Below are 71,607 nucleotides of genomic sequence, written 5' to 3' on the forward strand. Positions count from 1 at the left end.
AGCCATAGCCACGCTAGTTTAAACATATATTATTTACAATATAATAAAGAATATTCTAATTATATTTTATTAAAGCTCATTACTTAGAAGATTTGACCTTACACTTTTTAGGTTTATCATTGTTTGATCATTGTTGACATCCAGTGTGACACAATGGGACCCCAGACATGAACAAACCCTCTCAGATATGCAAATTAAATACAGAATATTGACAGTGTAAAATAAAATAGATTGCCTGAAACCAGTATAGGAGCTCTGAAATCAGAGCAATACAGCCTAAATGTTAATAGAAAAAAAATCTATTTAGCCTTGAATAACTTCAAGGCTTTTTACGAACACCCCATGGATCATCAGGGGGTCCCAGGTGGGACTGTTGCCTTAGGAAACTCTCACTTCCTCCACTGTGGAGAGAATCCCCAGTTGGTTTAAGTCATATACTGTTAGACGCCAAAAGAATCCAATTTACCCCATTCCCATACTTCTTTGATTTCCTTTGCTTTGTAAGGTCATTTATCTGCAATCTTAATTTGGAAACTATGATTTCTTCCCTTTGTGACAAGCAGTGGGTGTTTCATCCCCCCCCCCCCCCTTGCTCAGCTGTCATAAAGCTAGGCAGGTGTCCTTAAAGATGTTGAAAAAATTGAATATAACATGGCATGTTCAATTAGAGCAAAATTATGTTGAAAATGAATTATTGTGTTCTTAATGGGTTGAGCAGAAACACTCCCCAGAGCACACAAGGTGAGCTCGGCTCCAGCACTTTAAGATGATCAGAACAAGCTGCTGCGCGGCAAAGTCTGTGGTTGTTAATGAAGACCACGAAGAACTGCTGAACCGTAAACTCTCGGAGATCTCGCCAAACGTGTTTCAGCGAAGTAGAGCAGTCGGTCCATCAGGAAGGGATTCTTTGATTTCATATTTCATCCCCTCTCATGGACCAGCTCAGAGGTGATTTTTCAGGATTATCCCCTAATCCTGTAAGGAAATAGCTATTGGAGGCAAGTCTCGTCTCCTTTGCCTTAAAGTTGACCACAAGCTCGATGTGAAAACAGATGGTTTTAGTCAGTGGACGCAAAGAATCCCTGGAAATGTTATTTTTTATAGCAACTTAAGACCATTGATGATCTAAACCGAGTCATTGGACAATAAACACTCTATCAAAATATATTTGATGACCGACTTTCTGATGACCTGTCATTAATTAGTTTTTATTGAAAATAAAGCAACATTGGTATTTCTTTAGGTAATGTTGTCAAAACAGATGTCCAGGGTTTTATAATAAAAATCAATGTACTCATTAAGTGATTATTATTATTATTATTAAGTAATCATTATTCAAGCATGTGCATGAAACTGTAGTTTCATTATTTAACAAAATACTCCAAATGTTTTTGTTTCCCCATCCCTCAAAAGGTTAGATTTGCCTTTGTGTCTGTCTGAGAACAATGACATGTGAAGTCGGTCCACCAGGGTTAACCGTTTGTAAAAGGAGAGAGTGAATATGACATCAAGAGTCGTCTTCTCTTTGTCTCAGCCAGCCTCAAGGTGACATGGGAGTCTGCTCTCATCACCACAGCCAACCATGACACTTATTCTCTGTGGAACTCATTAAGGGGCAAAGGGGACCTCTGCACCGGCAGCATGTTCAACAAACGAAGACATTTTACTAAAATCGGAAGAAAAAAAAGAAGATAAAAAAAAGAGTCACAATTTCCATTTAGTTCCACGAAACACCTGCCACGACCACACAAATGTTAAGCTGTCCTTCCAAGGTTATCCGGACAAGGCAGCCTTAGAGAAACAATACTTCCTTTTTGTGGAAGTTTCAGGAGGAAGACATACTGGATGTTTTTTGAGGCATCACAAATTGTGACGGTGTTTCAATACAAGTTGAACAAAATACTATTAACACAGTATTAAAAAGGAAGCTGTGAAATTAACAAAAAACATGTTATATGTGGCTGTTTAACATGTCCTTCAACCTTTGAGAATGCAACCCAAAGATTCCTTTTTATGTTCCCACTCGATTCTTTGCTTCAGCGTGACCCCACGAGCTAACATTCAGCATAATGTTAATCAGGCAGCTAGCGCAAGTAATCTTTATCATTAAAGTTGCTCATAATTGCAAAACATGAAATCTTTTATTCAATATAGCTGATGTTTAAGTGTTAGATGTATTAACAGAACAAGTACTTGAAGGAAGTTCAAAACATATACGTTATACTGTATTGAAGAAAAAAGAGGAACAGTTCTACCTATAATTGCCACAATTAGCATTTTTAAACATAGGGGATACTAACATGTTAGTTTTGAGCAGTATTTAGTGAGGAAACATGCAAGATGCATACAAATGTTGACTTGATTTATGTGCATTACCAAGATTAGAGTATTGCTTTACTGTAATTAGGGCATTTTGGTGCGTTCACAATGACCCAACTACTTTAACCTGAACCAGAGAGTTTTATGATCAAAGTCCCGTTGTCCCAAAGGAGTTGGTTTAGCCTTGAGGCTAACGGGAAATGTTGTTGGTATTGTTGGCATTCTCATGTGACAGAATGTATAAGTCCTGGCAATGCAAGCTATATTTCTTACTATATATATATATATATATATATATATAGACTTTGTATAGCCCTCTCACATTTTGTGGCCACGCTGCTCTTCATTTTCAAACGCAACACTCTTGTTTCTTGTAGCACATAAGGGATGCATATGCAAAGAGTAATTCAAAATGTGATGACCCAGCACCGCTAATGCAGTACTCTGCCACAGTGCGGTTCTAACCCGATTAGCATCGATTAATATTTGTGGTCGCTTCACTCGAAAACAACAAGAAGCAAGAACCCAAAGAATTGGTAAATTCCTCGGTTAGGGAAATGTTTACGGAGAAGCAGAGAGCACACACACACGCGCACACACACAGCAGGACCGGAGCTGTTTACAACAGTAAATAATGGAGTGGACTGTAAGTGCAGCGAAGGGGGTCAGAAAGCTGTCACTTAGACGTAGTGTAATGTGCACCTGAACTTGATCTCAGGCTGTCACTCTACATTATGGAAAGCTGTAATGGGGCGGCGTGTCAGCCGCTGTGACTTTTTTTCTGCAGACGCGGGGCCGCACGGCTCGTTCCACAGAGAGCACATTTCCACGGGCGCCAAATTAACCGGGCAACCCGCTCAACCCTCCCCCGACGGCGTGATTGACGTTGACCAATGACGGATTAAAACTGCCGCGTCAGCGAGAGACAACAAGGCCCGCAGAGCGAGCGGGGAACGCCGCGTTGTCATCGTCGGCACTTTGAAGAGCACAGTGGCACAACCCCGGTGGGCCTTTTTTTCTCTTCTCCATCGCAACCGTATCAACCGTCGTGCCACGAAGAAAAGGGAAAGGTGGAGGAGGAGAGGAAGAAAAGCGCTAGAAACTCTCGTCTCTTCAGGAGTGTTGTTTGCACTGAGTGCAGCATAGTGGGAGCTCGGTAGACAAATACTCTCACATCTTAATTTTTCAATTAGCATGGCTCTTGTTCTCTAAACATATGCAAACACAGCGGGGCGTCTATTAAAATGCAACTCTAGCGTTGAGCCTAATTAGAGTAAATTGGTTGGCTTGTATTCTGAGAAATTTGAATGCAGCTCGCTACCCATGTTTCACCGCGTGTTTTGCCCCAACAAATAAACTGGCACTGGCTGCCTCATGCATATGTTCAGCACAATCACAGCCTTGAGGGAGTGAAACCACGTGTGTGTGTGTGTGTGTGTGCACCAGTGAGTGTGCACTATGTTGTCTTTTCTTTACAATAGTCGGCATCTGACAAATATTTTCCAATATGCTCTGGAAAACAGTGGCTTTTCCATCTGTCAAACATATTATCCCGTATTATCGCAATACTATAACATCACAAAATCTCTTTATGGTGTGTCCTGATTGCTTAATAATACATTTGTGTAGGGAATTGAAGTTTTAATGTGAAATTTCCTTTTATTATGTGATGCTCTGCACTTGCCCTTGGCTCAGACTAATATAATGTTGCTGACTTTGTCCGGGCGATGTTTTGATAGGAGCGGATCTACAGTGTTTTTGCCAACGTCATTGGAACATTGGAGAGGCTTACAGTACAGCAGGCAGCGGGCCAAATGGACCCTGTGCAATGTAAAGGATCATTTGTCCTGGATGCTCTCCGCTTAGACGGGGTAAACAGCTGCCTCCACAGCCAGCCCGGACGAGAGGACTACGCCGTAGCCCGCTGCGTGAGAACCCAATCCCGAGAGCAGACGGGTGCACGAAGACAGGGAGCCGTGGCAACGCCGGGTTTAACAGTAACTCACGTTGGCCTCGGCTGTGTGCAGACACATATTTTTGGCTTGAGGTAATCGGGTTTGTCATAAGAGGTGCATTTCTTGTTTGTGATGCAATGGACCAGATGGCAGATGAAATGACTCTGAGAGCCGATGTGAAAGACAAAGGGAGAGTAAACACTGCCGAGGAGAGCTCCGCGTGGGTGAGAGGAGGTAAGTTAATGGGACTCAAAAGCTGAGCACCGGTATTGAGTCATCGTGCTTCTTGTAAATCTCTGTTGTGATAACGCGCTGGTAACGTTGGTGTCATCCCTTCTGTTCCTGGTGCTGAAGCAATGTCACAAGTCTACTTATTGCTGTGTTGTGCAGGAGACTTGAGAAGAAAAAAAAATCTTTTTTGCAAAAGTTGCACCGTTTCAGAACAATTTCCCCAGCAAATCCCATTTTTTGCAGCAATGAAACAAATGGATCTTGCCAGACGCTTGCTTCCGTATACGCTCGTCAGATTGCGTGGACGTTTTACTGTTCCGCGGTTCGGATGTGACGCAAATCCAAGTGTTCATTTTGATTGAAAACATGAGGAGAAATCTGATCCGGGAGCCGTGGTGTCTAATGAGTGACCGTGGCTCGGGGAAACACCGGAACAAGACCTGAAAAATGCATAGTATGCCTGCAGGCCTTATTTCTCTATCAGCTAATGGTCATGGGCACGGAGCAGCTGCACTTCTTACATAATTACTTTGATAACCCGGGAGGGTCACATGGCCCCTCGGCTCACGGCACTGAATTGAAGTCCGTTTTCACTTGCTGTGCATCAAATACCGAACCCTGCCGTCTGTACTTCTCATCCGATCACTGAGAAATGACACTATTCCAATGAGAGATAAAAGGGAAAACCTTAAGCTGACGAGAAAAAAAAGGTGATAACACAGGGGACTATGTTGAACTTTGTTATCTCGTATACGCGTTAGAAAACAGCTTATAAAATCTTTTAAAAAACGGCCGATACAGCCGTGAGCCACGTCCACTTGTATCTCTCTTTCAACAATTTAGGCAAGACAAATAGAGTTTATTCAACTTTCAAAAATGTGTCCAGAGTGTTAATAAATCATCGGGCATTAAATGTTAAATAAAATAGAGAAAGGAACGGTGAATAATTCATTTTGAATAGGTGGTGGAAAAGCACATTAATTCATTGATATCTACTTTAATCAGATGTGAACAAACAGATCTACTCCCGCACACTAAATTTCACTGCCTAACTTCGGCTTATTTGGCTCTTCAGGAACAGACCGTAGATTGTGTGGCGTGAACAGTGAAGGTTTTTATATATTTCCTACGTGTGCGTACCCAACAGATGTACTTCTCATCAGCTGTCTCAGAAGCTGGGAGTACCACGATAATGAGGTGCTGGACCTCACGTGTTGACACATCATGACGCTTCACAAGCTGATCTACCTCGACGGTGTGTGGTGTCTATTAGACAGCCTCCACACGAACCGAAGCGGTTCTCAAAAGATCAGGAGATAATGGACAGTTGTCAATCAATAATTTCCAAGCAATGAATTTGACTTACTGATTCTGAAACTTTAAAGAGTATCCTTTCCTAATAGGCCTTTATTTCAAGTTTACAGTTTGCAGGGTAAACAAATTAGGCCTGACCTTGACCAAAGAAATTCTTAGTCAACTAACACTCAACCCGATTTTGTTGATAATCTATTATTTAACTTATTCTAAAAAACGGAGTTTCTCCACACACCGAAAAATACGCAAGTGAACAATTTTAAATCTTGTGCTCCCCATAATTGTGTTCACAAGTTTCTTTGAATTAAAACCTTCCAGCATGAAAACGTTACGTAAGGAGGAGGGTTCGACTACGTTGCTCAGAATATCGCTGCGAAACTGAAATCTGATGGGGGTCTTGACACAAGAGAGATTATGGCCGTAAGTGTGAGACCTCCAGAAAGTGGAGCATGCTATCCTCGCCATGCCGAGCAACACATCACATACCTTTAAATGATAAAGGGGAGCCTAGAAGCCGTGCAAGAAGTTATCAAAGTCATCCTACTGATGATGCTGGACAGTTTTACAGTAGTTGCACAATAAATGCTATCATACAAATAATGTAAATAAACAGCCGTAAAGAAATATGCTAGCTGCTAGTGTCCATTCAAATAACAACCGCCGCTTCGTAGCAACCGCCTCGGTGTGTGCAGGCTGCCAGTCGAGGAGGGCCTACTTTATTGGGGACTTTATCCTCTAATAAAAAACGATTTAGCTGGAATGTGTCTATAACTTTGATATTGCTATGCGTGACCGTTTTTTAAATGCTTCGCGTCTGGCCGGACATTGACCCCTCAGCTCTGATATAATCACAGCGTACCACGGCTACTACTTAAGTATTGTTTCGTATTGTATCAAATTGTAAATGATCTTGTTTTGTATCATTTTGCTTTTGAGTTCTGTATCGTATCTTACGTCGTACGAACTTGTCATTTGCGAGTGCCTTCATCATTTCAATGGTTGATTGGAAAAAGAAAGGTGTCGTATCATTTATTATATTCTGTCCTGTCACATCGTATGGTGTTCCGTATGGTGTTTTATGATGGTCCTGTGGTTTCATATTCTATTGCTTTCTATCTACTCGTGTCGTATTTTGACGTGTCGTTCAGTTCCAAAATGATCCAAATTTGACCAGATAAACCAGTGCATTGCGTCAATCCCTGAGCTCTTTCTAGGCAGTGTGGTGTTTACGTTCTCAATCCGATTGTACCTGATGTGTCTTTGTTTCCTGAATCTCTTCCGCCTCTTGGACAGAGAGGATACCAAGCGAGGCTCCAGTCAGCGACTGGAGGCTCGGTGCCTCTGCAGATGCTGAGCCTGGGGAGACTGGGCGAGACACTCAGCGGCCGAGAGTGTGTGACAGCTCTTCCTCCCCTCTGTTGTCTTTGAAAAAGCACCTGAGGAGGTCTTCCTCCGCCGCCTCCTCCACCACAGACTCTCTGTCTTCTCAGCAGAGTAACATGGGAGGTCAGTGACACCAGCACTTCATCACACACATCTGACGCCCTCGCACACTTCATCACACCCATCTGACGCCCTCACACACAGCCGTTGAAATGATCAACGGAAAACAAATCTCGCATCGAGTCCTCAGTAAAACTGTGATTAAATGGACTTTTTCATCCAAACATAGCTTTGATGAAATTAAACGATGACTAATATGCAGATTAATAATGCCACAGACAGAATAGAAAATCTGACAAAATGCAAGCTGTATGCCTCCCCATGCTTTGAGAATGCTTAAATACTGTCCATATAATCAATTATGAAAATGTGTGAATAATTTAGAAACTGAAACGACAGCAAAAAAGAGAAAGACTAATGCAAAAAAAAAAAAGGCAGACAAAGTAGACTTGCTACTATAGATGCTGCAGTATAAGTGATGACACCAGACTGTTGATGTTCTCATGCATTTTTATTGCAATTACATATTAAATTAAGGTAAGTTTGATATATCTAAGAAATAGTTCAATATTTTAGGCTTTCTATGCAAGAGATGAGTAAATGTTTGTCAATTTCATATCCGTGCAGTAAATGTGGAGTTGGAGTCACGATGTGGTTAGCCTAGCTTAGCATAAAGGGTGGACACTGGCTACGTTCAAACTTCAGTATTATATCGAGCTGTCACTCTGAAGTTCATTGATTAACACTCTTTAAGTTTATTGATAAACAGACTGAAATCAATAATTCCTCAACGTTAAGTATCAAACGCCACTTCAAGACCTCAATAGCATAAATGTAGCCGGTAGTAAGTTAGTCTCACTGGATCGTTACCTTCATCAGATTATGTGTGTGGTCTTGTATGATCGTTTGTTATTAGTAGAAGTACGCAGATCTCAATAACAAATGTAGCATATTCCCATTTTTGAGTTGAAGCTAATCATTCTAATAATTCTTCTTGCAGATAATTCAGCCATCCTTAATTTCATTAGTTACTATTGTGCTTTAACTTAAAATGCCTTCAGTGAAAAAGGCATACACTGATATCACTTTTGGATGCATTGAGAAATTACAACCACATGTATACAATTTATATATTTTTTTATAATTTATACTATAACTGCAAAATGCAACAGCCTTTTGACAATAGGTGGGTGGTGCTACAGTCGCATTGTTCATTTAAATGGCATACGTTTGAATAATATACTTAAAATCACTTGAAATTTAGCATAATTCAGTCTCATACAAATCCCTCATAATCGCACAAACGATATTCTCCACAAATCAACACGACTTTCTATTGCCAGCTGGAGTTTGATCATGCAGATAAAAAATTTAAAAAAGAACGTAGAGGAGTCCCTTTACTAAAGTCTTTGCAGCACAAGCCATAAGGACCTCCCCCCCAACATCCCGTTGGTGAGTAACTGTTCATGGTCAGTGTCATTTGATGAGCTCATGCTTCATAGCACCCATGGGGGCACCATTTGGCAAAGGCTGCTGGGAAGACACATAGCACATTGTTTCACTGCAACCACAGGGCAGCTTAGAAATGCTCCTGGCAACGTATTCAGGAGAGACTTCTGGTAATTGATTATGTCTCCAAACAGCTTTCTTGCTCGTCTCGCTCTGTGAGGGATCAAGGCATGATTTTCTAAATTATGCATGTGTAAAGGAAGCAAAGGCTTTTAAAATGTTCGAGGAACAAGTGAAGAGCACCTCAGATGATTTACGTCCCAAGATATGGTTTAAACACAATTCATCACACATCATCTCAAATAGGTCACATTGCAAACGTGTGAAGAGGAGATGTGCTTTTTTTGAAGACAAACAAAAAAAAACAACTACAAAATGTATTAAAAACATGTTTTCTATGTCCCATGCCTGTCTGTATGTGTCTCCCCCAGTTGACTGTGCAGGATTTGTCCTGAACTGTCTCTTCTGCCGGTTCTACGACATGATCCTCATGCTCCGCGGCTCCTGCGATCGAGTCGCCAACCACTGCTGCCCCAACTACAAACAAGTCGTCGCCGCAATGGAGGCCACGCCCAGCAGTAACGACGACTGGGACTGTGGTCTGTTCGGTTCCTGTCAAGACGCGGGCGACTGCCTGGAGTTGGCTATGGAGTTGTCTGAATTATGCTATCACTAGTGCGAAAAGCCCAACAAATCCACGACCATGATGAGAAACTGGTTGGATAATCAAAGATCAGACTGTTCCCGTGTGAAGTGAAGGATTTCTAAGACAATCAAATCGAAGCTGTAACATGCACCATTTGTGATATTAAAAGACCAATAAATGTATACATTAGCCATCTGTTATGCACGTGACTGTGTGTTTATATGTCCCCTGAATGAAATAGACCCCACGTCAGTATTCTTTAAGAGTGGGTCGTTGTTAACTAATCCGCATCCCAAACCTTGCAAATAAACATTTCTTCATCTCTGACCTCGTTCTTGGTTGTGACATATCGTGGTTGTGACATATCGTGGCTGCAACGATCACCGTCCACTGTAGATGCTGAATGAATGAATGCCTTAACTGCGGGACTGATGGAGTGTCTTGAATTTCAGTCATACGGTACTAAATCGCCACGCAGCAAGGGAGCGTCGACCTCGCAAACAATGCACCGGCCTAGAGGCCCGCGCTGCTCTGTTGATACACTGACACACCAACAAGCACTCCAGCTTCAACATGATAGTCTTTCTGAAGTATGGAGGAGGGGGGGGGGGGGAAGAAAAAAAAAATCTTGAAGCCTTGTCCCCTGTTGAGCGTGCCTATTTCAGATCAAGTGCCACTGGAAACACAGGAGCTGTTGGATATGGCATTTGTAGGACACTCGTCCTTGCCGCTCCCCTCGACCTCTGTTCTCAAAGACAGTTCTCTCAAGTGGGAGATCACTGTTTGGATCACTTCAGTCTGAAATATGTCCTTGTCACATAATGGGAAATAGACACAGGAGCACGGCTGCTATGTCAGTGGCAGAACAGCACACGGGACAACATTGTACTTAAGCGCCGTTTGTTTCCCAGAGAGGTCAGCGTGAGAGCACAACACAGAGTTACTGGATCATCTTCCATTACCAAACATTTGTTTTCTGCCATTACATGTAAAGGCCGAGAGAGTAACCTCACTCTACAAACAAGGAGGCTATTATTGTGCGGTTGTCAGAAGCACCGCCGTCTCCTACTGCCGCGGTTATACGCGGAGGTAACGGCGTGAGCAGGAGGTTTGGATCTGAACTGCATGGAGAATTAGATAATTCACCATTACGTGTAAAGCAGATATACCCTGGTCTATCATTTCACTTCACGTCTTTCATCTCTGCAGCTCAGAAATAGTTTATTCTTGAGTTGCCCTCTGAACTAATACTGTACACTGATACTCTCTATAGAGAGCTAATGGAAGATGTCACGTTTATCACTGAAAAAGAAAGGGTTGTGTTATCGGTATCGGCGCTGCTTCATTTCAATGTCACTGTAATTCGGAGGTCTTAAATTATCCATTTTACCCGCTAGTGTGTAGCATGTCAGATCTTTTAACAATTGGTGCATTTTTCGTGAAGACATTTCAGGCCAGTGTCTTATCGCACAGGATCAATTTGCGGAAACTAGAAAGTTGCTTGAGATATTGAAGGAAAGATGTGTATTCTTGTGCAACTATACAATTATGTGTTGTATAATGTTTCAAATGGAGCAAAAGGTAGCTACCAAATGATTTGCTGATAGCTTGTTTTCACTTATTAGGCTAGCATACTAATTATGTCAACTTTTTCAGGGCGTTAAGCCCAAGTAGAACCCCATATTAGTTGCACAACAAATAAATATATATAGGCAACACTTACTGAAGCTAACCAGTTAACATCATGTGTTCACGGCGAACTAACAGTCGCCGCGGCGATCACCACTTGTTTGCATTGTCGGGCTTCAAAAGAAGCGAAATACTCCATTGCATCAACCTCTGTAATTGCATCAAAACATTGCAAAACTCCGGCCGGTGAAACATAACCGATACAGTCTACATAAAAACAACATATTGTGAGCTTCAAATTTGTTATGTTATTTGGAGCAGGGCTGACATTCACTGTCAATAACACGTAGCCCGTTATGGCTATGAAAACACAAAACCCAGAATCTTCTGGTACTTTGACGGTACTGTGTTCCTCCCAATATTATAACATTTAAGAAAGTCTCCAATCCATGATGTCTGTAACTAACTGTTGACCATGTTGGTATAGTGATAGCATGTAAAGGAAGGAAATTGATTCCCTTTTTTTTTTAAACACATGTTCAGTTTCCACTACTGACAGCAGCACATGGAGGATTAAAGGTAAATAAAGTGGTAACGATGAATATGTGTTTATATTTTGTTCAAATTCTATTCGAATATGCTCTTAAAAAGGGAAATCAAAGGGTTTAGATACAAACAATACATTGTTTATATTTCCCTATACTGAATATATGAAGAAGCTAACTTATGTGTCCTTAACGCACTATTTCCCGCGGGAAGCTGAATTAAGACTGTTGTGTGTGTGTGCGTGTGTTATTAGATGGAATCAGTCCTCTTGGAGTATTAGGCTATAAACTGTGACCACGCTAGACCTCCTGAAAGCCGCACAGAAGCTCAGACACCACTGACAGACCACCAAAAAAAAAAAACGAAGTAGATACTGCACATGCTGTGCAAAATTATACGTTGCGGGTTACATCTACAGGGAACAACGTTTGCGACCAATTTTCTCATTACCTGCTGCAGCACAATTACAAAGCTGAGTGCTCGAGCAGATACTGCTCCATAAAACCTATCGGGGGTCCTTTGTGGTTTTTGGAACATAAAGTGCGCCTGCATAAACAGATGCCAGTTTTAAAGCGAAAACATCTGCACGTCTTAAACTCGCTGGATCTCTTTCAAATGACCTGATGGCGTTGGGAGTAGCTTTGTTTTATTTTCTTTTTCTTTTTAATAACATCCAAATGGCCTTCCCTTTACTGGCCCGGGCTCAGATGCCGGGCCGGGGCGGTGCGGATGTGGACAAGGTCAGGTGGTTTTCACTGCCGCACAACACACGCATGCACCTTAACAGCTGCTCGGAGGATAAAGTTAACCCATTAGCTTGCGTGCTAGTTTTCGCGGCTTAATTCGAAACACTTGTGCAGAGAGGGTAAAAAAAAGGGAACCGTAATACTGAAGTGATTAGCAGTGTTGTTGCTAGCGAGCACACTTCAAAAACGCTGCTCCTCCGCTGTTGTGTTTTGTGACACAAGACTCGCATTAACAAAGTGATCTAATCGCGTGCTGCGTCGCCGTGTTTACATGCATCTCTGCTCGCTAATCGGATATGAGGTTTCTTCAGAGTTCAGGCCCTGATCGCTTCATTAGTGTGAGGCTGCTCTTCCTTCAGAGCACACAGCACTAATTCCGTCTCCCTTTAGACACAGCGCTGCAGCCCAGAGTGGCCTCCCGAGGAAGCAGCCCCATTAAATATTAATGCCATGTGTTTAGAGAATTTTTATTTCAAACAGCGGGTTTGTCAGCATCTTATGCAGCGTGCCTCAAGATTGGGTCCATGTGGAAAATGGGGTCCCGAAGCTTTGCGTAGCATTGTGCCTTTGGAATAATTTAAGCCTGTTTTCTTTTCTTTTTTTTTTCTTTTTCTAATGGTCTTTCTGTGTTAATATTGCCAACATTTTCACCTTGATTTTTCTTAAGCAAATGGAGCATTTCTAAGTGGCTGAGAGTAGCGCTCTTTGTACCTTCGCAGCACGCAATGTAGCTGTCACAAGGTGAAGACTGTTTGGGAGCATTCAGCTTGACGTCACTTTAAATATGGCATGCGTGTGCTTCTCATAAGAACTGCACAACACGGTCAGAGCCAAAATAACATTTAGCGTCACCAAATTATGACATTGGAAGACTGTAAACATTACAAAACACATAGTCAAGTCCAGGCCATTTACGTGTATTTTCTGGACCTGCCGCGCTACATCAGCGGGATATGTCTAGATTTATTAAAAATCTATCAAGACATTTGTCATTTGTCCTCGTTTTTCTTTGTCATTTGTTCTATTGTCCTAGTTTACATGGCAATGTCACAATTACCCCCTCAAATGAACCTGACCTCACTCTCATAGAGGGAAGTGGTGTGTGCGAGCATCATCCTCAATTAGGTCAGGGGCGTTATAATAGTACAGTGGAAAACGAACACTCCCCACAACATCCTCCAGGAATTGCGCCTGACACCACTGACTCTCTTGATTCTATATTTGGGCCACGCGCGTGGATGTGTGTCACCCAAGACTACTCGCCTAATCTCCGCTAGAAAAAAAGTAAAGTGAGTTGTGTGCCCATGGGCGGAGACTGTCAATGCACAAAGGGAGCTCCCAGCAGGCACCGCAAAAAAATAAAAAACAGGCCCTGGGCGGGTTTTTATGATACCTTTCAATCAGCGGATGATTCCCAGCTGAAATGACAGGTGATTTGACTCAGCCTCCAATTAATGACCTCATTTTAACAATTAAGAGCAGAGGAGGAAGGGGAAAGCCCCGTAAAAAAAAGACGGCGAAGCAGCGCCGCGGGGGGCCTTGATAGGAAATGGCGATCACGCTGGGTCGAACGTGACCGGAGCGGCTCAGGTATTATTTCTCCCTCCTTTAACCAGGTGCAGCCTGCAGAGAGAGAGCACATGTTGGTGGATGAGCTGGCATGGGGATGGGAGGGTGGAAGATGGAGGTGGGTGCGGCTTGTAGGGTGGAAGGGGTGACAATAGGGTGGCAAGTGGAATGATGGAGTGCATCAAGCTGTGTGTGCCCCCACACCCCACACCCCTATTACACCCTCTTTTGCCTGCACCCCCCACAGCATAGAGGAAATTAAAGAGCTGTGTAGCAGGAGGAAAGGAGGGGAGGAGGGTGGTGATTTAGAGCGTGGCGCAGGGGGATGGGGACCCGGCGCATTGGAGTTAATTACTGAATAATGAGGAACAATTTATTGTGTTCTTGTTAGAGACATCAAATTGAATGCTGAATGCTGCCTATAGAGAAGAGTGTGCCTCCCTCCCTCTTTGTGCATCGGTTAGGAGTTTAACTCAGAGCCGTTAAAGGCTCCCCGCCTTGCTTATTCCTCACCTTATAAAGCGGGGGTGTTGCAGCTCTTCTGGGCTGATGATGAGGGTACTTATCACATCACCCTCAAGTCCACTCTCCCTCAGGCCCTGTGGGTTCAAACCTAATGAGAGCTACACTGACTCGGGATCAGTCCGTTTTCGAGGCTTGTGCTGACGATGCGTACGCTACATTTGACCGTTGACTACACGCCTAGGAAGCTTCCCATTCACTCCGTTTATTAACGGGGGAAGATGGAACGCTTCAGAATTTGTACAAATGTATGAAACAATGAGTTCTTGATTTCAAACAGAGGAAGAGAAAAGAGGGTTTAATATTCTTTTGCCAGAAACAGTCGATTTCGCTGACGATGACAACTGTCGCTGGTAGATTTGATCAATAAGGATAAACTTGTGAGTTGGTTGGAAAAGCAGTATCCAGCTGACCTTTTAATGTTTCCGGTTTACTCTTGTGGGAATGATATAGCTCGAATATAGACCCCCGAATGAAGGGGTCTCGAATACGCAATGACGCTAAAGGTTTGAAGCTAAAGCTACACATGTCCTAGAGGCAGGAAATCAACCCTGCGACCATGCAGACGATGATCCATGTCCTCTACATGGACATTTTATTCCGTTTGAACATGAATCTGTTTGGCTGCTTAATATAAAACTGCTACATACTTTCACACAGTTAACAATACAAATGGAAGAAGAGGATTAACCAATGTGTGTAGCCAACGTAACTCTATCTTGGGTAACGTTGGCTGCGGTTGTTGGAGGGGTAACGCCCCCAAATTATATACAGAGCATGCAGGACGGAGCTGCTAATGTTGAACCCATGCTAAATGCTAAACTGATCGAGTAGCTTCCCCCGGTGTGAACTCAGTGAGCAAAATACTACAGAGTGGATGTGCTGGTTGTAAACTGGGCTTTTTTCTGTTTGCGTTACCCGTGGCACCGCAAAATGACGTAGTCCATTAACAACGTGACAATTCTTGGCCTTGGGAGTGATCCTGGGTTCTACTTACAGCCACAGCGAGCTAGTTAGCAGGTCATGCTAACGACAGATAAACCCATTCCTTACACGTTAGCGTCTGTGTTTTTGGTTTTTCTGCTCTTGCCACAGCCCCATTCTGCATGGCTGGCTCAGCGTGTGGAGGGATCCAGACTTGACAGGCTTGCTGTGATCTATTTTGGAAGAAAAAAAGGTGATTAGATCAGGGTTAAGCCCAAACTATTTGTTTAATAAAAGAAAAGTTCACCACTGGTATAAATCATAATTTACTCCAAAGACACTTCCAGTGTCGACCTCAGAGCATGCTCACTATGAGATCCACATGCCTCCAGAACAGATTACTCATATAAGGGGACAGTTTTTTTTAAGAATGCTTTCATGCTGCAGGAATTTCCTGCCAATAATTCTTTCATCATCACTGTAAACATGGCACTTCCGCTTAGGGTGTTTACTGCGCTCCTTGTGAAAGAGTGCCCCGAGTATAACTTATATTATCTGGCAGGAAAGCACCAAAAAAAAGGACGCATCTCCGCCAGAGAAAGACCATCTCTCTCCTCTCCAAACAGCAAAGTGTCAGACTAGTTATCAGTCCTTAGCCCAGAGTGTGAAGTATCCCAACTCTTTGATGTGTTAAATATGAAATCTGACCATAGAACAAAGCAGCTGTCAGCAACCAGCACGTGTCAAAAGCAATCCACGGCAATTATTATTGAGTTTCTGTCGTGCATGCATCTGCTGTGCAGACGCGGAGGTGTGTTACAGTATCACAGCGTTAACAAAGACTTCAGACAGTCTTAAAAAAATAAAAAAAACACACAAAAAAAACATCACAAGCTTCATACAGTCCCACATGCACCTTTTGTCCGGATGGCAAAACACGCTTGGACACACACACACACGCGCACACACACACACACACACACACACACACGCACACGTACACACACACGCACACACACACACACACACACACACACACACACACACACACACAGTCGGAAGTGTTAGTCCCGACACGGCACTGTGACCTACAGAATACGACTTTAACTTTGTCAAAGCCCCCCCCCCACCCCCCTGCATTAACAGCAACACAATAGCTGGATCACAAATCACACACTGTAAGTTACGAGAGTTGCATGCTGTGTCTCTCGTGACATTGAAGGGGGGGGGGGGGGGGGGAGAGAAGGTGCTCGCTGAGTGCGTATAGCCATGCTGTGTTGCCCAAATAGATAGGTTCCATCTGAGAGCGACGCAGCCTTCGGAGTGATCCCGCTAGACAGATGAGTGCTACTCGAATGTTAATGAGGGCTCCTTTAGACGCGCATAAATTAAATGATTAGATGTCTGCAATCATGCGAGGTCCTTAGGTGTCCCCTATTTATGGCATTTGAAACGCAGCGGCTCTTTATTTACGACGTGCCCCCCCCCCCCCCCCCCCCCCCCCCCCCCGCGCGCACAGGCTTCGCCACCTGAGCAGCTCAACGCTTTCAAAAGACGAGTTTTTTTTATTTTATTTAATGACCCGCAAATGAATCATCTCTGGCAGTATCATAGGAGAACAGGGCCATCCCCCTTTTTTTTCTCCTTCTTTATTTTTTTGTTGAAAACACACGCACAAAAAGGCGAAGGGGGGGGGGGGGGGGGGGGGGGATTGTGCCATCCACTGAGAAAAAAAGTGCATGTTGTCCTGCGTCTGGGATGGAAGCCGGGGACGCAGCGAGAGGTGCGCTGCTCACCGTGGAGCCTCGGGAGAGCTCGGGCCTCGGAGGACGCGGCGCGGTCTCCGGTGGCCGCCGCCGCCGCCGCCCAACAACTCGTCTTCCTCCTCCACCGTATTCACACACACATTCTCTTTTTTTCTTTTCTTTTTTTTCTTTCTAGTTGCAACAACAGCTATTTTCATCCTCATGATTGCATTAATTACAGCACACGTCTCTCGGCTCCGGTGGTGTTTTTCCCCGCAGAGAGCATCGCGTCGGGGCGTTCAACAAAGGAAGGCAACGGCACACATACTCAGTTTGGCACTTCATTAATCAACATACGGAATCAGAGCGTCGCGATGATTCCACCACTGTATTGTGGTTTCTCTAAATGGTGTTCATGCCGTTTCTATTCTGAAGGCTTTTAATGGGATTTGGGTCGCAAGTCTCATTGTCGTAAACGATCAGAGGGTCTCGCGCAGCCACGCGGTGTCCAAATGGCTCAGTATGGAGACAGAAAGTGACTGCCTTTCTATTGAATCGTCATCAGGCACGTTTTAAAGACTTCTCATGGTCCCAACAGAAGACCCTTATAGGTGCACTGGCATCAACAATGAGAAGCACAGTCATCCACACTGGGGCCAAAGTGAGGGCTTTTTTTGTGTGGAGAGGAAGAGAGAAATTTCTCTTAAGATTCTCGCTTTCTATCCCTCCTCTCTATTTATTAGGGTAATGAATTTCTGACTGCAGTGCCAGTTCCACTGAGCCTGCTTCTCGGCCTAATTCTCTGTAACATTTCCTCATTGCCGCTGGGGAACATTATATGAAGGCAGGGCTTACAATACCATCAATATGCCCAAGACGACAATCGGACGTCTCATAGATATTAATGGAAGTGCAAATTAAATCAAAGTTGGAGTGCAGCTATCGGGGCCTATGATCAATGCCTTTTGCACAGTCAGATTTAATATGGGGTTTGTAATTTGAGTATCCAAACAAAATGTGCATCTTAATGGGAAAGATGAAAGTAATCCCACATGGGGAGGAAATAACACATTAGCTGCATTGTAATTAGAGAACTCGGAGTGCAATGTTTCCCCGGCTCAGTATTAACAGTGAATAAAAGCCTGAGACATTGTGGACACAGGATGTGGACATTTGGATTGTTTTTTGGACACCTCTTGAGATGTCATAGGAGGCATCTTTGAAAATAAAACCAATCATAATCATGTTTGGTAAAAGCATGGCTATCATATCTCATACAAACAGTGAACTAAAAGGGGGGGGGGGGGGGAAGACAATGCAGCAGGAACACATCTGTGTTATTGCAGTCACGGCAAATGATGAAAGAAAAACACATCAGGTATGTTTTTATTTAATTATGACAAATCCTGCATTTTAAAGCCAAGAAACTAAGAAGGGAACACAACTAAAGTATTTGAAACATGGTTTTGGTAACAATTAAAAAAAATAAAAGTTCTAAAGAAAACCTTATTGTGCTAGTCACCTCACATGCATCCAAAGGGAATACAATATGGCCTAATAATGCAGCTTGACATAGTCCTCACACTTGTATTTATTGGCAATCCATCCGAGTACACACAGCAGCCAGTTAAAGTGACCCCATGTGAAGGCAGCACGTAGCATGAGGAGAGCAAACAGCAAAACAGCTTTTCAATGAATAACACATGAGATAACAAACATCGGAAGACAATGATCCAGTGCCTTCAGCGAGTCAAGTGCAACACACACACACACGTACACACAGAATCACATGAGAACACAAAAGGCTTATCTAACTTGATGCAACCTCTCATGATCACAATGAAACTGCAGTCAACAGTCGGTGCTTTTGGAAGGAGAATTAACTTAAATAAATAGACGTGAACTTCGACATATCGTCCAGTTTGTGAGGTCGGAAGAACAATTAGAGTAAATATTTTGTGGGGGAGGGACGCTAGTTTGCTTTCTTGCCGGCAAAACATGAAGCTGGTTCGAGCAGCAGATTAGCTTAGCTTAGCATTAAGACTGGAAGCAGGAGAAGCTCTGTCCGGAGGCAACAAAACGCCTAGCCACGCCCCTAAGCGCTGATATATCAACTTGTGCAGATATAAACTTTGTAAATATACAAACAGGTTTTCATGAAAAGATACAGGATAATATTATGCTTTGCATCGTCACACGGTTACACTGAAATAAATCTATGTTCTTATCAATATATTTCTCCAATGAGTATGCCATTTTCACCCAAAACGGCAAATTATAGTTCCTTATATGTCGGCAGCGATGATATCCACCAGAAAACCACACAGATATGAGCAGGCGGAAAGTAAAATCAATGCAGAAGTGGCTTTAACTTGCATTCTCTCTTCTGGCCATCAGGGGGCGACTCCTCTGTTTGCAAAATGAAGACCGATTGTATGTAAGTCTAATGAGAAATTGAAATGAAAACGAGAGCTTGTGGTCTCAGTCTATAGTTTCAAGTCTCGCATGAAGATAATGTAGTAAATTATGGTCCAATTTATAGTGAAATAAATTCCTGAGTATGGCGTCGCCATGTTGCTCCTCCGCAGTCCATATACGACCACTTCCTGGTTGCAAAAAAACAAGCTGGCGAAGGTCAAAGGTCAGATGGCGAGGGCCGAAAATTGCGAACTTGAGGCTACAAAATGGCAATCCACATACCAATGGGTGACATCTTACATACAGTCAATGGATAGCGCTCGAAGCAGCCACCAGATGGCGACAGACACAGACAAACTAGCTCGACGTCTTCGTCTTATCTACGGATTTATGGATACATAGCACACTGTGGGTCATTTGCATTCTCAATTTATCTGTCTGTATAGCACAGAGCTCTTGAGTCATAGTATTGATCAATATGTATAGTGTGTTTATTACTATCTCAATGTTTTGGGTTCATGTTATTTGTAACATGGCTATATGTGTTTTGAAGTAAACCTCCACCAAACAGCAGACATGGGCAAAACAGACAGATTATATCTTTATAAATGTTATCATAAATGTTGTATTTTAGTGTTTTTCAAGCAAACATATAGTTACAGTTGAAATCAAAGCATAGTAGGAGATATTGCAACATGATCTTTATGGTGATATTGCCTCTGAAATTGAGATTTTTATACTAGTTGAGAATAATAATAATAATCTTATTGTTTCCTTCATTGCTTCTCTATTTCCTCTGGAATGCTAATATAGTTTAGTTTACTTACAACTGATTCAGCTTCATACCTATCAAAGGAGACCGGATATAAAGGAGCTATTCCTGATTCATCCTGGGTGAGTTATTTTAGCCGCTTTTTATTCCAAAGGGACAAGGCGAGGGGTTTAGGAGGTGAACGCTTTAGTTTTGTTTTGAAGCAAAACGACGATCAGATTTTCCATGAGGTAATTAGTCAAATTGAATCATTTTGGGTCATTGAGTTAAATGTTCACACAGTTTATTGCAAGATAAATGTTGACATTTTCCCTTCGCTGTTGCACAGTCCCACCTCAAGATGATAGCATCAGGGGGCTCAACTCAATTTATAAGGGGTACCACATTTCATCCTCAAACGCCTCACTGAGTGGGTATGTAACAGGATGCCATAATCCATCAATAAAAGTGTATTGATACTGTCAAATGTTAATATGTCATCCATAAACCCTTGGGTCCTCTGAGCAGACTGTGTCACCGGGACACAGCCTGCTCAGCAACACACATTGCCTCATCGTGTTGTTCCCCATCGACCCGGGTCTCCCTCCAAGCGCTTGCTGCTGTAAAATGTTGCATGCCGTGACAGAGTCGAGCATTAATCAAAGTTGATTTCAAGTGTGAGGGCGCAAGTGCCCTTTTTTTTCTTCTTTCTTCTTTCTTCTTCTGCCGGAGAACTGTTTAGCACAACAGCGCTTTGTACACCAGGGTCCCGCTCGGCAGTGTAATGGTAGCAAAAGGAGGTCATAAATAATGGATTCAAGATCACTTACACTTCATGAAGCAGGCCACTGTATGGCATTCGAGGGGATATCACATTCTGCTGCTGAAATGATAGATATGGTCTTTTTGAGCTGCAATTGTAAAGGAAAACAAGGCCTCCAAGTGGGCTGTGAAAGAGTCTCATATGGTGCAAAACATGCTGGCGAAAAACAACAGTTTAGCTGCTGAACGATGACACTGAAAAGCTGGTAAGAGCAGCTTTTGGTCTCAACTGTGTGTTTTTGCATCCCTTCTGTTAGGCTGGGATGCAACAATCCCCTTTATCTGCCACAACTGTCAAAACGAATAAAAAACTAGCTGGGATCCTATTTGTATTTGGTAAATTCGGTCCGCAGATGCAAATAGATTTAGTAATTTATCATTTATAGTGTCAGGGATTCATATTTGCACTCGTCTCTGGACTCTAAAGGCTGCTCCAATCTCTTCTTGAAAAATTATGAGAATTACATTTTTTTTTAATGCATTTGAAATGCAACTGTCCACTATCAAACCACTTTTAATTGAAAATATGAGTATTTGTTCAGCCGTTCTTTGATTGTCGCACACTTTGAGCTGTTTGCACACTAGAATTGGAGAGGTGTACTTATTGCATGTCATGCACGTAAGACAGAGTTCACTGTTATTACCTTTAGATGATAGCAAATAATGTGATAACCTCCTGTTGTAACGTTGTGTCCTCATGCTGTGGCTGCCTGTCTTTATACTGCCCCTCAGTGGCAAAAGAGGCAAATGGCCTAAAAAGAAAGGAGAAAAAAAAGACAATTTGCCTTTGTGTGAACACATTCAGCGAGACCTTGCATGCACACACTGCGGCAAACTTTGATATTTCGCCATTAAGTACGAGGATAAGAATCCCAATAATTTCTAACGTGCCAATGCAGCTGGAGATAAATAGCACGGAGCAGAGGAGATGATCAGATCTCACTCCATATCTTAATGGGATCCTCTCACACGCCATTCCCATTAATGACCAATCCCTCAATTATGTAAATCAGCAAACGGTCACTAACAGTGAGAAGTTGAAGTTGCCCACATAAACAGCAACAGTGTCACATTGCAGAGGGCGCTAATTGGCCACTACTTTTCCTATAATTGCAGCGTCTGGGGTCACGTCCTCGGCTGACCTCTCCTTTAAGTATTGTTTTTCAGCGCACAAACAGTTAATGGAGCAATTAAGATGGCGCTCACAAGCACCACTTGTGGTTCATTTGACCAGGAAGTGCTGGAGAGAGGCGCACCGGGATGCTGGAAATCCTGCATATGGTACACAAGACTTGGACCAGAGGGAGCGGGGGAGTCAAGGTGCACGACACAACTCACCGGCATCCGGCGCCGATGGCGGCCATCACTGAACCAATCATTCTGGTGCTTTCGGTGTATTTTACGAGAACATTTAAACATATATACACTGTAATAACGGGACGCAGACACTGCAGCTCATCTCTTCCAATTTATTTGGTCATTCAGAAATTCCACTGGCGCATGTACGCATGCAAAGAAGCTGCGTTTTTGGTCGTCGGAATACAAAACCGCCATATCCTACAAAGCAATGTTGAACGGCATTTGTATGAAACAGTGCTATAAACACAAACTCAATAGACTTTCTTTTGTGCGCATCAAAGTTTCTTCCAGTGGTGTTCGAGACAACATTAACAGTCACATTTATCAAAATTGTTGTGTGTTTCAGCAGCATTTGAACGTTTTTAAATAATGGCAATGTAACATACAACAAAGATTGCGAAACGTTTCAAGGCACAGTAACAGATTTTCTTTTTTTTTTCACAGATATTTCTTTAGACATTTTTATACTTTTAAATGTAACGAGGACCACTTACTTTGGAAAAGGAATATTTCTGGTACTCAACGGCGAGAGACAAATAATTATTTGAGCTCTTTTGTAAATTGTGCCATGAGTTACACATATGTTTGCCAATTTCAAAGAGTTTTACACATCCAGAAAAGTTGCATTTTGTTGTTTCAGACCGTAAAAATACGTAATTGGATAGACTACACAACTAAAAGTCAACGGGTCTTGCACGTTCTTTTGCTTCCCAGCTGCTAAAATGAGTCGTTCGATAAAACACGTTAAGTTAACGATACATTTTAGCATGAGCATAGCTACGTTATCGAGCTTGCTAGCTAGCTAGAGTCTGAGCTAGCAAGCTAGCTAGCAAGCGGCCATGTCGATGCTGTTGACGTGCATTGGGTGAGGCCAGATGTGTAGTTTACTGATCGGCTTGATCCGATAATACGACCAATCTATGACGCTCTTGACTTGCAAAAATTTGCTTTTCAACTGACAAACATCATTATGTGTAATTCATGGCACACTTCATGGATCAAAAAAGTACTTGTCTTTCACCACTCTGAAATAAGGTCCAATGGGGGACAGCGGAAGGGGGCGGGACATTGCCTCTCCATACAGGAGGACAGAATTTTTTTTTTTTTTACCAGTTATCTCATCACACTATAAAACAGATTTTAACTGTGGAAAAGGTTGAACAGATTTAAGCGCGGACTGATGTGAATGTATCTAAAAAGGAGATAATGTGAATGCCACCTGTTTGGGAGACTAATCCCAGTAGAGCGAAGAGGAAAAATAAAAAAATATATAAAAAAGTTTTCATCTCTTCATCTACCACAGACTTTGCCCACCCTCTATGACTAAGTTATGCCCTGTCATGTAGTCGGAGGCGTCAGATGCCAAGTAGACCACTGCAGCTTGCAGGTCTGTCACTTGAGCCAGTCTACCAGCAGGGATATCTGACAGCCAGCGCTGCACCAGAGGCCTCAGACTCTCCGAGTGGATGAGAGGGGTGTCAACAATCCCCCTGAAAAGAGAGACGGAGAAAGAGGATGGGGGAGTAGGGGGAGAAAAAAACACACAATGAAATCAGAAGGCATCACAACTCAGAGCCAGGAGTGACAGCGTTGTTTCAGAGCCACCACTTTGGTGACAAAAATAAACCCAATTATCCTTTGAAGAAAGGGCATGGCATGGCATCTCTGATGGTGTTTACTGCTGGCACATCTCAGGAAGAGCCCACGGGTGAGGGGGGGGGGGGGGGGGGGACTTCTGGCGTGATGTGCTCAAGGCCTTCGGTTAAGCACTCTACATTACATGCGACTCGCGATTGACATGTGCTTCAGCCGCTTTTGATGTCGAGACAGTATTTGGGTGGGACTTACGAGGAAAACAGGTGTTTTGTTTGAGCGACACCAATATTATACAATTGCAGTTCCCTCCACAAAAAAAAAAAAAAGGGTATCACAGAGCTTACATGTGAATAAATATGTCAACGCGCCCGCCTGCGCCGAATACGAGGACGACTTCTGACTCCCTACACCACTGACGTGACAGTGACTAAAAGCCGCGAGGCCCGAATCATTGTTCGTCGCATCCTGGCGCCTTGATATGGAATTCCAGCATTTGGCTAAATTAGCACTTCCAAGGAGCGTGTGACACCTTGGTTAACATATTCCACCTCAATTATATTTCTCTTCAGCTGCCCTGTTATCTGGAACCTTTGCTGGCAATCAGAGGTACTGTTTTCCCTCAGCCAATTTTCGAGATAATGCAGCTTATCACCGCTGCGGCGAAAGTTGCCAATGGAATCGGGCTCCAGTCAACCTCGTGAGCGCTAATTGTGTCCCTCTTTCTTTTCTTTTTTTTTATGCATATTTACCGACTGTCACTTCAAAGAAATCAGCATGCCCATTGAGACGACCGGTTAGCGGGTGTGGGGGGGTGGGGGTGGGGGGGGGGGAGAGAGAATTGCTTCTGTGCAAATTAAAATTAGCAAACAAGCTGCCGATAAATAAAGCGGAGCGGGGTGTGAAAGGGCTTTGTTATGGGGCTGTGACTGGGCCTGGCTCGCCACCGGACGGATTTTGTTCAAGGATGGCTGAGGCTAAGGGATGCTCCACCACACACACACACACACACACACACACACACACACACACACACACACCTTCCTGTGTTCTCCTCCTTCCCCCCCCCCTGCTCAGCTTCACAGACAAATGGATACAAACAAGGCGCCATTGTTGCGCCGAACACTCAGAGTGAGGTTGCAAATGTGATTCCCTAATTGAATAGAACAATTAGTGCAAGTGTTTGGTTGATTCATCCCTCAAGACGTCATCTAATTAAGCGCGGATGTTTTGTTTGAGGACCTAAATTAGTGCGTCGTTCTCAAACGGGGCTCTTCATATGAAAGCAAAGAAACGCACTAATCACCACTTTGCGGCTCAATCCCTCGCAACACTCTAAAAAAGGTGTCTTTGGCACAAGAGAAGAAGGCGGCCAAGAGTAGACGGCACTTACGGGGAGATGCAGTTGACACTCACTCCTCTGTCAATCCATTCGGTGCCCAGAGTCTGAGTCAGTTTGACCACTCCAGCCTTGGACGTGTTGTAGGACAGCTGCGTCTGTGGATGGGGGACTGCAAAAAGAAAATCGGTTACCCTAAACGGACAGTGGGGGTTTCTTTCTTCATAAAAGATGACGTTCATTAACAATGGATGCACTTTCACAATTCTAAGGTGGTCATTTCAAAAATACCTTATTTTAAAAAAGGAGGTGTCATTTAGGAGTTATTTATTTGTAGTAGAGAGGAGAAAAGAAAAGAAAAAAGCTTTCTCGCCAAAGCTGACAACATATACATTTTATATTGCAGCTCCTGTGGTTTCTCATGGTTACTCCATAAAACCCTCTTCCATTAGCGGCCGGGGACTCCGAGGACGAAAGCCATGTCAAATTAATTGCTTGTAATGTCCAGTTATGCTCTGTCCTCAGCAACAAAAGGCAGGGAGCCATTTGTTTGCCTTGACCATCACAGATGCTGCACACTGCATGGGATAACGGGACAGGGGCTCATTTTCTGCCGGTTGATTAATCATCACAAGGAGGGCTCCAAGTTACATACAACTTTAGTAGTTAACCTCGTCACCCGCCGATCTGACTGCCAAATGGCTTCAGTGTGAGGCCGGGATGATAAATACCGGCCAGCTGCGGAGAGGCAGGGACTGGTCCTGGGGAGAAGAAGGAAGAAGGAAAAAAAGGCTGCAGCATCCCCCGTACATTGCTCGGGATGAAGACGTGGAGAAGAATGTGCGAGGTGGATGTAAAAAGTTTGGGGAGAAATAAGATGTTAAAAAAAAAAAAAGAAGAAGGGTGGGGCAACGGAACCTTAGCTGAAAGCGCGCTTTTAGAGTAGGATTGTGTGCAGAGTGTGGGCGAGATAGCAGAGGATGGGAAGGTTGGGCCGGGCTGGATAAGGGGAGGCTAGGACCTCAGAGGAGCAGGCGAGGAGGAGCGGAGCCCAGGGCTTACACGCAGATTGAAGGTGAAATCCGACTTATCAGGACAGGAAACACAGCTCAAAAATGCCTAACAGCACTAATCCTCGCTCAAGACCTGATGATACGGCCCCAAAATACCATTCAGAAAATGCCTTCATCCTTTAAATAAACCTGCATTGATGTTTTTCGCACGTCTTAAAGAGCAGTAATCCCCGGAGAAGGGAAAAGGGAGGTAGAAGGAGAGCATTCTCCAAAGCCCTCTTTAACATTCACCCTGCTGCTTATTGCCCATTTCAAGTGGGAGAGAAAACATGGCCCTCCATCAGGCACGCCTTTGCGTTTGAAATTCCTCTGGAGTTCAAATGATGCACTCTTTTCCCAGAATTGGCGTGGCTGTTGTAACGTACGTTGCTTTGCGGCCGAGATCTGCAGGTACGAGTGCGAGAGTCACACAATCCCCCTGTAAGGTCATCACGCAGCCGAGTGTGATCGTATCGACTTGGATATTTCCTATCTGGGTGTCTTTGAGCTGCTGGCCGTTAGAAGAAAATAAAATGGTGGTTGATGCTCGGGATTGTGTGTGTGTGTGTGTGTGTGTGGGGGGTTAGTGGGCGCACACGTTCTATTCAGCAGATGGACAAAAAGCTGTCACTGTGCATGTTAATTGGCCGTTTACGGCTGTTTTTTTTTGGGCTTCCACTTGGCTAGAACAGGTCCCATCTGATTACACATTATGACAATATTATAACAGATGTCCAGACCAATAAAGTAAATTCCTGAAGGACTGTACGTAATGTGAGTAATTGATCATTTTTTCTAAAACGCCGGCCCTCTATTTACCAGCATGCCCCTGCGGTCGGGACCGGCGGCCCATATGGCGCGGTGGTTTACCGGCGATTTGACTCTACTGCTGATGAAGTGTTGCTGTTCCTCTGGAGGAACCTGTTGGATAAGGGTGGGGGGGAGGTGGGAGGGCGGGACATTATACAAGGCTTTTACTAGGGCTCTCACTAAACTCTGAAAGTGTCTTCCGCTGTTCAAACAAGGCTGCAGGCACAGGAACCCGCCCCTCCCAAGTTGGACCTCAGGTTGCCTTCCACATCCTCCAGACAGCTCCGCAGAGAGGGGATGTTTATTATGATGCAAAAGCGCCTCGGCGAGACGCAATCCCCGACACTTTCCTGCTCTGCTTAACGCACGCAGGGCCAAATGCGTCACCACACAACAGTTTAACTGGGGTAAAAGTTGCAAAGGAGAAGAGCTGGCTTGTCCTGTTTGAAAAGTATGAATACATATATATATATATATATATATATATATATATATATATATATATATATATTTCTTTCCTTATTCCAAGCACTGTGATGGTCCAGAAGGCCGTTCTGACGACTTTCAGTCTGAGGATTTCATGTGATGTGCACTCCCGCACATTGCTGCACAGCACAAATGTATTTAACTCTCCCTGCCTCCCCCCTCCCCAACCCACCCCTCCTCCTCCTCCTCCTCCTCCTCCTCCTCCTCCTCTCGACCCAACTCTCCACGCCAAATGGAGAGATTAAAAGCAGACATGGAGGGGCTCCAGAGAGAAGGTTGGGGAATAGAATCATCACTCACCTATTAGACTGGCCATGGAGGCTGTGTTGATAATCTTGCCGTATCCTTGCTTCAACATCACTCGACCTGCTGCCTAAGGCGAGGATTCAGGGGGAAAGAGGCACATTAAACACCTTATTATTGCACTGATATGCTGCCATAAACCTGAGCACGGATCAACACAAAAACATGTAGTGTATCCTTGGAGACAGAAATAGTGGTTAAACAACATTTGGGTGGCAGGGCCTATTTATTATATATACATATAGACACACATACTTAGTTGAACATTTATTTTAGTCACAACATAAACAATGAGGTCATACTCTTCAATCAATTTGGTTCTTTAGTCACAGTTTCTTTCGCAAATTGATGGCAGAATAAAAAACAAAAATTCAATCATATTAAGGCTAAAATTCAATCAAATTCTCAATTTTGTAATGTAAATGTAGCATACATAACTAAATGTAATCATGTAAATATGAAAACACATGGTGCTCTGCAGCTTTGCATCATTTGCACCTGCTGAGCAGGTCCGATGAAAGAAGATGCATCACCAAAAATGTGTGATTTGAACGTTTTTTGGATAAAGTAAAAGGATTAATTGTTCCTTTGCAAGTGAAGACGATTCTGCAGCTTCCAGAGCCACAAATACCATTAAAATGTCTTAATTTGTGATTTACTAACTTACTCATAACAAAGTGGATGTGATCTGTAGAAAAAAACATGCCTCTATCTCACACACACACACACACACACACACACACACACACACACACACACACACACACACACACACACACACACGTATGGGTCTGCTACATACGTTGTTGTGCGTTTAAAGGCCGAAGTTTAGTGGGATTCTGCGCAATAATTCCAGCTACCAAAACAATAGATACCTTATGAAAGCGAGCCATGTACAATTTGCGCAACATTCAAAAGCTCTTTCCATCATAATACAATGATTTTTTTCATAGTGTCCGGAGCACAATTTGTCACAATTTGTCCTTGCATCTAATTTTACAGCAGCATGTGACTTGAAAATAAAAATAAAAAAATCTTCCAATTTATGTATTATTATTTTTGGTCAGTGTGAAAACTGCACGCCACACCAATACAATAGGGAATGAACCGGTGTGTGTTTTACAGCTGGTGATACACACCTGGCAGCACATGAAAGTCCCCCTCAGGTTGACGTTGAAGGTTTGGTCCCACTCCTCTAGACTGGTGTCTTCGCTGGCCGAGTTCATGTTGATGCCGGCGTTGTTGCAGGCGACGTGGATCGCCCCCCATTTGGACACAACGTTGTCAATCATCCTCTGAACATCAGCCGATTTGCTAATGTCAGCTGTGATCGAGATGGCAATGATGCCTGTGTCCGAAAACATTGTGGTCCATTAGAAATACTGTTTTTTACATCTTGTAGCATGATATATGATATTAGCAACGTCTATCCTTTGGACATTTGAGAGCTTTATTTTGGAAATTACAATGTGTTTTAAGATGTGTAAAAAGAAGAAAAGAAAACAAACAAAAAAAATAATATATATATATATATATATATATATATATTTATTTATTTATTTATTAAATAGACATGTGTCAAACATGTCATTCTTGAAGAAGAACATTTTAAATGACATAGATGGGTTCAGAGGAACATGTTTAACCTGACACAGTATGTTTTCTGCTTTAGTCTGCTGCCATCTGCTGGCAAATCTCACACACTTACAATTTATGACATTTGTCAAAGCTTTGACGTGAACCAACCCAGTTTGTACGTATTCACGGCGTGATTGAAGATGTGCTGATGTTCTACCGATGGATGCTGGAGTACCGACTCTATAGATGGTCCGCTCTCACGTCAAAATAAATACAATGACTCATTTTGACTCAGGAGTCTTGAGATTGACAAGTGCATCATGACCACTTGTAGGATCTTTGAATGTGCATTACACACAACCGAATCTACACTAAGAATTTAATGATCACAAGATACACTCTGATTTTGTTGTTCTGTCAATTAGATGTAAAAGCAGGGAGCCACATATGACGATCCTTTTTTGTTTTGCTGATTTTAAGCTTGTAAAAATTGCAATAACTTTAAACATTGTGACATTGTGAGAAAATAAAAAATAAAAAAATATTTCCATTGCAGGAAAATGGAATATTTTAAAGGAAGCTAAAGCTTAGTACTAAAGTATTTTACTTTAAGCAACACTCGAAAAAGAGAAATACAAAGTAAAAACCACACCGAATTAACTAGAGAGTATTTTACGGGGGGAGCAGACAAGTAGAGCTGTAACTTTAAGTCCATTAATCAACTATTTTGAAAATGACCGTGAACTGAATATCTTCCGAGCTTTGGACTTTTGGCGGACTCCGTATATATGCCGTTTCTGTTAATAGAGACCCCTATATCCAACACACTGGCCCTTTAAGTGACCCCTTACCTTTGAGGAAGAGCTCTCCAGCCACCGCCTCGGCTTTGTCTTGGTCCAGGTCTACCACGGCTACCATCGCGCCGGCCTCCCCCAGGGCGTGGGCGAAAGCGCGGCCTATTCCCTGGCCAGCACCCGTCACGTAGGCCACCTTTCCGTCGAGGCGCATTCGATCCAGGATGGGGAGCCCCTTGACCCCGCGGAAAACCTCGTCGTCCGTTATTTTACTCTATAAACAAATGAAATGAGCAGGCACGATCAGTAAGAATGAGGCTGAGTGAAGGTGTGATGGCAGCGGTTCGATCCCATGTCGATACTGGCTAATGGAGGTTTGATCGCTGGGGTTATCTAAATGGTACCTTGGTCCTTGAGCACTCGGAGGACACAGATACCCGACGGACAACACTGATGCCATCTCGAAGAGGGATGATGACCTTTAAAACAAGCGGGACGTTGTTACAATAACAACAAAAATAATAGTTTAAAAATACATACAGTAGCATGTTTGAAAAGGTACCTGCTCCACACGTGGATCATCGCGGACGAACTGGTTGAATTTTCTGAGCGCCAGTGCGTTGCCGTCCGTCGTGTCTTTAAGATAGACCTTGGCTTTGAACAGCGTGTTATCGACACATATGACCCCTCGCAATTTCAACAGACTTTTGTCCAGGATAAAGTTGTAGTAGTTGATGTAATTATCCTTGTCAGCATCAATGAAGACCATGTCAAACTGTTCACCTGCAGCAGCCAATTCCTGGAAGAGACAGATAGGTATTACAAAACTGGCCGTGTGCCCCACAGCCTGTTAACTTATTATAACACCCCCCCATCCCCAAAAGAAAGAAGAGTCAGCGTTGAGCGTCTTTGAAAAGATAGACCGTTTCTCTCACCTTCAGGGTGTCCATGGCGGACCCAGTCCTGACAGTGATCTTCCTGCCATGTGGAGACTTGTCAAAAATGGCCTGAGCAAAGTCTTTGAGGTACGGCTCCAACTCGCAGGCGACTAAGCAGCCGTCCTCGGGAAGCCCTTCGGCCATCGACAGTGCACCGTAGCCGGTGAACATCCCGATCTCTAGAACCCTCTTGGCCTGACTCATGTGGATCAGCATCTTCAGGGTCTGACCTGGCAACAAAAAAAAGTTATCACAGTACAGTAAACCACTGAATGCAATGGCAATGCATGTGGCGGTACGCATGGAAATGTCCAACCTTCAACATGTCCAGTGATGCACTCCTTCGGAAGGCGGAACATGGTTTTGCCCTCCTTGTGAACTTGATCCCAGTCATGGGAGATTGTTTTTCTACAATTAAGCATGAAAGACCACATACATTTTTTTTTTAAACTGCAGTATTTTTGAGCTACAGAGGAGCAGAATTATGAAGGAAGCCGAGACATACTTGTAGAGCTCGGCCAGAGGTTCACTCTCCTGTGAGCTCATTTTCTCCAGGTAGTCATCCAGGCCGCTCGCTATGTCCAGAGCCTTCTGCAGCTGATGGGTCAACTCCTCAGGCACGTTGCCACTTGCCTTGGCTACCTCCATGGTTCTCGTCAGGAGATCCACAAGGACTTCCACGGGGGTGTCAGGAACTGGGGGGTGGGTAGGAGGGCAACATGATGGGATTTTAGTCCAGAGATCAACTACTCTTTCCTGCTCCAATATAAGAAGTAGGGCGTGGAACTAGGAATCATATCAAAACAAATCCTTGTCCCCAATTGCTTGGTCTGTGAAAATACCCTGCAGTTTCCTGAAACTCAAAACGTGACGTCATCAAATGATCAAAAAGGCTGATTGTATGAAGAAAAGTCATGCAATATTTCTAACCTTCATTACTACTTAAAATGGTGTCCAGCTATAAATAGTCAGCTCATATTTAACCACACTAAATGATTTGCGCGCACACACACACACACACACACACACACACACACACACACACACACAGACACACCTACGGAGACATGTTGTACATTATTTTCACAGCAGACCATCGGCCCCAGTGAAGGCAGCAGGCAGGTGTTTAACACTCGGTCTGAGTCACACAGGAGTTTGTAAATGCGTGTTAAAGCTCTGACAATATTTACTATGACCCCGTTGCAGAAAAAATAAATTGTAAGCAATATTCCTTACCTTTTTCGGCCGACATGGTGCGCGTCTCGAGGTCGGTAGCAGCTTGCAACGTGCTGGCAGACTTTTCTGTTGTAGCACGACAACTATGTACTTGTACTCAACTTATAGAATTGAGGGGGAGTGACCAAAGGCTTATGCAATAGGTAAAAAAAAAAGGAAAAAAAACCTGTTCCTTTCTCAGCATGTGAGAGCACGATGGTTATGAGATGAGTTCATGAAGTTCAAGTTATTACTCCGACATTCATAGCTTCATATTGTTCCTCGCCTCCTAAGAACCCTATAGGTCCAGTCAAAAGAACCCAATTGCAGCCTGTGCCAGTTGTATTAGATAAAATAGAATACATAAATAAACGTTTGCTCCTGGTTCTAATGTAAAGGATCCGACAGCTTTCGTTGTCCACAATGTGCAAGTTATGTCTTCCCTAAAACTGTAATAAAACTGTGTTTGTTCCAATAATATTTTGAGAAGAAATTCACATTGTGCGAGGATGGCTGTTAGTTCATTCTGTCTATAAGGTCTTTTGTGTGTAACATATGTTGGTAGGATGAGGGTTGAATGGCACGGAATAATGTGTGAACAATTTGAAACAAGACTTTCAAAAATCTAACAATTGTTTTTGTTTTCAATTTGACGGAAATGTAATTCAACCGTTTACAAGCACTGTGTGTGTTCATGAATTCTGTATTTGTCAGAATTCCCACCATCTCTGCTCTGCCTTTAACCCCTGCAGAGTCTGCTCCACCTTCTCCTGTGTTTTAAGAGCATCGACAGTCTTAGCTGGTCTTTGTTAGGGTTCCTGGCTGTTTTCAGATCTGCCACGAGAGAGGACTTCTCATCATCCCACTGGTTAAGGTCTTCAGCTTCTGCTTTGCAGATCAGCCATAACCACTTTCCTGCAAGATGAGGCATGTTGTTAGTATTTTTTGGCATTTTTTACCATTATACAATGATGACGATGCTCCTGGCCTAGGGGCTTCCTGGAAATAATGTGCTCTATTTAAGAGTCCCATAGATTTCACATTCAGACTGTGGCTAGCTCTGTTCCCCCCCGTAAGGTACATCCATCAACTCGATAATGGGAAAGGTTGAGCTTAAAAAAAACGATGCCAAAGAAAATAAAACTGAGTTTAGTTTAGTGCGTGTCAAGGGTACCTGGAATCGTATTCGAGGCAAGGAGGTCAATAACCAAAGTGCTGACTGTGTCTCTGCTGCAAAAATGTGAGTTTAACAGTAATCTTAAGTATTCTTTGATTTAAAAAAAAAAGTACGATGCAAGTATCATCTTTTTTGTTTGCTTTAATCTTTATTGGCCTGATGGTACTGCCTGCCACACGGCCACGTTTCTTAATTATGAAAGATGTCTGCTTTAACCACAAGCATGACTCAATATGTATAACTAACCTGTATTGTAAAATTAGACAGCCACAGCTACTGTATGCAACATTGTGTGAAATCTGGATTGATATAGTTAAAAACACAGTGCAAAATTGTTTCTATATGGAAGAACATGTTCAATTTGAAATGTCATGCAATATGGAGGTAGGAAACTTATGACTTAATATGCAAATGTCTCGTTTGTAAGTAAAAATATATAAACTGACAATAAATTAGTTAGTTAGTTTTGCTTATGAAACAAACAAAAAAGTGAATGTTCTCATTCAGCAGCGTATGCCCCACCCACTACGTCCAAACTCAACTCATAACTCATAGCAAAGCTTTTTTCTTGAGCCAGTTTTTTTAGTTTTTTTTTGCAAATATTTTGGATTCGCAGCAAAACAATTCTGTTTCAGCAGCAAAACTAACACATCATTTATATATTTTTACTTACAAACGAGAAATTTGCTCTCAAAAATCTTTTGTTTGTTTGCGTAATAAAGCCACAAATCTACCTTCATAGAAACTGAAGGAATCCAGATGTTCAGGTTATTCAGGTATTGCTTTCATAGCACACTGTTGATCCCTCTATTCTGTGAGTTTGGGAGAAAAATATGTTAATGACATGTAATGTAATGTAATGTAGTGTTTAGTACCCTCATGAAGGGAGTGGTCTGCTGCTTGCTTCCAGACAAAACAGGGACAAGGAGCTTTGGAGGCGCTGACTTCGGTTTTGTTTTCATCAAATTGGAATCAATACATCCTGTGCATTTTTTTCACAAAAATAATAACATCAGTGTGTTGAGGGCTGTTGTATTAAACTGCATTAGTTTGAGCTAATGAACTGACAATAGAGTGACAGAAACAGAAAAAGGGACTTGAAAAATAAAACGAAACATCTGCAATAACTGTAACCAATGTCATTATAATAAAATGGTGTGTTCGTGTGATTTGTGTGGCAGCTATGAGAGCATCACAGAACAGGGCACCAGTTGGACAGTGGTCAGCCCCATCGTCTTTACTTACAAGGTGACTGAGACCCGGCACTTGCTGGATCCAAGCAACGACACCCTCCTGCTGGGCCACATCACCGACCCGCAGCAGCTGGAAGACATTCAAAAATCAAACAAGCCAATCAAACGCTTCGTGGTCGTTGACCAAGAAGTCTACAAAATCTACGCTACCAAAATAATTGAATATTTAGAGGCCAATAATGTCCTGTACAAGATCTTGTCTCTACCCACCACTGAGGAGAACAAAACCATAAAAATGGCCTTACAGATCGTGGAGGAGGTCAACAACTTCTCTCTTGACCGCCGCACAGAGCCCATCATTGCCATTGGTGGCGGGGTGTGCCTGGACATAGTGGGCCTGGCGGCCTCGCTCTACAGAAGACGCACCCCCTACATCAGGGTCCCAACCACACTGCTCTCCTACATCGATGCCAGCGTGGGAGCAAAGACTGGGGTTAACTTTGCAAATTGCAAGAACAAGCTGGGCGCCTACATTCCACCAGCCGCAGCCCTCCTTGACCTGTCCTTCCTACAAACTGTTCCACGACGACACATCTCCAACGGGCTCGCAGAGATGTTAAAGGTACGTTAAAGTCCCTGGATGTGGCACATTTACCTTTTAAAGTTGATACAAGTTGAGGAATGATAATTACAGTATCAACGTGATCATCAGCTTATACCATGACATGCTTCACAACAATATAAATACTATTAATAGTAAGCTATTATTAGATATGAACTAATGTGTATAAAGACTCTGTTAAACCTTTTTTCGTGGTTAGACCTCTCAACCGTCTGTGTTGAAAGACCTCTATCTATTCAATAGAATTATTACAAGTATCTTTTAAGACATTTAAGTGTTTCACATTGCATTTGTTTTAATTTAAGTTAATTTAAAAAGTTTGATTTCACCAGAAATAGTATCAACAGAAAGCAAGTCCACCCAGGTTGGGCAGATTATTTTTTCGCCTTTTGAACTGTTCATTAAAGTTTTCTTTGCGCTCTTGCAGATGGCCTTGATGAAACACAGAGGCCTCTTTGAGCTTCTTGAGACACATGGCCGCATGCTGTTGGACACCAAATTTCAGACTGACAACAGCTGCTTACAGGCTGCATCACAAGTGACTCGTATAGCCATTGGAACCATGCTGGAGGAGCTCGCCCCTAACCTTTGGGAGGATGACCTGAACCGACTGGTGGACTTTGGCCACCTTGTCAGCCCATCATTAGAAATGGTAATTAATTAAATCCCTCATTGCAAACATAGCTAAACACTTACATTGAATGAATTCTATAGTTTATATAGTATATTAGCATGTATTTGATTCTATGTGAGTCCATAACACTCTTGAGATTGTATGGGGAATAAGGTGCTCATTCCTTTTTGGTTGCAAATATTCACATGCTCACATTATCTTTGTCTCGCTCTTTTGCCTACAGAAAGTTCTCCCATCTCTGCTGCATGGCGAGGCAGTGAACATTGATATGTCGTACATGGTTTACGTGTCAAAGGAGAGTGGTCTATTGACAGAAGACGAAAAGCAACGGGTCATCAGCTGCATGGTGGGCCTGGAGCTGCCTGTCTGGCATGAGGCGTGTACCATGGAGCTTATACAGAAGTCTCTGCAGGAAAGGCTGAAGCATTCGGGAGGCCTGGTCAGAATGCCTCTGCCTGTTGGTCTTGGGGAAGCGGGTAAGAATCACTTAAGCTGTTGCTTAAGAGCAAGCAGGAAGTCAAAACGCTTTGTGCCCGGGAAGCCCAGAATGCAGCACAAGTCAGCGTGTCCTTGCAACAATAGGTAGTGCTGGAAGCTTTGCGACATATCAACTACTTGTGGGCCTAGTTGGCAAACTACTGTGGTTAGCTGGCAACATGCTAGCTAATAAACAGGCAGTGGCATGCCACAATTATTTGCTAGGTCAGCCCACATTAGCACCAACGTCTTCCCCTCCACAATAGAGACAGAGGTCTTGTCCTGTCTTCAACTATGATGGCAATCCCTCCCTTTAACTGAGAATGTATACTTGCCCTAAACGCTAGTGTGTTTTCACCCCCCCAAAAAAGGAACCAGATTAGCTCGTATTTGGCCTTCTTTGAATGCAAAGACAACCAACTTATTTTGTTAAGAGTGGTTTCAGCCAGTTTTTATGTTATTCAGACTTCATGTAATATATTTATAGTATATTTAAAGCATTTCTTTTTTTTCTGCCCTCCTTTCTTTCATTGCAGTGATTTCTAATGACACATCTTGTGAGATCCTGCACAAAGCTTTTGTAAAATGGCGTGAGGAGCTGAACGGCGGACCCTCTGATAGCAACTGAGTCTGAACCTGTGCAAGCCACAGCTGCATTCGTTCGATCTCCTTTTAGGAGAAAATGTTTACATTTTGTAAGGAGGTGTATGAAATGTAATTATTGAAAGTGGTGGGAAAAGAAACTGCACTTAAGTTGATAGACATCGCCCCCTGTATTTCCACTTTGTAGCAACAAGGGCTAAATGGGGGGTAAAAGTATTAGCAGTGCCACAGGGACACAGCATGTGCTCCTACTGTCCAAATACTCACACTAGATGCTGCCGACACTGGCAATTCATTTCAAAGGGTGTAAAATAACCCAATTAAATTAGATTAAGAGAAATATTTTTATTTTTTAACCTTTTTGTGAAGTAACAAGCAGCTTACCAACTACTCACTTATTATGGCTCTCAAGTATATTTGTATGCATCCTAATTAAAGATGTTTGTACCAATTATCAAACTGTGTGCACGTGCCATTGGATCTCTCTCTCTCTCTCTCTCTCTCTCTATATATATATATATATATATATATATATATATATATATATATATATATATATATATATATATATATATATATATATATTCCAAGTGGATAAGTATTTCTCTTTGCAAAGGTGTCTGGTGACAGTGAACCATCCTTCATTATCCCTTTTTAAATTCAGATTGCAGCAACTCCTAAATTATTGTTAAATACTAATGAAGTTTCTACTGATTGAAATATATACACTCTAGTCTATATCATCCATCCATTCGCTGTCCCTGTGTCCCCTGTGGTGAGTAGCTGTGGTCTGGCTCAGCACGCAATGACAGATGACAGATCGCCAGATCATTGCAAAAATCTGGTGTCTGGAATTTTTTATTTTTTAGAAAACATGTCCTGTCCCAGAGAAATGTGGCTTTGCATATATTTTCAAGAATACATTTTATTTTCAATATTCAAAAGTCGAGTTTAAATACATGACAGCAAAGTAACCAAGACAACTGTTTTAAATAGTTTGACACTCTTGCTGTGCAGATTGCAATATATAAATGTGACATAACGGGTAAATAGATCAATGCATCTATACCACACACAAAACTCCCGAAATAAAATGTTTGCACTACATATAGGCATCTTGTTTTATTTATTTACAATATTGGCAAGAGATAACACATGAGCAAAAACCTCTCAAATGGTATCATACCAGAAAGACGAGCCAGGTATAATGTATATAGTGCTTTTGTCATCAGTGGACACAAAACAAAGCTTTATTTATCTTTTCTTTTTGTATCCACAGTTAAAAAAAAAGCTGTGGTACATTATCAACATGAGGTAATTGTACCCTATATTTACCCAATATTATCATAGACTACTCATTTGCCTTCAAAATGTGTACAAAAATCATGTTAGAATAGGAATAGATAAATAATGTGTTTGTGATACAATATTAATTAAAATAACAACAAAATCAGCTCTCATTAAATAAAAAAAGATAATATTATAATACCTAATATTAACATCAATAATATTTCCGATTTGATTTCTTCAGAATACGTTTAAAAGCATGGGGTGAAAAAACGAATATATACATAAATATATTTAGAAACCATTCATAATATGCAATAATATTTGCTACTTGGTCCTTAAATATTTAAATAACTTTTTGTGTTTTGTGCATTTTATTGCAATGGAACCAACCTAAGTTTACCAGTGTTACATTGACATAAATCAGAAATCAAATATTCTGAAAGTATTCGATTTCTTTGTTAATATTACAATACACATATTGTGCTTAACTACCAATACATTTGCACATCTGTGTGTTATCTCCATGGACATTTCAATACAAAGCATATTTTCAACCATAGTTTTACTAAAATACAACAATATCTATCCATCTATATATATATATATATGTCCATCTACACAGCATCGATATATAGCAAAGTAAAATACAGTGTACAGTCGAGGAACAAAAATACCTCAGGTGCATTTACATACAGCAATGAATTGGCAAAAAGTAAAAGAAAAATATGGATTCAAGATAAAAAATAGAGTTTATAATGGAGGTCATGTGGAGACCTTTAAGTCACTTTATGGGAAATAGAAAGTGTCAGTGAGCTAACAGCCGTGCTCCTTCTCCTCCATACTCGAGCTGGAACTGTGGAGGCTGCTGGCGTTGGAGCCGTCCGGGGACATCGAGGACAGCAGGGGATCACTTGGGGACATCGGCGACAGGGTGTCCCTTACCAAATCCTTCATGTTACAGGTCCTGGAGGTCCCATAGAGACCAGAGTCCCCGCCGTCTGCAGGCATCTGGTCGAAGGTGATGGTGCCGTTGTTGAGGTCCAGCGTAGTCGGAGGGGACATGTCGGGACCCAAGACATGTTGGTAGAGATCCGCAGGGCATTCGCCAAGGACGGGCTCCTGTTTAATGGCTCGCCCTATCAAGTCCGATGTGCAGACAGACGAGGAAGTCACCACTGTAAGACCATGGGCACGGGCCTGGATTTCCAGCTCCTAGATGATTATAGAAATAAAGAAAACATGTTTTTATAAACATACTACTAATATCTGCAATGCTAGCGGCGGCTCTGTGAGTCCTTTGAGCTAAATGTCAGCATGCTCATTCATTGTGTTCACCAACTTAGGCTGAATTCAAAATTGCATACTGACATATACTAAGTACACCGTCAAATCGAATATGTTGTGTGCGAGCACGTCAGTTATTTTGTGTACGCGAGAAATGCCCAGAGGTATAATACATTTTCCAGAATTTCTGACCATCTCCATATATGGACTTGTGTTGTGCGTGCCTGTGCTCAGCATCTCTCCCTGAAATGTAAATAACTGACCTCTAGGTTAAAACCTAAGTTTAAGCAGGTTAAAACATCCATGGATGGACATAAAGATGACACCCATCTCACCCCCACTTCTATGTGGCGGGTTAGGGGATAAAGCTCTTGTGGTTTCTTCAGAGAGTTGTAGAAGTTCTGCAGTGCAGCAAACTGTGCTTTTCTTCCCATGATTCATGTTCAATAATGAATTCTGATAAATCGATCTTCGACTCCAACCTCATCTGTGACCAGTCTGTTCAAAAAAGATCAACTACCACAATTCCCAATATGCGGTCAGTTTATCCAGATAACTCTAGAAATTGTCTGGCTGGCCCCTTGAGATGTGCCTTAAGCATACTTCAGCTGAACAGTCGGTTGTTAAGATCATATTTAATCGTTCATTTAGTCGTCATTATGCAGTACATACTTATTCCATACAGTACATCAGAATGCGATTTATAAGTACAACTTGTGTGTGTTTGCGTGCTAATGTTTGCTAATTAGCACTAAACGTGCATACATCAATATTAAATAAATGAAAATGTTGGCCTGGTGGTGATACTAGGGGATAAGTCAGTGGATCACCAAAAGTACAACAACTCATCCTGTGTGGGGGACATCAATGTGTGTGCCGAATTTCATGCCAATCCATCCAATAATTGTTGAGATATTTCAAGCAATGTATAATGTTAATATGACAATATATACAACTAACTGCCACTGCTAACACCAGCCACTGGTGGATGAATAGGGGAATACAACTGGGCTCAGTTGACTGTGACGTTTGCTCCCCTCAAAGACAAAAGACCCACCTGTATACGAAGCATCAGATGGCGGTTTGCATGCTCCACCTTCCTCTGTCTGCCCTCCAGCTCCTTGGCTCTCTGCTGCTCCCGCTGTAGCCTCCTGATGTAGTCCACTGAGGCTTTGAGAATGGTGCCCTTATTCCAGCGCATGTCTCTGGGGTAAACAGGAGACAGAGGTCTACAGTCAGAGTCAGCTGACCGGCTGACCAAAACAGCACAGGATTCTTTACGGGCCCTCTGAGCATATGATCCATTAAACTTTACGGCCACTTGGACGGAGGAGGATGTTGAAAATAAGACGCACAAATGAATGCAAACGCCTACTTACGGATCGTTGGACTTGGGTATCAAGGTTCCCAGTTCTTTGATGCGATCGTTGATGTTGAATCTCCGCCTTCGTTCAACTAGAATTTGTCAAATCGAAGTTGAATTAAAGGTCATGAAATGAATACACATAATTGTAATTTGTTTAAAAAACTGCAAATTCAAAAATTCTAAATAACAAACAAAAAAATAATAAAAAAAGTCAAATAACAGAGACAACTAACTAATATTTGCAAAAAAAAGGGGAACATAGTACTTCATAGAAAACCTCTTTAACTTGCTGAATTGTCTGGCATCACAAGTCTATAAGTTGCCAATTTGCAATAATTACGTCACGTAATCACTGAGATGATCGTGCCGATGATTCTGTATTGATTGACTCACTTAAGTTGTGGTTGTCTTTTTTCTGCCTCTCTTTAGCAAGAGCACGGACTTCAGCCTCTGTGAAGCAAAGAGAAACATGACTGTTAGTGCTTTGAGAAAGCTTCATTGTTTGAATTCAATGGGTAACAAGACATTAAATAAATAGAATTTCATATTAGTATCTTAATAGTGGATATTTTTTTGTCTAGTATAACATTTGATGTTATCCTGGATAATCACACCCAATAATAATCAATTTATATGTGAAATCAAGTTCAAATAATGTTAATTAGCAGGATAATTACAGTTTATTTTTCCACAAAACCCTTTCTATGCAGTTTCTAAAGAAATCAGATGTAAAACAGCTTTTACAGTTGACAAAACGTCATATTTTTCACTTTCTTCATTTTGCTTTGCTTACCTACTGGAAAGCCCTCTTGCCTTTGATAGTTTTCATACAGGCTACAGGCATCAGGCTTTTCCAATACTTGCTTCATGCCAGGAGCTGGAAGTAATTATTTGGCAAACAATTGACTTAATAGTATTTTGTGCATTTCCAAATTGCACACAATATAGACATTTGCCTACAGTCATGCGTTTACCTTATACACTCGATCGAAAATGTGTTGATTTCCCCTTTGAACCAAATAATTAACTGTATAATTAACTAAAAAAAAAACACATCTTTTCCAACTATACCTTGAATATAAACAGGTTAGCATTTCAGTGGCACTTGAATGGCACTTTATGCTATTTTTGTAGTTTGGCTTTCTTGAAGAAACGTTACTTTCTTGATTCTTGTTGTTCTGAGTTTGTACCCATTGTTGAATGCACTTATTGTAAGTCGCTTTGGATAAAAGCGTCAGCTAAATGACATGTAATGTAATATAATACGGTCACAGATCTTAGATAGGGTTAACAAACAAACCTTTGAGTACTTGGAACGGATCCGACTACCAGATTGAATGGGGGTTTACTTGTTGAGAGTCAGATATTAGTCGCGGAAAAATTTACTAAATTACCCAGTCGAATGATTTCACAGTCTGGATGTACACAGCAATCATCGCATTGTACGCAGCTAGATTCAAGCCAAATGACATCCGAGGACGGTAAAAAAATCAGTAAAGAGCATTACATGTCAGTAATTTACCTGTGTATTCTCTCTTAATGCTGGATGGACAGGAGTTGCTGATACCGAGGCCCGGGAGTGGAAGTCCTTGGTTGCCGTAGACATCGAGAAGGTTTCCGGACACAGGGAGCTACAGAGTATTAAAGACATGCCATTCATATAATGCATGCTTTAAAAACACAACTATGTATTGTATTCACATTCAATTAAAAGACAAATGCAGCCACAGTACTACAGAGACTTTACGGTCATATCTACAATAAGCAGTATGTTCTTTTGATCTTGAAAATGTACCGGGTTGTTCATTTGGAGTCCTGGGTCCATAAGTCCAAGAACATCTTCGTTGTAACTCGACTCCAAGCTAATAATATCATCAATGACATCATCCATCTGTGTGGCAAAAAAAACAAACACATTCCGTTAATAATTACAGTTCATTTGGGTGTCTGAATGTAATGAAATCAAGCTGCAGACGTACCTCTTTCTCACAGTTGGAGCTGAGGGTGAGCAGGGCCATGGGACTGTTGGGGGCACTGCTGCCGTGGCCGGGCGGCATGCCGTGCTCGGGGGGCTGGCTGGGGCACTGGCTGCCGGCTTTGCCACCCAGAGTGGTGGACAGGTACTGCCTCACCTGCTGCCGCTGAGCCTGCTGGATGTGGTACTTGGTGGGGTTCTCCAGGTGGGCCTGCACCTAGGTGAGCAAGATGTAAACTTTACAACCTTATAGTCTGCTCTGTGATTTTTATACTTTAGAAAGCAATGATCAATGGGTAATTCATTAAAAATACATTTTAAATTGGTCATTGTATGTGATGACTTCACATACATAAGTAAAAGCCAACCTTATACCTTACCTTACAATTCAAATATTGCAGTGCAAAACATTTTATCAGCATCATGCTACTGGCCCATTATACATAATCGAGACAAACACACTCCACACAGAGGACACTGTGGCCCAGTGCAGCTGTGTCACATGATCTATGACCAGTTTAAGTTCATGCAGCATCTAAACAACTCATCCAGGCATATCAAAAAATAATTCAGCATTTTCATTAGCTTTTCTGTTATACTTCTGTAGCGTTAACTTTTCTGTACTGTGTTTATTAGCAAGTGTTGCTAACTGTGTAGAGAAGGATAATGACAGTCTTTTAACAGTGCATACTGCTAACATATATATATATATATCATTCCAGCCACAACTAAATAATGAGATAATAACTTCTTCAGATTCTTTTCATCCATTTTTTCCCCCTCATACTAATAGCAAAGACACACAAAAAAGCAAACCTCACCTGATAATGGTTGTATTCAAGCATTTCCAACATGTTATTTGAATAGCAATTGATAATCTACAAACAGTAAATAATCCCTTTATCTGGTTAGCCTACACTGTGAAGAGCAAGCTAGCATTTGTGCAAATCTGAGAGCAGGCACTAGATCCGGCCTAATATATCCAGGGTTTACGCCTCATTAGTTATGCAAGTTAAGGAATGGAGGACGACACTGAGACTCATCCTCCCACTGCTATGTTGTTCCACTTTAACTATGAATTTTGTCTTTATAGAGCCCATTTGACGTCACCACCTAGGGCTCACAAAGGAGTGCTTTTACTGATTGGCCAGTAGCCTGCGACTTGAAGCTTGCTCAAGGCTAACTAACGTTCAATCTTTAGTTCTGCTCATCTGGTATAAAACATTATTTGTTCGGAGCACTGGGAACACAATTGACACCATTGTTTCACAGCAAACGAGCCATAATAAATCCTACATTTATTATGAATGTTGGGGATTGGGGGTTAATTTTATTTAACCGTCACAGTTGCTATGCAGTCACATTTGCTATGCAGTCACATTTGCTATGCATTCACATTTGCAGGGAAAAGAAGGTGAACGGCTTGATTCAGGCTTAAATAAAAAATCATTTAAATAAAAGGATTTAAATGAAATATGTGCAGTGTCACATGACCAGAGCGGTTTACTTCTTGGCTGCCCCGAGAAGAGAGGACGGCAGCATCAACGCTCCCAAACAGTAGGTTATTAAAGTATGTTAACATAAAGATAGGACGAGGATGTTTGTCGCACCTCGTCTTTAAGGTGCCCGATTTTGATATATGCATTTGCAATTACTCAACTTTGTTCATGGTGGTCATAGAATGAGCAAACATATTGACGGCAACAATAGTGACGGTGGGACAACGCAGTGCATCAAGGTATACACACACTTTCTCTCACAAAACCGGACACTGTTATTTAGTGATTGTTAATGCAAATATCTAATCAGCCAATCACGTGGCAACAACTTAATGCATTTAGGCATGTAGGAAGATAGGAAGGAGATTGGGTAAGGAGCTCAGACTTCCAGAAAGAGCTTGGTGGCCATGACTTCATGTCGAAAGCGGCCAGCTGAGGCGGATCGGGCATCTGACCAGGGTACCTCCTGGACTTTAAGGGTATTCCAGGCACTCCCAACTGGCCCCAAGATAGACCCAGAACATGCAGGAGAGTTTAGATGTCTTGTGTGGGATGGGAACGCCTCGGGGCCCACCAGGAAGAGCTGGAGAACATTAACTGGGGAGTGGGACGTCTAGAATACCTCACAGGGTCGCCCCGCGACACGGCCCCGTGATGTAGCTTGGTTTCTGCTGCAAATTCAGATGGTAGGGTCGGAATTTGGCATAAAAAACATGAAAGCATGGTTCCATCCGGAACGTACAGTATGAACCTGTGGTGATGGTGTAATAGTGTGGAGGAAACAGAGCAGCAGTCAAAAGGGAGAGAACGTTTGTCTCTACCAAAGATTTTTATAGCATTTGGTTTTGTTAATCAGTTGATCAAGGGAGAACCCAAAGGGTGTGGTGATTGACTTGAAAGGCTACAGTGAAAGATGCGTGGTGGAACCGTGGCACCGTTCAATCATATGGTTCCCTACAAAAGCTGTGGAACATGCACAATGACAGGCAAGAAGTTAGTTCTAAACTGCAACGACCATGTTGTGAAAATGAAACTTATTGCTTAAGCAAAAAAACAACTTTAGCTTCACAGTACTTTAGGTTGAGAAAAAGATTGTGGTTTGGAGTTAAATAAATAAGTAAATAAATAAGTACGTAACAAAAGTACAGCCTTAAGGTTTCACACGGGACACAAAAAGCAGTCTCACAGGTGAGGATCTGGTTTGGTTGACCCAACTATCACCCAAACCCCTCTGTTGCTTTGTATACTATCACTAAAGGTGTACGTAGTGTTCTTGTAGGTATCGTTGATCAAACATGTCAATATCTGAGAACGGCCTTTTGAGCCTACTAGTAGATGTAGCAGACCCCTTCTAACCAATATCTATGAGGGTGATAACTCTGAATGAGTTAAGTTAATTTAAAACACGCACCTTCTCAAAGTGCACTGTAACAATGTATTCCTCATATCATCTTATTGCAGGTGGATGTAGTATATTTTGGTCATTTGTGAAGTACTAGTAAAAGTACACCTTTCCTCGGGCATTGTGTTCCACTTCTATTGATCGAGGCTTCGATTTTGACTGTTAAAGTTCACCAAAGTTGAACGAAACAAAAATGCCAATTTTGGGCACGTGTCCTCAATGTCGGCAAACTGTAGCAAGTATTCCACAGCTTTCTTTTTTCCTAAAAGTTTGAAATGCTTCTATTTATCTCACAGAAAAAAATCACATTTGGGAGTAACATGGCAGGAAAAGGGTGTTATTAAGCATGAACCAATCCAAATATTTAGTTTCCATTTGGGACAATCAGTTGGCAGTCAATGTGGGTCGATGTCTTGGTCAAAGACACACAATTGGCAATAACGTCTGCTATTGAAACAGATGAACTTTTGATTAAAGTGTTGGGCTCTTTGTCTGTACAATAAATACAGTCAGTCCATACAGTAAATATATAGCAATTCATGTTAACACCACGTAAGTTCTGTGTAGCATACAAAGAAAAATCCGAAGGGGAATTCAGAGGTTTTGAAAACGTGAATCATACAGAAAGGCCTTTAATAGGATGGAATTTAAACTCAAATTACCTGGAGGCCACAAGTTGCATTTAAGGGTAAAAAGAGACATCGATCATTTTTTAAAATCCTCCCTTATCGTTTGTGTTTATTTAAAGTATTATGGGGATTTTGTTGCATAATGTCTTATTTGTTGTGTCACAGCTGCATTGGATTAATTGTGTGAATGCTTTTATGCCACCAAAACAATATTTGTAGATTTTTAGGCTGTGACTAATACTCTACAGAGAAATAACATCAACGTCACGCCAAATTCTTTTAGAATTTGGGCCGATTTAACTGTTGAGTGTAATGCCACAGTGCTGTGTATGAATAATGCACTCAGCTACAGTTCTTCAATTGTCTTGTTCCGAGGGAAGCATCATATATTTAAACTACCCCCCGAGGCAAATTTGTAATTTGAACTATATAAATAAAAGTGGCTGACTTCAATTTACATTTTGTCACCACCGATAATGATGACAATTACAAGCGAAGCAAATGCAGTAGAAAAAGTTTATGTGCAGACTTGAAAAGCTTATCTAATCACGAACCCCCAGAATCAAACGCTCATCCAAGGAGCGATGCCGCTTCGTCAACCATCCGTGCGGCTAATTAATGCAAGCGCCCGCGTCCGCATCCCGTGTCACGCTGCTACTGAGCTCAAAGCAAACGCACTCGGAGCAGGAGAAAGGGAACACGAACACATGGGAAGTGCCCTCTGGCTGGACAGAGCCCTGTATGATGAAAAAAACACACACAAAAAAAACACACACACAGAAAAAACAGAGAAAGCGTTCTTTGTAAACACACAGTAGAGCTTTTCTTTGTCTCCCCTCCTCAACCCAAAGGTTTGTCTGAAGGAAAAAGGCCACACTGCGAAGGAACTATCAACAAGGGATGTATTTAATTTAACCCTGAAGCGAGCTGAGCTTTCACGTTATTCATTGTGAGACAGAGGTTTACCTTCAAGGAGAGCACATGGGTCCATGTTTCAGACGCCTTGAGGACCAGTAACATTTGGAAAGATTGTCGTCACTCTTTGACCGCTGAAGAAACAGATCCATTCATATCTCCCATCCGGCTCTACTCGGTTTCTTACGTTCTTGGTAAGAAGTCACACTCAGGGCCATGTTTGTGAAAGCAGGATGCTCAACATTAAAAGTGTGCTCAAAAGTCTTTGGTTTTAAGTCGCATCAAAAGGCAACACAAATCAGGAACACGTAATTAACACACAGTAAATAAGATGTGACGGATAATCCTACATTATAAGTAAAATATCTTAACTGCTGGTCGTACGAGCAATTCCTTAACTCTTGACTGTGTGCTATCCCAGACCTCCTAGTTTAGCTTTATAATTTCTAACTATAACTGCAAATGTGATTATTCAATTTGCCCTGTAATAATGATAACATTAAACTTTACTCATACAGCGCCTTTCATACAGGGGAAGTAGTTCAAAGTGCTTTACAACAAATTTAAGAAACAAGAGAATGAATAAACACTGATCATACATGCAAATACCGCACGATGAAACCAAGCACCGAAACAAAGGAGGCGTAACAATACAACAAAATTGTAAAAGACTAAAACTAATGAAGAGTGACAAGGAAATGCTAAATCAAAAGATTTTCAATTGTGGTTTGAAAATGCTGGCATCTCTTAAAGCCTCGGGTACAGAATTCCATCGTTTTGGCACAGAGTAAAAAAAGGGTGAACTGCCAATTTTTTTCTTTCTGTTTCTAATTTATGATGGTTTTGGAGCTAAAGACCTCTTTTTAGACAGGATAGGAATTGTTTATGTAATGCAAAAAAAAATCCTAAATGTCATCCTAAACTGAGATACGATTATAAACTTTCTGTAATGAATCCTTGACCTCTACTGAGAGATATATATATTCACATTACTGATGTAAAATATTGTTCTTTATAAGAATCCTCACACTCATTAATGTAATTGCAGTTGATTTAATGATGCTGCAGGGATTCAGTTTTCGAAAATATGAGCTTATCGTTGAATACGAGGTTTACATATTAACAGCTCAGGCTTTAAAGTTATTTAAGTTCTTAGAGTCTGCAATGTCAGTTGTGTATATACGTTTTATTTTCTCAAACAGGGGCGTACATCATGTTGTCCACCATATTGGGAAGGCCAAATTGAGCATTTAATTATGGTCTCAATCCTATAAAATCTTATAAAATAGTGAAAAACACAAACTTGACCTCTTCAAATTGTATTTTATTAGTCCAACCACATTAAAACAATATAAAACAGAGCAAAGCATCCTCGGGAACCAAAGAGCGTATGGCACAACAATCGATTATTAAAATAGTTGGCGATTCATATATCAATTTATCCACAAATCGTTTCAGCCCTAATTTTATTCTGGATGTTAACACTTAATAACACCAGAGTGGATATTGTTACAATTCATACAAGACAAATTGATCTTGGAATAGAAAGAAGTGCCTCTTTGCTGTAAATCACTACCCTAGAAGACATCATTAGCATATTAAATGAAATTCAGAGGTCAGTTGCACTGCGAACCAAGCAATTTCCAAGCGCACATAGCGATCCACACCAACGACACATCGTCAGTTTTAAATCATAAAAATACAGACAATGATTCACAGTCCAACTGGTCATAATTGAAAGGTTATAAGTTGTTGGCCACCACATCTCTTTTTCTTTTCCATCTGATCTGAAGCACAGTGAACCCCGTGAATGAGGCAATGCGAGGTGAACTCATGTGGCATTCACTCCACAAATGTCATGCGAGTTTGATAACCAGAGACCAGTTGAGGTGGATCTATAGCCAATGTGAGCTGGCGCAATGCCAAGACAATATCCCCATTAGTCAATGAACTATAAATAAATAACCCTCCAATAAAAACAATGCACATTTGTTTCAAACTTCAGCAAGTCATCGCCAATAAGTGTAGACATGTTAGACATGTATTGTTAGACATGTATCATTTTGTTATCTACCATGCTCTCATCTACATGATTTTGTGGTCAACTATGCCCTCATCGGAATCTGTAGGAGGAAACAATGAACGATGACATTGACAGCTTAGTTATGGTTCTCTTTAATTCCTGGGTGGATTCATTAAGCCAGGGTGTTCAGGTCCAAGACATTCTTACAGATTAAAAAGGGTTTTGAAGGCAGTTTTTAAAAAGCAGACAGGTGAACTGTGAATGACAGATAGTCGGGACAAAACCACATTGAATAAAACTGCTTTGTGGTTGGACGCAGTTATTTGTAATCTAAGTAGACTAAGATCACTGTACAAAACCAGAGCTGACCCTGAACCAGAGTTCTTAGAACTTCCTAATTGAGGTTAAAAAAAAATTCTAACAAGACTTAAACAAAATCAGCCACAAACGTGAATAATTGTTACAGAGAAACCTATTTTAACTATATTTAAGAAAAACATTTATGAATGAGGTTGATTGTCACTTCGGAGCGCTGAACCCCATAAAGCTAATGGGGCTGATATGGTTGAGTTTACTGTTATCTGATCCAACTCCATGTGGGGTTAAAAAAACACAATACTTCAAACAAAAACATAGAAATGTGTTGACTTTTTTTTCCATGTACGGCCTTTTAACCTAGATCTAAAGACCCTGACGTCTGGTTGTGGGTGTGTCCTGTGATTTTGTTTAAGTCTTTATTTAGGGAGTTCTAAGAGCTCTGGTACACTACACGTCACTTTTACTAAAACTGTAACATTACATACACTTTACAATTGCACTTCATCATACACTGCACATACACTTTACAATTGCACTTATCTGTATCTTATCTGCACTTTGTTGATTTTTTATTTGTTGTCTATTGTTGTTGCTTGTTGTTGTTTGTTATGTTTAACGTCCTATGTTGCACCACCCACCAAGCTAAGCTCCTTGTAGGTGTAAACCTACTTGGCTAATAAAAGTTTCTGATTCTGATCAATCTTAATTTTAGAAAACTACTCGAACCCCAGAATTATATTTACGGTAATTGACGAATTGAATCAAGGATATAAGGCAACAGATTACCTCCCAAGACCACTTCTTACTTGCAAGTAGTGACATTCTTTATTATTTTAGCAATTCTAAACTAATATCGGTGTCCTTTTAATCTGAAATCATAGCCTGGATTAAATCAACCACGTATATCCTTGTTTTTACACCCATTGAATTGTGTTTGGACGACCTACAGATATATCTTGCCTTGAGACCTGATGACCCAAGAAGCCTAGCTGCTATTTTATAGACGGTCTTAGTGAAATCAACTGTTGGATGATATATTTTCTTCAACTCAATACCTCTAGATCTGAAATCATATTGTTCAGTCCCTTAAATCCTATCAGTCTCATGGAAAGTGACCTTGGACCCTTCAGATAAAAGCCCGCTGCCAAGAGCCACTGCCAAATTTAAGCTTCAAACAACAAATCAAAAAACTTCAAATCTTCCTTTAAATGAGAAATATCTCCAAAATCAAACCAATGCTGTCACGTTCTGACCAGCAAAAGTAATTCATGCTTTAACCTTCTTAAGAATTGCCGCCTGCATCTCTTTTAAATCATTCTTTAAAACCCATTTTTATAGACGTGCGTTTTTTTTCCGTCTTTTTATTGGGTTTCAATTTTGAGGACAATAGACACCAAAATACTGCTCTTTCTCCCTAACTGTTAGGGAAAAAACGACCCTGATCCAGGTTTTATTTTGAAAGTAGAAAGAATTACCTAAATTTGCGCTCAGGGGATTCAGACTGCCGAAAAGTGAACGTGAGCAGCTTCGAACATTACAAGCGTGAGAATCCCTGTTTCCGGCTCAAATGTGCTGACACAACCCCAAAATCATCTGCGCCAGTGAACTTTCAAAGATAGCGCTCAAATCGTTTTAGTGCGCTCTCAAATTTGTATTGTCAATATACTTCCGCAAAGATACCCCTAAAATCAGAGGCTGATAAGGCAAACTTTGGGTGAGCCGGGCGGGAGAGAGACGCTCTGTCAGAAGGATAAAGTTACTAAATGCACTTGTGCTTGGTTGGGGTGGAGGCTGACGTCTTCGCAGTGGCCAGGGGGTGAATTTGAATAACAGCGTTTACTAGCGCTTCCATTTTATAAGTGGATCCCAAAAAGGGTGAGGCAAGGAAGAGTGAGTGAAGGAAAGATGAATTAGGAGATTGATCCATGAGCTGGTTGTCAACATGCGACATTGAGGCTGTGATGAGAGGAGGGATATTTAGTTGAACGAATACTGGATGAGCGGAGTTACGTCATAGCTTTTGCTCTCTTGCCAAATGCCCCTAGTAACAACTCTCTGGAGCAAATGGCAGCTACAGCAATGGCAGGCCACCCAATCAAGAGGAGGAGCCTGGAACAAAGAGATGTCTTTGCTGCGTCTCACCCTGCAGCTACAGTATGTTTAACATCCGATTCCAAGAATGAGGAACAATTGTCCAGTCCGTGTGGGATTATGAACACGTACTTGCTTAAGTGACAAGCAATGGAGCTTAATTTAGCAGCAACACAAAACACACAGAGCCTTGTTATAAATTACTGGTGAAGGGCAATGCAATGGACTAAGTTTGCTTGAACAGTGTGAAACTAAAGATGCTAATGTGTGTTCCCAACAACGGGCGACGGCAAATATCACACAGTGCATCACTACCATGATCTAAAGATGAAGTGAAGTGTTAAAAAAATAGAATTGTTACATTAAAAAGGCAAACTGCTGAAAAATTCCTGTGGTGGATTTTAAAACTTTCTGATAACCTTATCTTGAAGCCACTACTGGCTATTAGACACTGAGAACAGAGCTCTAGGTATACTCTGATGGGTTTATGAAACAAAAGGCTCTCTTAGCCAAGGCTGAGACCTCAGTGTCTATTCCCGAAAAACCATAAAGCACAAAGATGTAGCATTATTCAGCTCAATGTGCCTGGAGTTTGAGTAAAAGGTCAGTGTAAGCCACGAACGACTGCACGTGGAGATGCATCTGGTGATTTTTTTCAAAAGTCAGGGCTGTTCTGGGCCATGAAATAACGAGACTGTCTTTGATCCAATTCTTTTGATACATTTAAATTAATGAGGAAAATTTGGCAGAGAGATCAATTTTATGCTCTATGCTTTCGGGACACACAGAAAGCAGAACCACAAATATAGAAACAAGACACTAGATCCCGCCGTATCAGAAGATTAGGACTTCCTGTCCTCTGTGGTATGATAAAAGAGGTGCAACAGGTTCCCCCTCGGGTCAGCACTGTTGTAGTTGTTCAAACTGTTTGTGCTGTGAGCAGCGGCCATGTTGAGAGCCATGTGGAGGCAATCCCATAATCATACATCACTGAATTTCAAATGTAGCACCTTTACCGTACATGCTGCCAGTGTTACAATAGTTCCCACCAAGACAGTAAAGAACTTCATTGAAATTACAGTGGCTATACAACAGAGCCCCCCCACACACACACACATCCAATGCTGAAGACACTACCAAATGGAGATCTACAGTCATAACAGCGCTGATAAAAATCAAGAAATCACAAATGTAAGCACAACTCAATTCGGAGGAGAACAGTCGCAGTCCGCGGGCAAGCCAACTTTCCACGCTTAGTGCACTGTGGAAGCACAAAGAAGGTCCCAGTGCATAAAGTGCTATCTCAGGGCAATAGTTCAATGTTAGAGGGCAGTCCTGGTTCAGATCAGCTACCGTATGGAGAAAACCCACTTTGTATGAGTTACATTAAATTTGTCTCGTCAAATTTGATTTTTAAGACCTTGTTTTACCATTTGTAAAGTCTATGCAGAGTTTTCTGCTTGCTTTAAATAGCATTAGCGGTTAAATTAAGTGTTAAAAATATGGGGGGTCTTGGGGGGCCCGAACCAGCGCCAAACTATTGCCGCTCAAGAGAACCTGGATTAAAGCAGGACCTGGTTCCTCCTATTCTTAAATGTTTAGTTTTATAATGTGAAATCCGATTAATCTTCGGAGGCTTGTTTGAAGCTCAGACGCATTTGGAACGGCGGTTGTAGAGATTAGGAAAAAAAAACAGGAAGAGAGCACATTTTCCTTCCTATGAGTTATCTCTATTATAATTTTTACATAGGTTTGGGTTTGTTTGAGTAAACATATGTCACGTAGAAGAACTACTGATAGCTACCAACAGAAATCTAATGTCTATTTTATAAATCACAGCACTTAGGCCCACTGTACTGTTCTGTTTGCAATAAATTTACATTGTCATTCCTGAAGGGTCTTCAGTAGGGATACATGCTTGTTACATACTGCAAAAAAAAGAAAAAACTTATATATTTTTAATTTATAAAGAAATATACTTTTAAAAAACATTTTAAAAATCCAACTTAAACCTGCAATAACATATTGTTTCAGGCACTTTGAAGCAGCTGAAAAAAGAAGTGAACAAAACATTGACATATCCTGAATGTCTAAATTGATAGGGTAAACGTTTAGAGTTGAACTGTTGCTTATTTCCTCATCAAGCAGTCATGGAGAAACATTCCTTTAGATTCGTGTTTCTGGCTACCTTGTAGAGTCCAATATTCACACTCTTTTAGCTCGGTTTTTGGTCTTTACCAACTCCTGTTTCAATACTAAATGCTCCACTGTGTTCACCAGCTAGTCTTTAACTGTGTCTGTGTGCCGTTTGCTGCTGAGCACGTCAGGCTGCTATCATCCAGCATTTGTAGCTATACCCGCGAAAAGTAATGCCTCGTAATTTGTAGATATCAAATGGAATCGTTTCAACATTATCCACGTAGTCATGAACAAGGACATAAACCTGTGTTTCTGTTGCCAAACAGAAAACTAAAGTATTTCACAATTTATTCCTGACTAGTTTTCCTAGTTTCCTGTGAAGACGTAAGTTTATTTTGAAAAAAACGTATGCATGTAATAAACGGAAATTGTTGGCTTTCGTAGGAAAACGCCTGAAAAATGGGGAATACATTTTCGTAGGTTATCATACATCACATCGTTGTGTGAGGTTGTTAAGCAGGTGGTGTACTGTGGGTTTATAAAGCTTTTTAAAACTACCGGAGCGGTGTGAGTGGACCAAAACAGTAAAGTTATGGGTCAGTCAGCTAAACAATGAGTTTAAAAGTAACTACAGAGCTCCATAAAGCCGAGGGGAGCTACACATTCAGATGATAATTATCTCTGCTACCATAAACACCTTTCACATTGCCATTTGATATATTGTTATTATAGAAAAATCGATAATAAGAAATACATTATTCTGAGGCTGATGTTTGATTAATTTAAACGATGTTGTTCTTCTCTTGAATCAAACAATCATTTGTTGCTGACTTATGAGTTGAGTGTGCAATAAAGCCTTTGTCTTGATCCCTTAACTATTTTTTTTTCACTTCATTCTTGCTGGGGTCAGAGGTAACTCGGCTAATTAAGGGTCCCCCTCCTCTTTTGGACAACCCCATCTGAGCTTTATGTTTTCACTTTCATGGTCCAGCAGCTCTGCCTGGTACTTCTAAGCTAATTTTGCCTCGCCTGCACAGCTTTGGGGGGGTCTTTGATAATCCACAGACAGGTTAGGTTCAAACTGTCAAGAAGCATTTGCCCAGGAGACTGCGATCGGTGTCTGGCCACCCCATGAAAATAATACAGTATGAGAGCATTGTTCCCACAAATGCTTTTCTTTATCAAGCAAAAAAGAAACTTGCAAAAAGAGAAAATATTGCTATGCCCATAAACAAATGTAAATAAAAAAAATAGCAAAATGTAGCGTGATTTTCACGCTTAAATAACTGGATGAGGTACAGTGCTAAAGGATTATGTTACTCGACTAACAACAAACACACTGATACATGAAATATGAAAATCACAGAAACGTCACACTTATCTTACAGAACGTATAGGACCGAATGGTGTTACATGCATATCTGTGGTAATTGGCAGCAATAATAGAAGTTGTTGACCCCGTCACTAAAGGAAATCTGTAAACCCAATGCAGGCCACTGATTTTTGACAAACTTAAATACTTTTAAAATTCCTGAGGGGTGAAAAAAGTGATTCCTGGACACATCCTAATTATTTAATAGTGCCATCTCAGAGTTTTTATTCCCCGGATAAGGGCAGCGTTCTACCTCTTTCCACAACACATTTTCTCATCTTCATACTCTCACGTTTTCAGGGTCCCATTGGTCATACCAGGAATTAAATGAATGAAAATATGTCAGTGTAGTGGAGCAAATAGGATTAAATGTGTTGAATGCCAAATGTCTGGAAAAAGGAATTCTGTCAAGAGATAATCCCCCATATGGATTTAACAGTCCACTCTCAGAGAACCGTATTTGTGTCTAAGGAGCTGACGCAGACGGAAGAATTTCTGAAGCCAAAATCCATAATCATGTTGAATTTGTGGTTCAAAGAAATAAAAAATGCATAATCCAGTATGGAATAGGTGGAATCAAGGCACCACGGGAGTGTATCCACCACCACGTCACATACAGAACACTGTCGCCCTCCACATCACGGCTGCCGCTCCTACAGGTTTACCAGTGTGTTGGTGGGCTTACCTTCAGAACTTCCATGAGCCAGCCGCGGGGACGTGTGACATGGACGCTAGGTGTGTTGGGCGGCGTTAAACTTAAGGCTCCTGGTCCTCCTCTGCCGGTCCTCCCTGCGCTCTTGACCCTGGCGATGGGCAAACGGCGGCTGGTCTCGAACCTGGACCTGTGACGTCAGGGCCGGTAGAGGGTGGGAACTCTGGAGGCTCTGGTAGAGGCCATGAAGGTCCGGGGGAGCGCTGAGGACCCCGGCCCACCCAAGGACAAAGAGAAGAGGGAGGAGTTAAACAAACCAGGCAAAATAACATGCTGGCGTGTACCCTGTGAGAGGCAAGGTGGGATTTTTCTGAGCCAGTCAGTGAGCAATACGAGGTATTCAGAAGTTCTTCAACTGAGAATATGTTATTGTTCTTTGAAGGAGGGTGAGATGCATTTATGTTTTAGGGAGGTTATGCAATATGAAAGACAGGTGCTGAACATATGCTGTGTAGTACATTTAGTTATGTGACCTGCCCTGATCAAGTATGTAAATAAAGTAGAAAATCCGATCTTCATCTATATCACATGTCTCGTTAAAGGTGCTTTAACCTTCGGGCAGCAGGAACAAACACCTGTACAAACAACCACACATTGATTGATTGGCACACATACGGACAAATTAGTGTTGAGTTCAGACACGTGGTGCATTGTTCCTGTTATTGGTGGTTAAATTGGCTCAAAACAGGTATATTATCATTTTCATTTGAATCGAGGCTAAAACCGGACATCTAAATCTAAATGCTGAGGGGACCTGCAACATTTTTCACGGATTCATCACTGCATGCAATCTCTTTCATAAACACATAGTCATTTGATCCATTGCTGTATATAGAAATATTGATTGGAGCAGCTTTAATTCACAATTGTGTGTCTTTCCGTTTACCCTTATTTTGTTCGGAAAGTAAAAAGGCAAATCTCTTGCTGAATTCTGTTAATTAGCCCAGTGGCCAGATCTGTTTGGTAAGATTAGACCTAAATTTGGTTTCCCCTCCACACTCTGCGAGAGTTTGCTGTTAGGGGTAAGCTGGTGTGATTATGTGCCACTAGTCGTGCAATAGCTGGTCTGTTGTGAGGTCCGAGGCTAAAAACTTTGCAGCTTTACTCATGTGCAACAATAAATGGAGTCAGCCCTTTCAAATTTGCAGCATATTGGAGCGGACAGCGCCTGCACATCCCAAACCGAAATGGATCTGGCAGTGCACACGCTGTCGGGATGAGGCATTCCCCGGGAAAATGATCCTTTTGATAAAACCACTCCAAATCCTCTCAGCCTGTGCAGCTGTGCGATAATCGCACTAATTAGGCTGGCATGTCAAATCTAGCTATCGCTTCAACATCTCCAATGGCAACGCAACGATCTTCTCTTTTTTTTCCTTTTACCTAATATCTTAATTAGTTCACAGAAATCGGCACCTGTTTCTTTCAAAGACTCTTTTTTATGACTTATGCCACTCAACCGGCTTGAATCCTACAAAAGCCCGGACTGAGACGAAAGTGGGATTCATAGAGTCAAAGTAATCGGAGAAGTAGTTCTCTGGATATGTCTGTCACATTCAGTGTTTGTCAAGATGTTCTGCTATTGACTTTCATGCACTTGCGAATGATTAATTGCTCCAAAGTGCTTGATAGTTTTTGTGGAATTAAGTAAAAAAACATATAAAGACTTTAAAACAAAAAAAATCAACCAGCCCCTCAAAAGCTCTCTGTTAATCTTTGGACAGAGTCAAGCTAGCTGTCTTTCCCTGTTTTATGCTGGCTGTAACTGGATATTTAATGCCAACTCTCAGCAAGAAAGCAAACAAAGGCGTCTTCCATTCAAGTTTTCTTGCACCTGTTAAGGGCTGCGCGCTTAAACAAACCTGTCTTCAACATTTAAGCGGCCAAAATAAGAATTAGAATACACCCGTGTATCGACAGGATCTTGACCTAACGTGACCCCCCCCCATGGAAACCTAAAAGGTGTAAAAACACCCAGTGTCGACTATTGTCATTTGTATTCATTACTAATATTCATTGAAAGTGAATTTATGGATGGAAACACAAGTCTCAGCTCAAATAGCCAAGAAGAAGAAGAAGAAGAAGAAGAAGAGAGAAATAGGATGAGTCATGGTCTGCTCATAAACCTTGTTCCTCCCTTCTGTAGGAAATATATCAGTTACTTAAAATTCAAGCATCGACAATATCTAAACCACACACGGGTAACATCTTATTTTTGGCCCCAAAGGACAACGTGCTCTACGCCACTACTATCACAGACCCTGTTGCTACGACTGAGTATGCGGGCCGACAAACTTTTGTTTTTCTGCGACGAACGCCGACGAGTCACGCCATCATCTGTGGTTGCGTGTTTCAACATCAGATATGACGTCAGAATTTGATGGCCTTGCGAAGATGGGAGAGCGTCTCCATTGTTCCCATTAGGCGAATTTACACGGGCAGGCTAAGCTTTCCGTCACACATGGAGTAATTCATAAATATCTCACGATAATAATTCATTCTCGCATGTCTGTTACATTGTCACACAACAGGAATTAGTCAACGGAAAGGGATTTGGTGTATTCATTCAGACAACGTAATCGTTAGTTAGTAAGTAAGTAAAAACTGTCCCACAATCAAAGTCATGTCACCATTTGAGTAAATTAACGTATCTATTTAAGAATATGACAATATATTTGATGCAGCTCTGTAGTTTAAAAAGGTAAATATTACATCATTGTAAAGCAGTCGGCCTTGTGTACATGTTTAAAATGTAAAGCGATGTGTTTCATCACTGACCTTTGCAGTGGTGCCAGACAATTGGCAAGATGCATGAGCCAATTCAAGAGCGGATGCCGCATTTAACTGGATTGTTTTATGTAAGTGATATTTTCAAGTACACGTGCAGTTGTAAAATAAAAAAAAACATAAATAAATAAAAGTCCATGATATTGTCCCTTTGTTTACTTTACATAAGTCAGCATGGTCCTCCAGAAACTATGTTTAGCCCACTCCCGAATTAAACCCCAAATGTGTTTTTAGTGTTTAACCAACCAGACTCAAAGGTGCACACACGCGGGACTCTGCAGGATAAATAGTTAACTGTTCAATGCTCAAAGCTCCCTGAACAAGCAGAATACTGATTCGTTGCGCCCATTAACATTTCCTGACCGAGCAACAACGCTTTGACCCTCTAATGGTGTCAATCATGTCATAACATGTTGAAACATTACGCTTTGATGAGTGAAGACATTGTGTCTACAGCAAAATCAGTCACACTGACTTCTGTTTGGAAAATTAACACGGCTTACTCCAAGCATCTGTTCATTGTGTCGGAGGAACAGAAAGCCGATTCTCTACAGTCTGCATTGAAAAGAGGCCGTAGGAAATTGCTAGCGTGCATGTGTAGCTCAGACACACTGCTGTTGTGTTGCCAATTGTTAGGATGTAAGAATGTTACAAGTTTAAACAGAACACACTTGTCCAGTCAATTTACCACGAAACGAAGAGGCACGACTTCTCAGAACAAAAAAAAATAAAACATGTGGAATGTAATTTCCAGAAGGATAAAGGCGGTTTCTTACCTGTTAATTTTCATGTGGGTGCGTGATTCAAGTGGGTCCCCACTTCACGATTGCTGCGGTTTGAGGAATTAGGTCCTTTTCAAGCGCTCTAGGATGTCAGGACTTCCTGCTGTGACACAATAACGTCTCACTTGCAAGTTGACACTATGACAAGTCCCAGATGTCTTGGCTTTTGTGGTTTAATTGGACATATGGGTTTAGGGAAGGAGGACGAGCAGTTATGTAGTTTTGCAACAGGGGCAATTATTTAGCACACTATCTCCATTCATTGCTGCTGGTGAATTGAGCGAAACAAGCTATGGATTACAGAATAATTTTTTGCTAAAAAAGGTCAAGGAAAACTATCTCAATGTCTTCAGGACCATGACCATGGTCATCAGTTCCCAGTGTCCTGCGGGCTTTTGATATCAACTAATATTGAACGGAAATTGCTAAGGGCTATCTTAGCAGTTCAAACGAGGCGATTCAAGGAAGATGGATGTTTCGAATGCAGTTTCAATGGTAAAAATCCATTCAGCCACTGTGGAGATCTTATCTCAAGAAGAAGAAAAAAAGAAAACTGTCTGTCCGCAATAGGTTTAAAGGAGTATAGTCAGTAGGCTATGAATATGTATACTTTGCACTTTGCATGTCATTTTACACCATAGTCTGCAGTGCTCTGTAAACACATACATGTTGAGAATGCTACGCTCAGAGTGATGTGGTATAAAGAGTGAGACAGATCACTTGGTTGGTGGGTGAGAGGGGGTGGTGGATGGGTATTACATTTTGATATCATGATTATTGCCAGAGGAAATATCAGTTTCCACGATCATTAATCTGAATATTTCTAAAAGGCAGGTAGCTAACGAAGTAAAATATTCCTAATCATCATCAACTATATCCGTTGGTATATTTTTTCTAAAAATACACAATTCAATTGATAAGGAAAGAAAGGATTGTATTTGTATTGATAAAATAGGCTTGGCATGAGTAGTTTTGATGATGTATACTAAGCCGCTCAGAGCGTTAGGAAGTTAAACAGGCCATAGTTCCCTTTCTAATATCCATTTTATTTTGCTGTAAAAACATCTTCTTCAAACAACTGTATTTATTGAAGTGTCTTGCGAAAATAAAATTTTACAAGATTACATTTGGACAGATGATGAAGTACAAATACTTATTGGATGAACAAATACTATAACTGTTACTGAATGGAATATGAACGCACCACAATGACACTAAATCCATGCATTATAACAGCTGTTAGCTCTATTGCTACGTTAACTAGCTCTCCTGCCAATTTCAACAAAGATTTGTTGTTCACTATATAGCATTATCAGGGATCGGCGACTACAAAGCATTAATGCTGATCTCCACAGTGCATTTTTTCTCAATATGAGCCAATAACAATCAGTAGTAAAATTATATTTCACGCTATGATGGTTTAACTGTGTCATTAAAACACAAACCATGTGACTCCCTGATCATTTGTGCGGATTGATATGACATGACATTTTACAGCTCTTGTTCTCAAAGTTTCAAGTGAGTAACGGGACTCTCAAAGACACAAAACAAAACCAGGGCGCACAAACACGTGTTCTGTGACTCGTTTTCAGAGCGCAACGACGCAGGAATCAAGACAGCAAAGTAATCGTAGCTTCTTTAATTAGGAAGACGTGACGATGGATAACTGTGGTTGTATTGCGATTATTTTGGTTTTCATGGTGAAAAAACAAATTAAAACACATCCACGTAACTGTTCTTTTTTTTAAAATCTTTGTACAGTCAGGCTAATGTTAGCTACTTCCACCTGTTTCTAGTTAAGCTAACGGCCTGCTGGCTGTAGCTTTATATTTAATGTAGAGTTCTAATCTTCTCATTTAACTCTCAAAAAGAGAGTGACGAAGCGTCTCTTCCACACTCTGTCATAAGCTCAACTATCTCCTGGCAGTGGCCTTACATTTAACTCACTCGCCATGTTCTGTCATCGTTTGGTCCATTTGTGGACAGTCTTCCATGGAAGTACTTTATATTACTATAATGTAACATTTTGCATTTGAAGAGACAAATCTCTATTTTAAATACGTAACGTATTCACTTAAAATAATCGGTCTTCTGAGAAATCACACCATGAAGAGGAATTTATACCCCCTCCGGACTAACTGCACACAAAAAAAAGCACAATTAACACAACCAATGAATGTGCTTCTGTGTCTGCTGAGCTTTCACATTTTGAGTCAGTGGTGATACAGCTCTGAACCATGGAACAAGCTGTGATATTTACTCCCCAGGGTCAGTGTCCTCATATTATTTAAAGGGTTGCTTGTCTTGTTTCCTTGGTTGAGCTTGTTAGTACCCTGAATGACATCAGCCTTGTCATGTGGGAATTATGATTTGTAGGGTTTCAACTAATTTCTTGACTGAATGTTGTTTTATTGTGCAAAGTGGTGATCAAGGAAGGTTTGATTACAGTTAATCTTGTGAGGAAATGATATGCATATTTATTATTATATTTCAAAGATCCCTGACTCCATGGCAAATATCATACCGGTGAACAAATGCACGTCTTCCTGTTGAAGCTTGACTTTTCCAAGATGGTAAACGTAGCACAGCTATTGCAGCCACTGAAAACAGGAAGCATGGGTTGTGACTCAGCCATTTCCATTCTGAGACGTAGCTCTAAAATTGGTGCTTTTATTTCCAGACAGTTTCATCACCTTCCTCTTAGTTGCGTGAGTTGAGAGACTGGTGAATACCATCAAAATGAAAACGTTTTATTGCAGTATATCAACATAGTCCTTCAACTGCAAAATGCTTTTCATGGTTCTGGTATCGCAACAAGCAGCATAAAACTCACAGGCACAGGTTAAGAATCGTCTTGTTTCAGTAACTTATGATTTTATAAAGTATATGTTTTGAGATACCTTTACATACAATATATATATAAAAAAAAAGAAAAATCACCATTTGACACGTCAAATAACAATAACACATTGCACAGAGTGTGGAGTTAGAAAATATGGATTATCAGATGTTTTTTGCTTTATGCAGGGCTCAATGGAAGAAACTCACTGTGTTGCTCTGCTCCATAACTGGCTGAATCATAAAAGTTAATTTTGCTGGTTTATATGGAAGGATGCGACTCATTACAAGGCCGGTTGCCAGCACACAAAAGTACCAATTCAAAGCAACGTTGTGTGTTCTGTCTCCAGGATAATGAATTATTCACAGGATCAAATGCAGAATAGTACAGATGACGCTTCTGTAACGGTTCGTATCTGGAACCAAATGCAATCACACGACTTCCAGGAATCTTTGACCTTTTATTTAAGGCTCCGGAAACAGAAGGCAGGTAGGTTCACCGGGAGTCGGGCTCGTGGGTTAAACGGGGACAGGCAGGGTCAGCAAGGTGCGTCTAGAAGGTAGGAGCCTAAATAGGGACTTGATTAGTGATCAGAGGCAGGTGAGTGAACAGGTGAAGGGAGTTAGACTGACGAGGTGGGAGTGACTGAAAAATAGAGTAAGGAGGGGGTGGAGCTTCCTGTGTGGTCTAGGACTAAGAGTCCACTAATAATGTCCCATGATCTCACACAAACTGCAACAAAAGCTTTTTATGTGTTATGCACCCCATAGAAGAAGAAGAAATCCTGAATAGGAACATATTTGGGTGAATAGGACCCGTTCTGGATAGAATAAGACCACAATTGGGGAGAAGAAGACCAGATCTGGATAGTATATGACTGGATCAGACCTGGGTTATATAGTTCAATAAATTCCTTCTGACTTTTTTTTTTCTCTCTCATTCAGAACATATTGAGGACACAACATCCAATTTTTTTTGTGAGGTTGACCTACATTTTTAGGTAAAATTACTGGACTATAAACACTACCACTAGCTCTGCTTTGATGCAATATGTGTATCTGGTCATTTTTACAGCATTCAGCCCCCCAGTGAAGTTAAAAACAGCTTTTGTGAGTCGACATGTTTTGTTATAGTGACACAGATGGCCCTTGTCCCTGACCAAAAGGCTTTCATCACCAGAAATAGAAATAGAAAAGAATAGAATGTTTTCTTTGTATTTATTCAACAGATCCCTCACTGTCTTTCCGCTGTGGGGTCTCCTAAGGTTATGTCCATCCATATGCTTCTGTTATATTACATTATACAAAAACCCAACATCTCTTGTCAGTTACACTGTTGACAACCAGATAACCATGAACTCTTGAATAGAACAGAACGTAGTGGTGTAACATAGGGTAAGCCGGGGGGGGAGTCCCTCTCCCTCTCCCCCTCTGTAATTTCCCTTCTGTTTATTAGATAGAAAATCTATTTCTGTTAAACCTGGCGTATCTGACACGAAAAAGGATCCTAATGGATTTTCCATTGCCATTGTTTGCGCGGTTTTGGCACGTCATTTTGCGTAAAATTTGCGAGGTCAAGGTGGCCATTTTGCATACTTTTGGTGCCATGCCATTGTTCCAAAAGTCCATTTCTCAGAAACTTCAAACTCTCCAAGCTATAAACAGAAGCACATGGTTGATTATTATGCTAAATGATGTCGTCAGACCTTCCTAAATTGCAATGATTTTTTTTCCTACCATGTCAAAGGCATGACCCACCCATCTCTGCCTCTGGTTGGCTTACCTGGATATTTTAACCTTAAACTAATGTCTAGACCTAACCAACCCAACCAACAGAAGACAAGTAATAAGAGGCAGAGTAGGATGGATCATGCCTTGCCGATTGACCCTTCGCTTAGCCCTTCCCCCTTGGTTATGGTCATTAGGCCTGTCAAGCTATTTTTGCAGCCGGCATGTCAATATGGTGTTTTCTCAATATCAGAGACATTCCAGAGGAGATAAGGATTCAGCTCTGTCAGATGTCTTCCACACTGCCTAGTCCACGTCTGACATCTCTCCTCTTGAGTTGTTGGCCTCAGTAAGACAAACAATACGACAGTCCTCCAAACTTTGAGGTTATCTACTGTCAGACTTGCAGGGTCCATACAGGCCACTAAAAGCTTGACAGGCCTCTTGCGCCTCAAGGTTGCTATGGAAGGATTGGACCGTGCAAAGGTTCAATTGGGTAAAGATCAGCATGGTCCTGACTTAATTCTGCATAAAACCTTGCCATGTACTTATGTGTGTTGCACTGAGTGTATTTTATGAGCAATGAGCTTTCGGAACACTGGCCGTTTGTTTTTAGGATAGCAAATATTTTCCGGACTATTAGGGTTTTGGTATAATGAGCAGTTGGTACAATGGACAGTCCCCATATTTTGTAAGATTAGGATCGAACTGACTATAATTTGGATATAAAATCATGAATGACTGAGAACTTTTAAATACATCTTATTATGCAGTATTCAGTATGTAACACATTCATTTGATTCTTTCAAATGTTTGGAATATCACAGCAATAATCTAATTTGCCGAGTGTAATAGATAGATAAATAGATACTTTATTAATCCCCAAGGGGAAATTTGTTGTCATAGTAGCGCCCAACACTTTACAGACACCAAATGGAATGGACTAAATAAACTAAACACACAAAATAAAATATAAGAACAGGGACAAAAAACCTATAATATATATATATATATATATATATATATATATATATATATATATATATATACACACACATCGAATCAGGAAAAACTCCCCAAAAATAACCTTTCACAGGGAAAAAAGGGTAGAAACCCAGGAGAGCAACAGAGAAGGATCCCTCTCCCCGGATGGAAAGATGCAAGAGATGTCGTACAGAATACTACAACTCTTTACATGTGGCCAAACCTTTTTTTCCTTTCTCCAACTTGTTTCAAATGCTACAGTAGAGCTCCTAAAAAAGGGGCCATGTCTCCTCTGGAAACTTAAAAAAAACAGCTTAAGAACTATTTGTTCAGACTTTTTTTTTTTTTTTTTGGATTCCTTGTCTTTTGTTGTCTTAAGAACTTTGGAATCTCTGTTCCTGAACGGTGCAATATGAATTAACTTATAAATATGACTAAATACTATTATTATTACTATTATTATTATTTACTTTACGCAGCCTGATTTCACGTGAAATGACCATGACTTTTTAACGGCGCATTATGTGGTGGCATGAAATATTTTTAAAAAATGACAAACACAAGGGAAATGGAAAATCAATTGGGATCATTTAGTGTAGCGATCGCGGGACTTTCATCCAGGAGCCAGATGTTCGAGCCCTGAAAGTCACCAAAAAGTCAATGAGTTTTTTTGCATGCTAATAATATCTGTAATGGTACAATTGCAATAAAATATGTTTAGACAAGTTTTTCATAAACCTAACATTAAATTGTTTAACAAAAACTTGTTAATATTACATTTCAATTGCTTCCACTAGACACCCCTAAATTCTCAACGCTGAGGAAATTAGTTTTGACACGAAATGTTTAACTTTGACTTTTCAGAATTAAACAGACACTTGTGGCTATTTCACAAACGACAAATGTTTGTATCTCGTGATTTGTGCACATGAACAGGAATTTCTTTTTAATTGTGTCGTTCCAACTTAATGTATTTCATTTGGAAGAACCTTTTGTGCCTGCACCATGTTTCTTTCTGTCAGTTGGTACAACAAAACCACTTTCAGGAAAAACCTCATGGTTGGGCTTGAATAAGTATGTAAACTTAAGGCTTAGGCAACAACACCACATCAGGTTTAGGTTTAGGAAAATCGCCACTTCACAACATCACTTTGGGAGACGCGGCCTCGAAAACTGGTCCTGTGTTTACAGTCTTCTTATTTACAGTCTATGGTCACTACCTCTGACTGTTGCAGTCACGTGGATGCGTTTAATTTGTGCGTCCACCTCAAAAACTAATTCCTAATTGACTTTCTATTGGCTTTTTTCGTGCAGTGACAAAAAAAAAAAAACACGAATCACAAGTTTACATTCCGTGACTTTCATAAAGTGCCTTGAGACACACTGTCAGATATTAAATAGTATCATATTTAAAATGTCAACGAAACAGTTGTGTACTGTTTTATTTTCCTTCCTTCTTTCTTTTTCGAATGGGCATTAAATGATACAATAGATGAGTTACATTTTGACACAGTGTATGTAATTGTTAATGGGCTAGTCACATGTATTACTACTTTCTCAGAGCAGTGTAGAGTTCATCTTATAGTCAATCATGACTGGAGGGCCTGTGTATAGCAAGACATCAGAACTGTTGTTACCATGATGGAGAGCAAAGATAGCATAGAATAGGAACATAAAGCTTTAGCCATGATCATTAGTAGGATTTCTTTCTCTGTCTCTTTTGGTTATATCTCATTCATTGCCCCAGGGAAGATCTTTCCTTCGAGTCTGGATATTTGGGGTTTTGAGGCCATACAGGGGCAACCAAGTGTGTTTCTAAGGTTGCTTTTTTCAGCTGGCTAAAGCTAAACATATTCAGCAGAGGGCGCCAAATACAAATAAAAAGCCAACCTCTATAAATGTCAACTTCACTTTGAGTTTTCTTTTCTCTACATCATTAAAATATGAAACAATCACTGTTACTAATGAATTTAAGTACATCTTGTTGTCTGTCTCCATTCAGGGTATGGAACCAAAACTGTTGTCTTTGATTTTTTTAAATGTATTACTTACAAAATAATGAAATAAAAGTAGTTATTTACCTTTTTCTTTTTTCATCTTGTAACCAATTAATATGAAACAATATGTCTTCACAACCAGTCCTCAAAAGCTGCCTGTCTAAGTTTTTGAGAAATTCAATCAAAGTGTTGTTTGTGTTATTCATATGAATAAGAGAGGCCCAAAAGGGTAAAACTACATAATTGCATATCTTCTCCACACGGTGGTACTCTAACAACTTGTCAAGGCAAATTTCACTCACAATACTGACAAGTTGCCTCTATATCCAGTTGTGTGAAATAGAGTTCAGAGCATTTATGTGGAGCATAGCGATTTAGTTACATAAGAAGAAACCTGATAAATATATCTTGTGAGATAATATTCTTTTAATACTTAAAGAATATCTGAAAATACTACCAGAAGTTGACAATGAGGAATCATGAAATACTTAGAACGATTCTATAAAGAATGAAAACAAATGTGGGAATAAGGTATCTTATTTTGTCTTCTGGTTGGTTTCACCGTTTACCAGTGACGCATCCTTCCTCAGCTTCCTGATGACATACAATGTCTTCCCAGCTGTGTGAAAGGTTTCGATTCTCTCACAGTGTGATCACATTAGGTTTTGAGGCGAGTGGCCAAAGGGAAAAGTCATGAGACTCGATACTGTAGGAACCACACATCACGGTACAGTAGTCCTACACACCCTGTGCAGTCTGCCCTTTAGTTATCCTTGCACCATAACCTAATTTACAACGTGAGGAGTCAGGACACTCAATACACCGATTCAAGGTCCTCTCAGCAGTGACACAAGGCAAAGTCGTTTAAAGCAGGGGTTCTTAACTTTTTTGACCTCGGGGCCCAACTTTTCAAGTACCAAGTGGCCCGGGGCCCATTCAAATAGTAACACTGTATTGGTTTAACTAATTGATCTCCCTCTTGGTTTGATTTGTATTCAATAACTAAATTAAATCCACTTACAGTTGAACAAGCAAAAACATGACGCAATGTGATCATCACAAAGACATTTGTTCATCGTGTGTATGTAAACCTGCGCATACAACAAGACACCCAACAGCCGAACAATTCATGGAACAAATCAAGCTAATACAAGAACAAATTTAAAGGCTCAAGTCAGGCATATTAACACAAAAATAACTAATAAGTAGATTTTACTAGAGAGAAAAAAGAATAAATGTTTGATAAATAAATAATATGCGGTAATAAAATGGATACATTAAAAATAATACGCTTAAAAATAATGGGCAAATGAAAATATAACCTTTATAATCTGCGAATGATATGCTTCAGCAGTCTCCAACTGGAAGTTGCTCTTCATATCTGTGACAGCTGGAGTTGCCAGTGACACAACGGACCTTTTGTGCTTCTGGAGCCCATTTTCCTTTACAACTAGCTTTAGCTTTGAGGCTTCAGTGCTGCGTTGGTAGTGTTAGCCCAAACTCCACACACTTGGCTCTGCCTCGTCACCTCCGTTAACAAAGCCCTAATGAGTGAAGTTGGGATTGTACTTGTGCAAACATTTAGACTTTTAAAAAAAAATGTATCACCACTTTCGTCTTCATTTTTTAGATTTAAATACTTCTCCATAACTTTTGCTACAGACTAGCGGCCGCGGCCCCATGGTTAAGATTCACTTCCAACCATGACCAGTTCTGAAAACACCACAGAATTATATTTTTATCTTTACATTTCCTGCCAAACACAGATGACACTATAGATAGAGGGAATGCTTACGTGGTCATTTAGTCCTTTTACAATAGACGCTGCTTGAATTTGTGTTTCAGGGTGATATGTGTTGATCCGATTTTCTGGATTTCACATACGTTGTGTTTCGGATTGAGCTGACTATTGGAACAAAGTTAATTGTTTTCAGAATATGGCCCCGCAGGAATGTCCACCAGACAATTAAAACCGTTGATGGTTTTCTCAAGAGAACATTTTTTACGGGGCACTTCCTTCCAAGAAGTCTTGGCATGTGTCCTGATGGTGATGTTTTCACAGTTAATTATCTATTTTAATATTTTTAGTTTTAAAATCTTTTTCTGAATATAACCTTAAGTGAATGTAATACATTTGAATGTTATTGTATTGTATATTTGTAAAAATTAGTCAGTAAATTTATTTGAGATATTTTCAATGACAAAACGTGAGGTATTAGATCAATCCAGGTTGACACTGCTAGTATTTTGTTGTAATGATTCAAAGTAATATAACTTATATAAGACAGTGATGTTTTTTTGTATTTTTGTGCTCATCTGCTTTTACGTAAACTGCAAATGTTAGCATGCCCATCTTAACGCTAGCTTGCGAGCTGTCTTGCATACATAGTAACCTACGTTAGCTTACTTCCAACGACAAAGGGCATGTTACCAGCTAAAGGGAGAGTTTTCAGCCGCTAGTTTTTAGAGTCAATGGCTCCATAAACTGGTTACAGCTTATAAATTGTGCTCCTACTGTGTGCTACAATTAATGCTAATTTTAAAAAGTGGTGATTTAAAAAATAAATAAAAATGTTTGTATGGTTCCATAAAGAGTTACGCTATCACATATTGTGGGGCAAGCACACATGTTACTCTGCTTTCAATTTTTGGGTTGTGTCAATAATGGTTTATGTAAAAAAATATTCCTGACCCCAGTTTTCAAGAAAAGGGTCATCATTTTTACACAATGATACAGGGGAATGGGGGTAATACATGGTGAAGAGAACGACTTAATTTGTTCACCATGACCTGGAAAATACTAAAGACGCAATGAAATGGCCAAGTTATCGAGAGCAATGAAGACTGGTGGTAAGAGGACAACAGCTGATATGGGATGGATGGGTCAGCGCTCACTTATTGTTGATGGTACTTATTGTCATGCATCCTTTTTTTATGAAAAGCTATTTGTTTGCTTTGAAAGGAAAGCATGAAAGTTGGCAAGAGTCAATGTCCGTCCAAACACAAAGGAAGATGACATTACCAGTCCATCATGGTCAAAACGGATGGGAGGGGGGGGAGTTAATCTGTCCTAGAGGGGGTGGGGGGAAATCGCCAACTAAAGACTCAGAGGACAGGATGCACATTGACAATGGGCCAATGGCTGTGGGACAGTGTGTCAGTCAGGGCCCGCTCTCAGGAGGGTAGACCTCTCCATGTTAACATCTGTTCCAAAGCACAACATAATCCCCTTGTACTTAAAATGCATCGTTTCCTCCCTCTGCACAAACAAAGGTCCCCTCACTTGGACTGTTTGCATTACATTCTGGTTAACGTGACCCACAAGTCTTTGGTTTTGTGTTATGTTTCGTTAATTAAATTACGTTTTCTTATCATCTTCTGACAAATAATACTTCTAACTGCTCGCATCTGACATCTGTTAATGTCAATAAAGGTTTGTCCATTTGGATCATTTTCTGTGTTTATTTGCATTATGTTGCCAGAGAATACTACATCTATTGTATTCTTCCAACTTGCCCAGTAATGCAATGCTGTCTTCGTATTACCATAATGAGAGTAGAGCTCATATGAAGTGTCATCAGAACAATAGCTGGTGGGCTAATCTCACCGGGAGCTGAGGCCAGGCCGAGATCTGGAGTGTGTGTGTGTGTGTGTGTGGGGTGGAGGGGGGGGGGACACATGGCACAGGGGTGAGCCTAATCACAGGCTCCCAGAAATCCTCACAAAAGGGGAGGGGGATGGGGGATGTCCCAGGAGTGACTCATTTAGACTTCGAAGAGAGCATGTTGTCCCAGTAACACGCCCGACCTTTGCCTAGACATGAAGATTCATCCTCTCCTTTTCTTTTCTTTTTTTGTGTTGCACAGCTGAGATAGCCGAGGAATCGGCACCTTGTGGCTGCCCACTGCGCTCGGTTCAGCTGGACAGTTTCATTCCTCCCATTTCCGCGCTGCTGCAGGTTCTGTGGATTACTGAGCTTTTCCATTGTTCAGTCTGTCACCAAGCCTCAACGGTGTGGCACTCCTTTCCTTCCCCTTACAGTGCAGTCACTGGAAAATCAACTATAGGCCTACGTCTAAATGTAACATGTGATGTTCTAACAAACTCTGGAAAGCCATTCTTGTAACTCCCAATGATTCTCACTGCAAAAGTGCTTGTCTAGGTTCCCTTTTGTTTTCAAAGCACTCGCAGTATTAGAGAGACACCTTATTTCT

At 41.2% G+C, this 71,607-nt stretch overlaps 3 protein-coding genes across 4 annotated transcripts; 1 reads left to right on the plus strand and 2 right to left on the minus strand.

Moving 5' to 3' along the window:
- Window positions 1–22,574: 22,574 nt before the first annotated feature.
- Window positions 22,575–32,664, minus strand: zgc:113054 (uncharacterized protein LOC541322 homolog). The gene is made up of 11 exons (XM_034533175.1): window positions 32,578–32,664; window positions 31,847–32,036; window positions 31,658–31,749; window positions 31,339–31,571; window positions 30,966–31,202; window positions 30,808–30,882; window positions 30,461–30,677; window positions 29,171–29,379; window positions 28,029–28,101; window positions 25,435–25,552; window positions 22,575–23,938 (listed from the first exon to the last, which is right to left on the minus strand). The coding sequence occupies exons 1-11, from the start codon at window positions 32,591–32,593 to the stop codon at window positions 23,743–23,745; spliced, it is 1,656 nt and encodes a 551-aa protein (XP_034389066.1). The 5' UTR covers window positions 32,594–32,664; the 3' UTR covers window positions 22,575–23,742.
- A 989-nt stretch (window positions 32,665–33,653) lies between these two features.
- eevs (2-epi-5-epi-valiolone synthase) lies at window positions 33,654–37,287 on the plus strand. The gene is made up of 5 exons (XM_034532073.1): window positions 33,654–33,796; window positions 34,915–35,548; window positions 35,976–36,200; window positions 36,406–36,658; window positions 37,196–37,287. The coding sequence occupies exons 1-5, from the start codon at window positions 33,654–33,656 to the stop codon at window positions 37,285–37,287; spliced, it is 1,347 nt and encodes a 448-aa protein (XP_034387964.1).
- A 1,187-nt stretch (window positions 37,288–38,474) lies between these two features.
- mitfa (melanocyte inducing transcription factor a) lies at window positions 38,475–59,978 on the minus strand. Of its 2 annotated transcripts, XM_034533530.1 has the most exons (10): window positions 59,841–59,978; window positions 56,251–56,480; window positions 43,182–43,394; window positions 42,998–43,093; window positions 42,725–42,833; window positions 41,996–42,079; window positions 41,596–41,652; window positions 41,216–41,291; window positions 40,894–41,041; window positions 38,475–39,764 (listed from the first exon to the last, which is right to left on the minus strand). In XM_034533530.1, exons 2-10 carry the CDS (start codon window positions 56,263–56,265, stop codon window positions 39,366–39,368), a joined length of 1,197 nt encoding a protein of 398 aa, XP_034389421.1. In that variant the 5' UTR covers window positions 56,266–56,480; window positions 59,841–59,978; the 3' UTR covers window positions 38,475–39,365. The 2 variants fall into 2 exon arrangements, with proteins under 2 accessions (XP_034389421.1, XP_034389422.1); XM_034533531.1 differs by lacking the exon at window positions 41,996–42,079.
- Window positions 59,979–71,607: the final 11,629 nt, after the last annotated feature.

The sequence above is a fragment of the Cyclopterus lumpus genome, chromosome 5, assembly GCF_009769545.1.
Source record: "Cyclopterus lumpus isolate fCycLum1 chromosome 5, fCycLum1.pri, whole genome shotgun sequence".
NCBI lineage: Eukaryota > Metazoa > Chordata > Actinopteri > Perciformes > Cyclopteridae > Cyclopterus > Cyclopterus lumpus.

Excerpts from the sequence above, each read along its gene's own strand:
- zgc:113054 (XM_034533175.1), bottom strand. Across the intron at positions 25,553-28,028 it reads CTCCATGGCCAGTCTAATAG|TCCCCCATCCACAGACGCAG; the intron begins GTGAGTGATGAT and ends TTCTTTTTGCAG. Across the intron at positions 23,939-25,434 it reads AGTGTCAACTGCATCTCCCC|GGGGATTGTTGACACCCCTC; the intron begins GTAAGTGCCGTC and ends CTCTCTTTTCAG.
- eevs (XM_034532073.1), top strand. The coding sequence starts at position 33,654 with ATGGGAAAGGTTGAGCTTAAAAAAAACGATGCCAAAGAAAATAAAACT. Across the intron at positions 36,201-36,405 it reads TCAGCCCATCATTAGAAATG|AAAGTTCTCCCATCTCTGCT; the intron begins GTAATTAATTAA and ends TTTTGCCTACAG. Across the intron at positions 36,659-37,195 it reads TGTTGGTCTTGGGGAAGCGG|TGATTTCTAATGACACATCT; the intron begins GTAAGAATCACT and ends CTTTCATTGCAG.
- mitfa (XM_034533530.1), bottom strand. Across the intron at positions 41,292-41,595 it reads AAAAGACAACCACAACTTAA|TTGAACGAAGGCGGAGATTC; the intron begins GTGAGTCAATCA and ends GACAAATTCTAG. Across the intron at positions 39,765-40,893 it reads ATCTGATGCTTCGTATACAG|GAGCTGGAAATCCAGGCCCG; the intron begins GTGGGTCTTTTG and ends ATAATCATCTAG.